The sequence below is a fragment of the Miscanthus floridulus genome, chromosome 7 (assembly GCF_019320115.1).
Source record: "Miscanthus floridulus cultivar M001 chromosome 7, ASM1932011v1, whole genome shotgun sequence".
Taxonomy (NCBI): Eukaryota; Viridiplantae; Streptophyta; class Magnoliopsida; order Poales; family Poaceae; genus Miscanthus; species Miscanthus floridulus.
This window is the reverse complement of record NC_089586.1, coordinates 91,812,833-91,884,555: the sequence shown is the minus strand read 5'-3', so window position 1 is coordinate 91,884,555 and position 71,723 is coordinate 91,812,833. Positions and strand designations below refer to the sequence as shown.

At 49.1% G+C, this 71,723-nt stretch overlaps 4 protein-coding genes and 3 pseudogenes across 4 annotated transcripts; 2 read left to right on the top strand and 5 right to left on the bottom strand.

Moving 5' to 3' along the window:
* Positions 1-29,039: 29,039 nt before the first annotated feature.
* LOC136467312 (putative protein phosphatase 2C 24) lies at positions 29,040-30,041 on the bottom strand. The gene has a single exon (XM_066465961.1). It carries the CDS (start codon positions 30,039-30,041, stop codon positions 29,040-29,042), a length of 1,002 nt encoding a protein of 333 aa, XP_066322058.1.
* Positions 30,042-37,254: 7,213 nt separating this feature from the next.
* Positions 37,255-38,243, top strand: LOC136465855 (arginine decarboxylase 2-like; annotated as a pseudogene).
* A 3,233-nt stretch (positions 38,244-41,476) lies between these two features.
* On the bottom strand, positions 41,477-42,454 carry LOC136465854 (putative protein phosphatase 2C 24). Its single transcript, XM_066464428.1, has one exon. The coding sequence runs from the start codon at positions 42,452-42,454 to the stop codon at positions 41,477-41,479; it is 978 nt and encodes a 325-aa protein (XP_066320525.1).
* Positions 42,455-50,429: 7,975 nt separating this feature from the next.
* LOC136465853 (putative protein phosphatase 2C 24) lies at positions 50,430-52,016 on the top strand. Its single transcript, XM_066464427.1, has 2 exons — positions 50,430-51,407; positions 51,735-52,016. The coding sequence occupies exons 1-2, from the start codon at positions 50,430-50,432 to the stop codon at positions 52,014-52,016; spliced, it is 1,260 nt and encodes a 419-aa protein (XP_066320524.1).
* A 6,743-nt stretch (positions 52,017-58,759) lies between these two features.
* LOC136465852 (UDP-glycosyltransferase 82A1-like) lies at positions 58,760-60,446 on the bottom strand (annotated as a pseudogene).
* Positions 60,447-60,987: 541 nt separating this feature from the next.
* On the bottom strand, positions 60,988-61,455 carry LOC136465850 (serpin-Z2A-like). The gene has a single exon (XM_066464426.1). The coding sequence runs from the start codon at positions 61,453-61,455 to the stop codon at positions 60,988-60,990; it is 468 nt and encodes a 155-aa protein (XP_066320523.1).
* Positions 61,456-67,858: 6,403 nt separating this feature from the next.
* LOC136465849 (UDP-glycosyltransferase 82A1-like) lies at positions 67,859-69,719 on the bottom strand (annotated as a pseudogene).
* Between the last annotated feature and the right edge of the window lie 2,004 nt (positions 69,720-71,723).

The following is a 71,723-nucleotide window of genomic DNA, read 5'->3' as shown; positions in this document are numbered from 1 at the left end:
AACCGCCATGACGATTATGGGGTCCCACCGAGCGTGCCAGAACGTGTGTCAGCATGAAATTTTGTCTCGTGGCGAGGGCACATGACCATAGCCGGAAGGGTCCACTCGATGGAGCTAGAGATCCACCTAGCCTCAACGCAAGGGTAGTCAATCCTGCGTACTCCGCCCGAGACATGCCAGTCAATTTGACCCTGTAATTGACAAGGAGAGAAAGCTAATCAGTAATTTAAGGTGAAACATGCCGGTGTTGCTAGACAGTCCCGAATGTGTGGCTCTGAGAGCCAATATGGAAGGAGATCGACTAAATAGCTGATTCTAGCATATTTATAAGAATAAATCAGTTAAAACTCATAGAATTATGGAAGGAAAATTGGTTATAATGCAGGATGAATATCGTTAAAACAAATACTTGTCAATGGCAATAGGATGTCAACAATAATCTATTTATGCTAAGCCAATGACTGCAAGTAACCGAATCCCTTTTTATATAAAAGAAATAGCTCATCGTCATTTAACCATTTAATAAAGATAAATCTAATGAACATATTAGATCTCATATATCGCTATGACCAGTGGGATATGAGGCAGAATCATGCAGACCGTAGAAACAACAATAGATTTGATGATCCTAACTTATTACTAATATCAGTGGGGCATTAGGCAGAATCATGCAGATCATAATACAATAATAAGATCATGGGGCTAACACATCTTTCAACCTATCTTTACTTCAATGGTCTCATGACATGAACTGCATATGTAAAAGCACTCGATATCGGCTAAAATAGTCGATTTAGGCATAACGCACAGTTAAGGTCGTGCCCTATCAAGAACAGATCTACCAAATAACAATCCCCACTCCACGGTGCTAATAGTGGGGTGTGAGGCAGAATCACATAGGCCGTGATAACGGGCCATGGAATGGTTTTTGTTACCCAATAGATCTATTCAAGACCAGACACACCTTAACCACACACTATGCACGATCAAGATTGATATAAAATATAACTCGCCGTTTAAAGTGCAGATTAGATCAGTTTTAGATTAATAAACGATGGATTAAACAAGATATAAGGCTGGTCTAGATCAATCCCAATCGGGCAAAGTGATATCGTTGTAATTAAATAAACAATAAAAACAATAAGCAATATCGGTAATGTCGGGGACCTAATACCAGGGTACCCCAGAAGGTGGAACCGATAACCATCGAACATGAAAAACTTCTGGACGCATAAGGGCTCCATGTCATCCCTTGTTCGAGTGACAGGAGTTCGGTTCCGCCTCGCCCGACACCTTTGGGACGGGCTCGGTCTCGCCCGAGGGCCGAGGGATAAACTCCGTCTCGCCCGACGCCTTGAGGGCGGGCTCGGTCTCGCCCGAGGGCTGAGGGATGAATTCCGTCTCACCCGATCCCAGAGGGGTGGGGTCAGCCTCACCCGACGCCTTTGTGGGATAACCCTGCCTCACCCCAAAAGCTCAAGGCTAATCTCCGTCTCGCCCGACGCCTTGAGGGCGGGCTCGGTCTCGCCCAAAGGCAAAGGGATGGATTCCGCCTCGCTCGATCCCGGAGCGATAGGGTTAGTCTCGCCCAAGAGATAGGGATTGGTCTCCGCCTCACCCGACGGCCCAGAACGAGCCTCGCCCTGATCGATATCTATCCCTCATAATGATGGGTACAGGACGAGATAAGACGTTCGGGTCAACCATGGCTCCAACGACCATACCCTGCGCCCTGGCAGGAAAAGGACTGCCAGGGAACGACAGGACTAATGCTTTAGACCCTTCTGGGCACCGCAGAGCCCAAAAGGTGTTACAGGTGCGTGCATCTCACCCTGTAGAGTTGTAGGCGCCGTCTTCAGCTCTGGGACATGGAACCCAACGAAGATATACGACAACCGCTACGCTCCAAGAACGGATTTGCTATCTCCACGAACGACGGATATTCCGTCACCATGTTGTGGACCCGAGGGAGTGGCGCCCTATTCCTGATCCCTCAGGTCCTCCCAGTCAGAAGGCCTTGGCCATGGCGCTACACCGGACCCTGACCCCGAATTCTCCCAACAAGGAATCATGGGAACCAGAAGGCGTGCGGAGCAAGGCTGGAGGGAGGCTCATAAGTCAAAACCACTGTACTACAGCCCATACCCTGCGGGCAGCATTCTGTGATTAATCTGACATCCTACAGAGACATCGACAACATGGTAAGCACTTATCTTCCTTCACACTCATCAGAATGGAGGACCTGACCAGATAAACGTGAGCCACATGACTAAGTAGAGTACACATCCTGGAGCCCTCACCCTTGTAAAGCCAGCCCCTTCATCTATAAAAGGGGATGCGCTTCCTCCATCAGGGGGACGGAAAAATAGGACCGAACAACAGAACGCACTCATACACACATTCAAGCGGCTACGAAGCTCTTGACGACCTTTCAATCCCTCCATCAGAGACTTGGGACCAGTCCCTCTCTCGACAGTTTGTACCCCTTACTTCAGACCGTTCACGGTGCTAATAACACAAGCAGCAGCAAACTGGACATAGGGACGTTCCGCCCGAACCAGTATAAATCTTGTGTCCTTTAGCGCACCATCCGAGCCTAACGCGCATTACTATAAATTTACTTGCCGGTGCTTGTACGAAACACCGATAGTTGGCGCGCCAGGTAGGGGCTTTGCGCGTTCCAAATCAGGTCTCGGATGGCCACCCACGCAATCACCTAGGCCCCAGGCGCACACATGCATTTTGGCGACCTGGATTTCATCATCACATTAAGAGGAGAGCTGGCGCTGACTCGCTCAGCCACCCCATCTCCCCCTTCCATCAACCTCAGCCGTCTCAGCCTTGAGGGCCCACCGGGCAACTCCTGGGGAGTTCCGTCACCCAAGGAGACCTCTCACAACGCCACCATGGGTCTGGAAAGGTCCGTATGGAGCGCCCCGACAGCATTTCCATTCGGTCTCCGCAACATTGCGGCAACCGCTGGCCGCCTTCTGGTGCTACGTGTGGTTCAACCACCCAGGGACATCGAGTTCGTGGGGGCGATTGAGCGGGATATGGAGACCCTCTACGAGCTCCTCAACAAGGAGCCTGTATCGCTCTCTAGCTCAGATTCTAGTAGGGGGCGCCACCACCCTTCCCGGGAATGCTACATGACGCAGACCCCCGAGGGTCACGTCAAAAGCGCCTCCAGGGAAGAAGCCACCCCTACAAACAATCCTGACAGCAGATCCGGGGAAGAGGGGACAGCCCCATCTCACCTGAGGATGGAGCAGCTAAAGGCTCGTCAGTAGGAGATCGATGAGGCCGGGCAAGGGCTCACACGGGAATACGCGGACATCAATCGCGAGAATGAACGCCGCAAAGACGGGGGGCGCGCGCGCGCCACAGCCCGCACCATACATCAAAGGATCCTCACCGACGATGGGGCCTTTCCTCACTTTGCCCGTGCCAGCCAGAACATCGCCGCAGCAACCGCCTTGCTGCATGGCCTTCCGGAGGCCGCGACGTCCGAGGATCGACGCGCTTATCGGGAGATTCGCACGTTGCTCGAGCGTGCAGCAGCGCAGCAGGCGGAAAGTTCGTTGTCTTGACGACGCGAACCCGACACCAGCCAGCGCGCGCCCTCAGTACGCCCCACCAAGGACCGTTCCATACACCAAACACCGCCAGCCGGAGGGCAGCCCTCCGTCGTCCCTGTACATCAACGCCTTGGCCATGGCCGCGACGTACGCAGCATCATCGACGCCCGGAGACGTGCCTACGGTGACGAGGGAGAAGCAACGCATCGTGGCTATCATCCCCGACGTGGCGGGCGCTACGACAGCAACGAGGACCAAAGCCCGAGCCCCGTCCTGCTAGGCCCTCAGGCCTTTGGCTGGCACATCCTCAACGCCACGTTCCCTCTAAGGTATCGACCACCTACGAACATTCCTAAATATTCTGGCGAAACAAATCCTGGGCTTTGGCTCGAAGACTATCGGCTTGCATGTCAGGCCAGTGGTGCGAGTGATGATAACTTCATTATTCGCAATCTCCCGCTGTTCTTGGCCGACTCGGCACGAGCGTGGCTAGAGCACTTACCGTCCAATGCTATTCAGAGTTGGGCGGATCTAACTGAGATCTTCGTGGGAAATTTCCAGGGCACGTACAAACACCCTGGAAACCCATGGGACCTCAAGAACTACTGTCAGAAAGCCGATGAAACCCTCCGCGGGTACATCCGGCGCTTTTCCCGACAGTGCAATGAGCTCCCGAACGTCGCCGATGCCGACGTGATAGGAGCCTTTCTGTCCGGAACGACCTGCGAATCCCTGGTCCACAAGCTAGGACGCAGGGGCCCGCGAACTACCAAGGAACTCCTGGACATCGCCACCAGTCATGCCTCTGGAGAAGAGGCGGTCGGAGCCATCTTTGATCGCTCCGACGGAAAGACAAGGCGGGACGAGGACGCCAGCGAAGGCGCCTCCAACCGTCCCGCCAAAGGGAAAAATAAGAAGCAACGGCGCGACAACTCACTCGTGGCCGCTGCCGACCGCAAGGGTGGCCGAAAGCCCATGGAGGGCACTCCAAACCACTTCGAGAAAATGCTCGAGGGGCCATGCCCAAACCACGCCTTCCTGGCCAAGCACCTATACAAGGAATGCGGCCTTATGCGCAAATACTTGGCCGGGGGCCTGAACAAGGAGGAGCAGGGGAAGGAGCCTGTTCCCACCACTAACGACACGGAGGAGAAGGACGACACCTTTCCAACTCCGACCGGTGCCCTCATGATCTTCGGAGGATCAACGGCCTATGACTCCAGGCGCCGCCAGAAGGTCGCACGTCGAGAAGTCTATACCGCTGGACCAGCCACGCCAGCTTTTCTCCGGTGGTCGGAATCCGCCATAACCTTCGACCGGACCGACCATCCGGATGCCGTCCCACACCCGGGAAGGTATCCGCTTGTCGTCGACCCGATCATCGGTCCAAAGCGGCTCACCAAGGTATTGATGGATGGGGGCAGCGGCCTCAACATCATGTACGCCAAGACGCTCGACGAGATGGGCGTCGACCGAATGCACCTCCATCCTGTCCGAGCACCTTTCCATGGCGTCATGCCTGGAAGGCAAGCCGTGCCACTAGGGTAGATTGACCTGCCCGTCACTTTTGGGGATCGATCCAATTACCGGACCGAGACCCTCACCTTCGATGTAGTGGGGTTCCCGGGGACTTTCCACACCATTCTAGGGCGACCATGTTACGCGAAGTTCATGGCCGTACCCAATTACACATACCTGAAGCTGAAGATGCCGGGCCCCCGTGGGATCATCACCATCGGCACCTCCTTCCAGCGCGCTTACGAGTGCGAGGTCGAATGCTGCGGACACGCATCCGCGGTCATCGCATCCGAAGAGCTCGCCACCCTCAGGGAGGAGGTCATTGAAGGGACACCTGACGCAAAGAAGTCGTCCAGATCGTTCGAATCGGCAGAGGGCTCCAGGGACGTCCTCTTGGATCCTAGTAGCTCCGAGGGCAAAAAAGTCCAAATCGGGACCGCGCTCTCCTCCGCATAGGAAAGCGCGCTCGTCGACTTCCTCCGCACCAACAAGGACATCTTTGCGTGGAAACCCTCGAATATGCCGGGCATCCCGAGGGTGGTCGCCGAGCATACTCTCCAAATCCTCCCGGGCTCCAAGCCGGTGAAACAACACCTGCGCCGCTTCGACGAGGAGAAACGCAGGGCCATCGGCAAGGAGATAGCCAAACTACTGGCCGTAGGATTCATTAAGGAAGTGTACCACCCAGAGTGGTTAGCAAATCCTGTTCTTGTCCGGAAAAACAGCGAGAAATGGAGAATGTGTGTTGATTATACTGGCCTCAACAAAGCGTGTCCAAATGATCCATTTCCTTTGCCACGAATAGACCAAATAGTCGATTCCACCTCGGGGTGCGAAACCCTCTGTTTCCTTGACGCATACTCAGGCTACCATCAAATCGCGATGAAAGAGTCCGACCAGCTCGCGACATCTTTTATCACGCCCTTCGGATCATTTTGCTACATTTCAATGCCGTTTGGTCTGAAGAACGCTGGGGCAACGTACCAGCGCTGTATGCTTAGTTGCTTCGGAGACCTCATCGGGCGAACCGTTGAGGCCTATGTCGACGACATCGTAGTCAAATCCAAGCGGGCTGACCACCTTGTCGCCGACCTTGAACGCACCTTTGCGAAACTCCGTGCGAACGGCATCAAGCTCAATCCCGAAAAATGTGTTTTCGGGGTCCCGAGGGGCATTCTGCTCGGCTTCATCGTCTCCGAGCATGGCATCGAAGCCAACCCAGAGAAGATATCAGCCATCACGAGGATGGGCCCGATCCAAAACATAAAGGGGGTTCAACGGATCACCGGGTGCCTTGCCGCCCTCAGCCGATTCATTTCACGCCTCGGCAAACGAGGACTCCCCCTTTATCGACTCCTGAAGAAAACTGATCGCTTCGAGTGGACGGCCGAAGCTCAGGAGGCACTTGACATGGTTAAACGATTTTTAACTAAGCCACCGGTCCTAGTTCCTCCATGCGATGGAGAATCTCTCCTACTATATATATCGGCCACCACCCAAGTGGTTAGCTCTGCCTTAATAGTAGAGCGAGAGGAAGAGGGGCACGCCTTCAAGGTGCAGCGCCCTGTATATTTCATCAGCGAGGTGTTATCCAACTCCAAAACCCGCTACTCCCAGATCTAGAAACTCCTCTACACCGTCCTCATCACCAAAAGGAAGCTACGCCACTACTTCGAGTCACACCCCGTGACAGTAGTGACGTCGTTCCCCCTCGCCAAGGTCGTTCGTAGCCATGACGCTACGGGAAGAACCGCAAAGTGGGCACTCGAGCTGATGGATCAGGGCATTTCTTATGTCCCCCGAACGGCGATCAAATCTCAGGCACTAGCTGACTTCATCGCGGAATGGACCGAGGTCCAGATGCCACCAGCAGCCGTCGACCGAGAGTACTGGATAATGTACTTTGACGGATCGCTGATGAAGAAGGGCGCCGGAGCAGGACTAGTCTTTGTATCCCCCCTCGGGGTGCACATGAGATACATGGTTCGGCTTCATTTTCCCTCATCAAACAATACTGCAGAATACGAAGCGCTCATCAATGGCCTACGAATCGCCATCGAACTGGGCATCCGACGCCTCGACGTCAGGGGCGACTCTCAGCTGGTTGTCAACTAGGTCATGAAAGAGTCAGGCTGCCACGATATCAAGATGGAGGCATACTGTCAAGAGGTCCGACATCTGGAGGACAAATTCGACGGCCTCGAACTCAATCATATCCCTAGACGCCTCAACGAAGCGGCCGACACACTCACAAAAGCAGCATCCAACCGAGAGCCAGTTCCAACAGGCGTCTTTGCTAGTGATCAACACAAACCCTCGGTACGCTATGCGGGGTCGGAACAAGCCGACGATGGCCCTTCAAGTCCAACCCCCAAGGCCGATCCGCCAACTGCTCCTCCTGACCCCAAGGTCATGGAGCTTGAAGAAGACCTAGCAATGGAGTCCGATCCTCCCAATGACTGGAGAACGCTTTACCTCGACTATCTCCTCCACGACGTACTACCAACCGACAAGATAGAAGCCCGACGGCTCGCGCGACGCGCCAAATCCTTCGTTCTTGTAGAGGGCGAACTCTACAAACGAAGTCACATCGGAATTCTGCAACTTTGTATCCCTGGCGAACAGGGAAAACTCCTACTGAGCGACATCCACGGTGGAGCATGCGGTCACCATGCCGCACCAAGAACCTTGGTTGGGAAGGCATTCCGACAGGGTTTCTATTGGCCCACCGCAGTAGCCGACGCCGAGCAAATTGTACGCACCTACGAAGGGTGCCAATACTACGCTCGGCAAACACACCTCCCGGGCCAGGCTCTCCAGATGATCCCCGTCACATGGGCCTTCGCGGTCTGGGGGCTTGACCTGGTTGGGCCACTTAAAAAGGCGCCCGAGGGCTTTACCCACCTGCTTGTCACCATAGACAAGTTCACAAAATGGATTGAAGCTCGGCCAATATCCACAATCAAATCCGAGCAAGCTGTGCTATTCTTTCTCGACATCATCCATCGCTTTGGAGTACCGAACTCCATCATCATAGACAACGGCACGCAGTTCACTGGTAGGAAATTCGTTCGTTTCTATGATGAACAACACATCCGAATCGATTGGGCAGCCGTCGCGCACCCCCGGACGAAACGGATAGGTCGAGCGCGCAAACGGCATGCTTCTTCAAGGCCTCAAACCCAGAATTTTCAACTGGTTGAACAAGTTTGGCGCGCGTTGGCTCGCTGAGCTCCCGGCTGTGCTCTGGAGCCTAAGGACGACTCCTAGCCGGGCCACCGGCTACACACCCTTCTTCATGATCTACGGATCCGAGGCCGTTCTCCCGACAGACCTCGACTATGGAGCACCAAGAATCAGAGCATATGACGAACAGGGAGCCGAGGCATCTCACCAAGACGCCATGGACCAACTGGATGAGGCCCGCGACATTGCCCTCCTCCGTTCAGCTAAGTACTAGCAAGCATTACGGCGGTACCACAGCCGACGGGTGCGGGGTCGAGCCTTCAACGTCGGAGACCTCGTCCTCCGTCTTGTGCAGAGCAACAAGGATCACCACAAACTCTCCCCGCCCTGGGAAGGGCCCTACATCGTCGTGGAAATACTTCGCCCAGGCGCCTACCGGTTGAAAACCATCAAAGGCGAGGTCTTCACCAACGCCTGGAACATTGAACAGCTACGTCGTTTCTATCCTTAAAATAAGCTTACACTTTTCCTTATCAGTTTTTGTCTTAACAGAACCCCGATCCTTAGTAACTTCCGACCCCTGCAAATCGCGAGGGGTCAGACCTCACTCGGGGGCTGGCATGTGATCGTAACATATGTCATGTGTAATACAAGTCTCGAGGGCTAAGATCTTGGGAACCAATTCTGAATACAACTGGTAGGACTGCGAGACACCCACGCCCCAGCGGCTGCAACCTCTTTGCTCACCAGTTCAATCAGAATTAGTTCGCCCACGTTCCTAGCTTCCTATGACTTGGACCATGAGAAGAGTTGGAAAAACGCTAAAATGATTTGCCATAGGCAAAGGATGTAATTTTGTTCATTTTTTGCACAAATTCACCACTTACAAAGCGATGTCATTACAAAAAAGCGAACAATATACTCAGATGACTGTTTACTCGGGGGCTTCCCCACAATGTTATTTCATTACAGTCTCGGCTCAGCTCTACCACAAGTGCTACTACGGTCGCCGCGCCACGCTCTCCATCGGTGACGTCCGGGGCGTGTACACGGGCCAGCTCGTCTACTGCGGTCGCTGTGCCACGCTCTCCATCGGTGACGTCCGGGGCATGTACACGGGCCAGCTCGTCTACTACGGTCATCGTGCCACGCTCTCCATCGGCGACATCTTCGCTGGATCCTCGAAGGTGCCACCATCTGCGACGCCTCCGCCAGAGCGTCCGGGGACTACGCCATCGTCGTCAGCCGCAACCCCGGTAGCAACGCCACCGCCATGGCATCTAGGGACTACGCCATCATCCCCAGCCATAACCCTGACAACGGCGTATGGGCAGGAAACGCCTCCCGCCAAGGGAGGAGCGCAGCGAACGACGGCGCAGTCAACGACGTACGACGCCCACCGACGCCTTTTTTCCTTCAGCAGCAGCGACTCCTCAGCAAGGGCCACGTGCACCATCTCATCTACGTTGGATAACCTCCGGCTCGACATCACGCACCAGACTCATGAGCAAGTTTGTAAGTTCTCTATCTCTCTCTGGCATTACTCTTCCTCACTCAGGAACTGCCGCGACGCACGGACGCATTCGGCGGAAAGGAAGAAGGAGAGATAGCGGCTCAGAGGCAGAAGGGGAGGTGGGATGAGAACTCCTCTCCCCCTCCCTATTTAAAGAGGAGGCGCTGTAACTAAGGAAAGGCGAAAGGTCGGACGAAAAACCCTCTCCCTTCCCTTTTTTTTAATATGCAATCAATGCTGATTGATATCTGAGGGGACGCGCCAGAGGTGACGGGACGAACCCCGGTCTACAAGGCGTCTCTCTTTGGTCAAACTAAACACTGCCTGGGTATGGCCCGCCACTGACCCGCTCCGGACGCGGCGATTAAGGCACCCACATAGGCAGACAACTTTTTCGCCTCCCCATGCAGGACCATGGACGACCCGGCGATGGGACCTTTCGGATCTCTTGGGTCGGCCGTTCAGCCCAGAAGACACGATGAACGAACGACCAAAGAAAGATAAGCCTCTCAGCTTTCTCACTTTATGCGTTACAATTTGTTCGCAAGGTTCCGACCCCGTCAAATAGCAGGGACGCGAACATCACTCGAGGGCTGTCGAGGATGACTACCAATCTAGACATCCTCTTCACCCGACCCCTCCGTACGCTTGAAACTAAGGGCGCGACATACAGGCACAAAGCTTTGAGTAAAACTAGATGAACTAGCAAACCCGACGCCCCGATAGCTATGGTGTTTCTGTTCACCAGAAAAATCATACTCAACGCCCCTCGCGTCTCTAGTTTCGACGTCTGCCTTCTCAAGGAAGGATCGGAGGGGTCCACCTACAGAGTCTCCCCCAAAGGAAGAGCTGTCAGGATGCCCAAGTTAATCGAACAGCTCGGATTGTCACCGAGACACGAAAACAAAGAATAGCAATTCTTACGCAGGTTTTTCCAACCTCGTCACAAACGTCAGGGCCCGAACCCATCTGGTAGGAGCTTTTCCGCCACTCATACCACCAAGGTAACGTCACCGCCTTTACTTTCAATTAAATCTTGCATTCAAAACATTTCATATGCAAAAAATTGCATCCCAACGATTCGTGTCGCACCACGAAACGGCTGTCGCCTCATTTCGATATAGGCAACCACAGGCTGAGGTTCGAAGGTCGGCCCGCAAAGGGCTCGAGGCCGCCTCACGCCGAACAGAGCCAGGGAGAGATAACCGAGACGAGCCCCAGCGACCCTGCCCGACCCCGCTCAGAAGCGAACCGGGACGTCTCGACCTTCTCTCGTTCAATTCTAACCTCGAGCCAAACCCACAGAATCTCCATCGAGGAGAGGCCATCGAGCCCCCTGAGCTTATCGAACGACTCAGGCATCTGCCGGGAGGCGGGTTAAGAAGTTGTGGAGTGCCACCAGAGGGCTCTACCGACCCCATCAGCAAATGATGGACCCGGATTCCGCATGAACGTACCCGTTAGCGAGCTCGTTGAGCGCGGTACTCAAGCCGTCGAGGCAAGTGTCGTTCACTCAGCCCCTCCGATTGTGAAAACCGAGGACAGGGTAACACGCAAATAACGGCCGACCCCTATCAGACCCTAACAAGGCTCGAGGGCTCGGGCCAAACAATGCAGGGACAAAGGCCCCACCTTGCCGAGCCCATAGAGTCCCCAGTTGGGATTTCTATTGGAAGACAGAGCGGGGATTATTGCAATGACATCCATTGTCACCAAAACCACGATTCCGGTCTCCAGTAACACCCGACCCCAGCAGGTGTGGGGGTCGGACCTTACTCGGGGGCTGTTAAGGTACGGCTACCTCCTCAATCTCCTCGCATTATAATCAGCGGCATAATTTAGGGGAACATATTGGTAAGACCGTAAAAAATCAAATCGCAAAAAATCAAACAAAACAAAATTAAGACGCAAAAGCACAAAAGGCGTCCAGACTCGAAAAGTACCAACACTTGTCCACATATTACATATAAGCTGTTCTCAAAATTATTCGATTAATTACTCCCACGGAGGGAGAACCATTTCTTTCAGACTGTCTGCCAGGTTCTTCGCAAGGGGAGCGACCATCTTCTCCATTTCCTCCAGCTCTTCATCCTCGTAGGTGGACGGAAAGCCTTCGCTCATCACCTTCAGGTTTATTTCCTTCTCATAATGGGCGTGGGCGATGGTGAAGGCCTAGGTAATCCCGGCGTGAAAGGCACTCTCCTCAAGTTGGCCCACCCGAGCCATGATACCTCCGACACAGGCCGTGAGCGGGCTGGTCTCCACCGGCTCCGTCACATTCAGGGCGTTAAGGACCACCCCGACCGCAGCTTGTAGAAGATCGTGCTCATCGCTCTCAACCTGAAGGGCCCTTCGCGTATAGGCAGCCTCTTTCTCCAGCTTGGTGGCGATGTTCTCAGCACTCAACTTTCCTTTCACCGCGTCATCAAGCTCCGCCCGGAGAGAGCGGACCACCTCGACGTCCTCGTCCACCTTCTGCTGGAGGGCTATGGCCCTACTCTCGGCCTTCCGCCAGAGGTCTCGCTCCATCTCCAGCTCCTTCAGGACTTCGCTGGCCTTCTCATTGGCCGCGGTATTCCTCTGCAGCAGCTCGTCTCGCTCTTTTTTGAGTCTGGCAATCTCCTCTCCATCCAGCTTAGACCTCGCCGACAGGTCCTCGAACATCCCGTGCGCCTCCTCCGCATCCTGACGTGCCTAGGCCTCCCGCTCCTGGACAGTAGCAAGCTGGGCGGCCATGTCTGCTCGTAGCCGGGCCTCCTCGGAAAGGCGATCCCTCTCCGCCTTCTGTTCGCGGAGGAATTGGGATTTATTCCGGCTACGAGCAACAAGAATCTGAGGAGGAAGAAGACTGATATCAGGAATGCGAGAACACAAAAACACATGAAGAAAGAAGAAAGTCCAGAAAATACCTGAGTGGTAGGGATAACGATCTCATGGAGGGCTCCTCTGGCCTGGTCCAGGGCGTTCAGCATGGTCGAGATCCCGATGTCAAGACCCTCCCGCTCCATGCTCTCGGAATGATCATCGAGCGAGAAAAGAGCCGACATCGGGTCCTGAGCAGCCATCCACTGGAGCGGCGGCTCCCCCCGCGTAGGGGAGCGGCTTCCTCCCGACAAAGGGGCCGGTGGCGGCTCCCTCCTGACCCTATGCGGCACCACCGCCGCACTCGAGGACCCTCCGGCTGGACCCTCCTCCGTCTGGACCGCTTCGGGCGCCACGGGCAGATCCACAGGGGCGCCTGGCGGCGCGGATTGCACCACGCCCTCGGGTGCCACCACGACCGCGCCCGACTGATCCTGGCTTGGCGCAGTCACGATCACCTTCACCGGCGGTATGCGGTCCTCGGCCGGCTATTCCACGCCCGCCATGGAAGAGACCGCTCGCTCAGTAACCTCCGCGGGTGTGGGAGCCACCATGGACGCCGTCGTTTCGGCCAACGCGGCCCCGACATCGACACCACTCCTGCCTGAAACAAGGGTGGCTCTAGGCGACGCTGTCTGTCCCACTTGAAGGGCGAGACTCTTCTTGGGCGCCAACCCTAGGGGGTGACCCATCCGCAAGAACCTACACAAAGGTAATAATCGTTAAGTCAAAATAAAAATGGAAAAAAGATGAAAACAGAGGAGTCAAGAGCTTACATTGACGTCCTCGGCCGGCGGAAGCGTTTTGGGGACGGATCCCCAGATCCCTGCCTTGACTCATCCGGATGGGACCGTTTCATGCCTGCCCCCTGCTCCGGGGCAGGGGGTTCATCTCATCAGGCGCAGCGCCGGAGTCGCTCCCTTCCATCGTCTCGTCGGGCGCGGCACCGGAGCCGTCCCCCTCCATCGTCTCATGGGGCGCAGCACCGGAGCTGCTCCCCTCCATTACCTCACAAGGCGCGGCACCAAAGCCAAGCGCGGCTCCGGTGCCACCCCCCTCCACGATCGCCTCAGGGTCGGCGGCAGCAAGCCCGGTGTCCCCCATCCACCGATCCTCGGCCGGCACACCGTGCGAAGCGGTGGACTCGCCGGCCTCCACCGACCTCATTGATTCACTTCCCTCTGCGTGGAAAGCGAAGGGCCCCTGCACGGGTGGGTGGCCACTTGTCAGCGTTTCCTCATCCTCCAGGACGCCCCAATCCATGTCGACGGCTACCTCGTCATCGTCAGCGTCATCATCATCATCGTCGTCATCCTCACTACTCACGTCCTCTCCCCGATCCCGTGCCTCCTGCTTCAGTCGTTTCGCCTTCTTCATCTCCTCCTTTGCTTTCTTGTCCTGCTCGGCCACGAGTCGATTCGCCGCCGCCACAACCTTGTCCTTCGGCAGTGGGGCCGGACTATCCTTGAAGACTAGCCCCCTCGGCTAGCCCCAACATTACAAAAGCAAGTATTAAAAAAGGGAGATTCAGGAGAAAGAAAAGAGTGTGGGAGAAGAGGGCTTACGAATTCGAAGAACCCAGGCTCCGTCCGCATTGGAGGATGCCCGGGCACCGGATACACGATGTCGATGACCCTGCCGGCGGAATCCTTCGTTGGCTCCGTCGCCTCCTTGATACGCTGCGCCACTTCCGAATAAGGGAGCGCCTCGTCAACGAGCACCGTCCCCTCGAACGATATCCCGGGCATCATCCGATGCAGGGGAAGCACACGCGCCATCAGTGGTGCCACCCTCCTCGTGTGGTAGGCGCCGATAATCCCCGACCCCTTTACACCCCGACCCTTCAGGGCATGGAGGGCAGAGAGAAGGTCGGAGATATGTTTCTTGTCTTTAGTCTAGACACCCCAGCCCCACGACTCCAGAGCATCCACAATAAGATGTCCGGTGTACTTCGGTAGGGTGACACTCACATCATCCCTAACATAAAACCACTGCGAATGCCATCCCTTGTTGGATGTAGCCGACGCATGTACGGGTAACCCTTCGACCGGGTATGGCGCAGATGAATGCTGGCACACCCCATCGGCGCGTTCACTTCTTTCCCCCCAATCTTCCTCTTTGACAGACTAATGCTAAAGAAATACCGCCACAAATCAAAATGGGGATCGATCCCCAGGAAACCCTCGCATAGGGCAACGAACGCCGCCATATGCTGAATCCCATTGGGAGTAAGATGCTGCAGCTCTACCTCATAGTAATCTAATAGCCCCCGAAGGAATCTATGCGCGGGTACCCTGAATCCCCGCTCATGGAAGATGGCAAAGGAGACGACATACCCTTCAGGCGGCACCGGCTCACCCTCATCACCGGGGAGTAACCACTCCTGGATGGCGGATAGTGGGCGGAGAAGGCCACGACGGACGAGGCCCTCCAGACGCCGGGAAGTGATGCTTGATCTGCCCCACAACTCCATTAAAGCAGTAGGGGGGAAGGGCAGGCGCGAGCTTAACGGCGGCTGGAACATGAACATGGGCCGGTCGACGGTGGCGATGCGGGCGCAAGAGGCTGGGAAGATTGGCAGCGGATGTTTCAGAATGCAAAGGAAGGGGAGCGAAATACGGGACCTTGGGGGCGAACCCCGCGGTTTTATAGGGGGCGACGGATGCGAGAAGGGCAACCGTCCACCTCGATCTCCGGGCCTGCCACGCGCGCCACCGCGTCACGTCGCGGGACACGCGCCCGCAGTCCCTATCCTCTCATCCCAAAAATCTCGGCGGACGGTTCGCCTTCCCCAAGCGAATCCGGACTCTCTACCCACCGGGGAAGCGCAAGCCACAAAGGCCTGTTCTTTTCTCTTTGGCCCACCTAGGGCCTAGCAACTCGCCGGCCGGCCCAACTAAGAAGGAATCCATGAACAATCCACCACCAAGGGCAGAAGCACCAGTTAGGACGGCCCCGAATCAGTCCCCAGCGAACGGGACGCCACGACCCACTCGGAAAAACACCCAATTGATGAAAAACTAAGTCCTTCAGCCTTACCCGCGAAGGGGCCGATACAACCCCCCGGGCGACTCTACTCGAGTCACCCGGGGGCTCGAGGGCTACACCCATCGGGTGCGCTCACGCGCACCCTCGGGCAAATTAGCTTCGACGAAATCAAAAACACCCTCCAGGCGGTTCTACCCGAATCACCTAGAGTCTCGGGGGCTACTGTCGGGGACCTAATACCAGGGTACCTCAGAAGGTGGAACCGATAACCACCGAACGTGAAAAACTTCTAGACGCATAAGGGCTCCATGTCATCCCTTGTTCGAGTGACAGGAGTTCGGTTCCGCCTCGCCCGACACCTTTGGGACGGGCTCAGTCTCACCCGAGGGCCGAGGGATAAACTCTGTCTCGCCCGACGCCTTGAGGGCGGGCTCGGTCTCGCCCGAGGGCTGAGGAATGAATTCCGTCTCGCCCGATCCCGGAGGGGCGGGGTCAGCCTCACCCGACGCCTTTGTGGGATAACCCTACCTCGCCCCAAAAGCTCAAGGCTAATCTCCGTCTCGCCCGACGCCTTGAGGGCGGGCTCGGTCTCGCCCGAAGGCAAAGGGATGGATTCCGCCTCGCCCGATCCCGGAGCGATAGGGTTAGTCTCGCCCAAGAGATAGGGATTGGTCTCCGCCTCACCCGACGGCCCAGAACGAGCCTCGCCCTGATCGATATCTATCCCTCATAATGATGGGTACAGGACGAGACAAGACGTTCGGGTCAACCATGGCTCCAACGACCATACCCTGCGCCCTGGTAGGAAAAGGACTGCCAGGGAACGACAGGACTGATGCTTTAGACCCTTCCGGGCGCCGCAGAGCCCAAAAGGTGTTACAGGTGCGTGCATCTCACCCTATAGAGTTGTAGGTGCCGTCTTCAGCTTTGGGACACGGAACCCAACAAAGATATACGACAACCGCTACGCTCCAAGAATGGATTTGCTATCTCCACGAATGACGAATATTCCGTCACCACGCTGTGGACCCGAGTGAGCGGCGCCCTATTCCTGATCCCTCAGGTCCTCCCAGTCAGAAGGCCTTGGCCATGGCGCTACACCGGACCCTGACCCCGAATTCTCCCAACAAGGAATCATGGAAACCAGAAGGCGTGCGGAGCAAGGCTAGAGGGAGGCTCATAAGTCAAAACCACTGTACTACAGCCCATACCCTGCGGGCAGCATTCTGTGATTAATCTGACATCCTACAGAGACATCGACAACATGGTAAGCACTTATCTTCCTTCGCACTCATCAGAATGGAGGACCTGACCAGATAAACATGAGCCACATGACTAAGTAGAGTACACATCCTGGAGCCCTCACCCTTGTAAAGCCAGCCCCTTCATCTATAAAAGGGGATGCGCTTCCTCCATCAGGGGGGACGGAAAAATAGGACCGAACAACAGAACGCACTCATACACACATTCAAGCGGCTACGAAGCTCTTGATGACCTTTCAATCCCTCCATCAGAGACTTGGGACCAGTCCCTCTCTCGATAGTTTGTACCCCTTACTTCAGACCGTTCACGGTGCTAATAACACAAGCAGCAGCAAACTGGACGTAGGGACGTTCCGCCCGAACCAGTATAAATCTTGTGTCCTTTAGCGCACCATCCGAGCCTAACGCGCATTACTATAAATTTACTTGCCGGTGCTTGTACGAAACACCGACAGGTAACTTAATGAATCTATCTAAAGGACGCCACCCTTAGATAGAGCCGATAACTTGACCTTAATCTAGTTCGAGCAGTGGAGGTCGGTCGGATCGATGCAACCTTACTTGAACTATACAAGAGTCGATAACTAGCTTATACCAGAGCCACAGTGGAGGTTGACCGGATCGATGTAGCCATACAAATAGAAGTATAAGCCATGGCGGTACTTACAAACAAACCGGAGGTCGGCTGGACTGATGCAGCCCTGCTTGCTGAAGAACTCGCCGAGATCTACTCTACTCCTACTCCTAAGGGGTGTTCAGAGAAAAAAAAGTAAGTAACTTGTATTTGATTGATTGTGTCCTTTACAATAGCCGGGGTCCAATATTTATACCCAGAACCTATGCATGAATCCTACTTAAGCATGACTCATCACAAAATTGGCCTAAGAGAAAACATTCCTAACTTAAGATAACTTGGACCCTAATCTTTCTCTTTTTGTAGAGTCCAACATGATTTTCACGGCGCCGATCGTAGCTTTTACCATTATCTGCTAGCACTATCTGAAGAAAGCTGATCCCAGTGATGCATTCGAATCAGCTGATACCGACCTACATGCAATCGATTCCTTGATGACATGATCTTGGGAGCTTTTGAGTCCCTGCAATTATTCTTCCAAATTTTGGTGTAAACTCGGGATTTTTATCCAAAGTATAGAAAAGTAAAGCAAGCGTAAGTACATATCATACTCTGTAACATAACATGGGGTTCATAAGGCTCAAAAGGTTGACACTGATTTACTGCGATTAGCTTTTAACAGGTCATCTTTTTTTAAGCAATTGTGTGGCAACAAATTTATCATAAGCCCATAAACACATGATCAGGTAAACATGAATAATGAATAGCATAAATAGTTAACCATTAGTGATCATTTCTATTCCATAAGGGTTCCAAGGCCGCTCATGTCCGTGAGCACGGCTATTATAACAGTTTTACACTCTGCAGAGGTTGTACACTTTCACTGTGAGTTGTGATTTACCCTTTTTCCTGAGGTGATCAACCTCTTGACCCACTACCAAGGAAGGTCAGTAGGGTTCACTATGAAGCCTTTCAAAGGTTCATCTAACAAGTTAGGGCCGCTAAGGTTTCAGCCGTCTAGTCGTATGTGGCCCCCCTCTAGGAGTGGCACACGTGGGCACGCGGCACGATACACACCCTAGCAGGTAAGGAAACATACCAACTAGTGCTCCCCTCTTGCGCCATAAAGGTAACCACTAACAAGCTAGAAAAGGTCCTCATACTAAGCTAAAGCCAGAGCCATATAGCTCTCAGAGTTGTACTATAAGTCCCGGATGATCACTTACAGATAAGTCCTTAGGGAGAGGAATCTAAAGCATTTAGAAAATAGCTAAACACTCCAGCCCCCAGTTTCCATGTTGCTAAAAAGTCATGTTTTAATGTTTGTTGCATATACCATTAGTCAAGTTACAAGATCATGGTTTTGGTTAAGCACTAGTAAAAACCACCCAATGCAAAATCCCAAAGGTATCAAGGTACAAGATATTAAATATCTAGGATATCCTTATTGGAAACAAGGTAGACACATGCAATATGAATTAAGTGATTAAAGGTGAATAGGTAACGAGGATGGTCCCATGCTATACTTGCCTTAAACACCGATCCTTCGGTAAGCTTTAATCTTCAACGTCCTTCTTCTTCTTCTGGATCACCACGTATATATCACTGACTGAACGTAATCGTAGAACACCACACAAACATCCATACATATACATGCATAGCATATAATTGCATCTATATCAGAACAGTACACCAATCATAGAAAATAAGTAAAAGAGTTTGAAATACGATTCCACGCATCGCTATGAACACACAGTCGCGAGAGGCACACTAATCAGAGCTACGATTGAAAAAGATACAACTACCGAAAGATTTACTTTAAAAACAAAACCACAGACTCCATTTATTTTAATAATTATATAAAACATGTATAAGACATTTCATAAAAAATACTTAAGTTGAATTAAGTCAAACTTATATTTGGTTTTTAAAAATCGAAGTGGAATTTATTACATTTTATTTATAAATTTAGTGACATAATTATTATTTAAGTTGGGATTTAAACCATGAAATTCTAAATATTTTGACATTAATACTAATGCATAGGTCACATCGTTAGGAAACCAACACAACTTGAATGGACTATTTCTGAGTTGAAATAAATAAGTTATGATTTAAACAAGTTTTCCTTTAGTTAAATAATAGATTAAATCTACCCATGAATTTTAAGTGTTGAAAACATGCCTAACAGTTGTATAAACATGTAGAAAACATAAATATGATCCTAACGCAATTCGAACAGGTCAAATCGGACTTAAAATGCAAAAGTTACACATGAAATAAGGTGCAATAGCATTTCTGTAAATAACTCAAACTCATTTTCGAATTTAAACTAATTAAAATCTAAATTTACATGGATTTTGGACTGCGCGCACTATTTCTAGAAACTACAGGGTCCTAAACAAATAAAAATAGGACTAAATTGTATTTATTTTGAATTGATCTGGACTGCGGGTTAATTTACTAGAAACCGAGGGGCTATTCTGCAAAATGCATACGACTTGACTATGGTTGACCCCGGCTGCTAACTAGGTCGACACGTGGTGGCATATGACTGGCGCGGTGCACCACGCGTGCGTGGGCGCGCTGACATGGCACCGTGGGCCGGGTCCATGGGTCCACGGTAGACCGATCATGTACCGAAGCGGTACGGGCTAATCATGGCCATCCACGTGAATCCAACGATGCAACATGATCGGGAGATCCTTCAGCGGTAGCATGGCACTTCCAGCGAGCCCGCCATGGCCGGTGACGAGGTAGCACAGTGGCGGACGTCGGGAGAGCGATTCCAGCCATCCTAAACCAATTCAACTACACGTACGTGGACTATAGGCTCTCGCAAACACACTGGGACGCAAATCGTGGGCGAGGAACACGCCGAAGTGTGGATCCTGTGGTGGTGCCATTGCCGACGGCATCCGGTGCTTGCGGATACAGCGTTCTAGAGCACTAACCGAGACAAGAAGGGGACGAGGAGGTTCGAGAGCTCACCACGAGTCGGATCGAGGTGGTTGCGGCGTCCGAGAAGGCTCCCACGGCTTGGGTCAACGGCGGCGGCGGCTGGAGAGAGAAACACGGCACGAGTGAGGATGAATCCGAGTGTTGGGTCACCAAATTGACAAGATGGAGGTACCTATGGCTACGTCGGGTCATGGCGAAGCTTTGGGTAGTGCTAGCGTCGAGGCTTGGGGTGCTGGTACGGCGAATTGCGGCGGCGGTGGCGACTGGAGCGGCGAACAGAGAAAAGGAGAGAAGGGAGGCGCTCAGTTTGGGTTTTGTAGGCAGCATGCGCTACGTAGATGGAAGGGAAGCGGGGCGCTCAGTGATTTCGTATGCTTCCCAAGTGACCGCTGAGGACCGGCGGCTTGCCGTAGGTGGTGCGCCATCGGCGGGAGCGAGAAAGGAAAGGTGAGCGCGCGGGGAACGAAAGGAAGGGGACGTGCCAGCTGATGGATGGGACCCAGTTGTAGTGAGGGAGAAGGGGAGAGTGAGGCGCGTGCGGCTGCAGGCGTTGCGGTGAAGGGCCAAAGCGGCCACGGTAGTGGGCTGCTGAGCGGGCCGGGGCGCTGAGCAGGGCCACGTGGTGTGCTATCGTGCGATGGAAGGCGTGGAGCGGGAAAAATCGAGCAGGCTGAATGTGGGCCGCGGCCGGGAAGGAGAGAAGGAAAGGAGGAAGGGACTGGGCCGCCAGCGGCCAGGCCGGGAAGAAGAAAGGAGCGGGCCAGTTCTAGGGCTGGGCTGAAAAGGAAGAAAAGCATTTTTTTTCAAAATCAAATCCTTTCTGTTTCTAGTTTTCAATTCTAAGCCAAATTCAAATCAAATTCAAGTATAGTTTCTAATATACTTCCCTATTCAAATAAAAATGGACAATTTTGTTAGGCTTTCCAAGATAAACTTTACAACTTAAAAAAATACTTTTATTTTCTAATTTTATTTTCTTTCTTTTCTTTTATTTCAAAGCTATTTTCAAACCCTTTTCAATAACATTCCAAATTACTTTGGAGTTTTGGATCAACACCACTCATCACGATAAACTTTATGCACCAACATGTATGCACAACCAGTTGCTAAACCTTATGATGAATTTTAAATTAATGAAAATTTTTATTTTCCTATATTTCATGTGCACAAAAATTCATAAATAAATTATTTTAGCTCTATTTCAAAAGAGGCAAATTTTAGGGAGTTACATGACATCGTGAGGAAGATCATCTCCATGCTACCACAAAACAAATATGCAAGCATCATCGCCATCCTTCACAACATGGAAGACTTGAGCACCATGACCCCGGCCATAGTCATTGGCAAGATAGTGGCATTTAAGATGTCATGTAAGATGGGTCACGAAGAAGCCTCTTCATCAAGAAAAGGCAAAGCTCTCGCTTGTAGTGAGCACAAGAAGATGAAGGGCAAGCAAGTTGAGACAAGCTCAAGCTCAAGCTCCTCAAGTGAAGAAGAAGAAGAAGATGATGATGATGATGATGAAGAATCAAGTGATGACGATTAATCTTCCTCCTCCACCTTTGACCCCGATGAAGAATCAATCAAACTTATCAACAAGGTGGAGAAGATGATCCAAAGGCTCAATGTCAAGGGTGTGCCCATCCACATTCAAGATTTCATTTTCACCAATCAAAGAAATGAGCAAAGAAAGAAAGGATGCTATGGATGTGGCGAGTTGGAGCACTTTGTGGAAGTTTGTCTAAACATGCCCACACCTAAGACAAAAAAAGAAGGCATGCAAAGACAAAGCTCTCACATCAATAAGGTCATAGGATGACTCTTCAAGTGAAGAAGAAGACCACCACAAGAGGCGTGGGCACAAGCACTCATCATCAAGCACTTCACATGTGTGCCTTATGGCATGAGGTAACAAAAAGTCTATCCCTAGTGATAGTGACAATGATAGTGATAGTGATGATGAGCTACCTTCTATGATGAAATTGCGCAAGAAAATCTCAACTTTGCTAAGGTTTGCACTAGTCAACAAAAGAAACTTGAAAAAATAAAAGAAAAACTAGATAGCTCACAACAAGCTTATGCTACTTTGTTTAAACAATATAAAACTTTTGCCAATCTTAATATGGAGCTATCAACTAAAATTGAGCAACTTGAGGCTAGTGCAAACACAAATAATTACACAATCAATGATGAGTAACTTGTAAAGAAAAATGAAAAGTTAAAAGTAAAGTTAGCTTCCTCACAAGATGCTCATAAAAATTTGCTTGCTAAAATGGATACCATGTGCAAACATTGTGATGAGCTAACTAATAAAGTTATAAATCTTGAAGTCATCGGTACAACCCCCACCGAGACACCTAAAAAGAAAAATTCAATTTTTAACATGCCTAAAAAGGATGCCTCTACTTCTTGCAATGATCTATGTTTAGACTCACCCTTGTGCAACCAAGCTTGTGTTGAGGTTGTTGTAGAAACAAGTCCACAAGAGGTCACATTGGAGATTGAGCAACTCAAGCAAGAAGTGGCTCGGCTCACCAAGGACTTGACTCAAGTGCAAGGCAAGACGGAGTAAGCCCAACTTCATCAAGATAACACCGTCAAGAGAGTGAAGAAGCTTGATGAAGGACAAATCGTGGTTTGCTGCGTATGCCACAAGGAAGGCCACAAGTCCTATGAGTGCAAGGTGAAGAATGGGGGAGGAGCTAAGAAGAAAGAGAAAAACAAAAAGCAAACAAGCAAGCTCTCCAACACCTACACCAACAAGGTGGACAAGAAGGCCTCCACACCTTATCTCTTGAAGAAGAAAAAGAATGACAAGGTGGTGGCTATCAAGGTGAACAAGAAAGCCAACTATGGGACCAAATGCATTTGGGTACCAAAGGAAATTATTCCAAACATGAAGAGTACCAAGAAGATTTGGATCCCGAAGGGGAAGTGAGAAGTCCAATGGACTTCAAGGAATTTGGAGACTTGGCAAAGTATGGGTGCATTTCATGGGGTGTATCATTATGGACAAGGTAATTGCCAAGTGGGTTAGTAAATATTTTGGACCCAAATTCCCTTTCACATGTTAGGTAACTAGATTTAATTTCTTGCAATTTCAATTAGCATCTAGTTCCTTTTCATGCCTAGGTTTGCATTTGCATGTTTAATCTTTTGTCTTGCATATACTAGGTATATCTTATGGTAGGCTTGCTCGGTTTAACTCTTAACCCTTGGAGCAAACCTATATGGTTTAAATTGTTTAGGAGCACGACACATAGCTTATTTTATAATTGTTTACCTAATATGTGCCAAAGTCCAAATTATAGATAATTTCCCCCAAATATAACTTTAAAAATGATTCTCACATTCATGTGATGTCATCTTTCAAGTGGTATATTTGATTCTAAAATCAATGTGCATGTCTCCTATAAGTATTCCATGTTTGTATGCATAAATTTAGGGGAGGTTACCCTACAAGTTGGATGCGTTGAGACTAACACTATTTCAAGCTTATCATATGTGTAGTAGTCTCATTGCAAGGAAAATGGAGTCCCCGGAGTTAAGCATCATGCTTCAAAAATCCACCACCTATTGCAAGTGGTGTCAATCCAATTGATTTTTACATGTGGTATTTCTAAACTGATATCGTCATGTTGATTTCAATTTGGTATTTATATGCTTTCTCCATGCATTATTTCGATTAAACTCCCTTGAGCAATAATTTGCCAATTATGCATATGCTTTGCCTTCCACCATATGTATGTATATTTTTAGGGAAAGCTTAGTCTAGGTAATGTGAGAGTCAAGATTTATGATCTATTCCACTCCACATTCAAAGGATCACAAAATTTGACCCTCCCTTGTGCTACTAATGTCTTCCTTTTCAGTGTTTGATTCCAAAGGGGGAGAAATTGTAGGACCAAAAGCAAGCTCAACCATATTAAATTACAAGTAGCAAGGTCCGAGAAAGGGAGAAAACTGGATTATGGAGTTAGGGTGAGGCTTAAGTCCATAATACCATTTGGAGACATTTGCAAGTACAAGATAAGTTTCCAAAAGTTCATACAAGTGATATCTTTAGCATCATATAAACTTGCCCCTTACTTTGCATCCTAGCAAGTAGATAGTTTTTTAAATTTCAAAATTTCTATTATTTGCTTGCTTTGGACATATTGTCATCAATCACAAAAAAGGGAGAGATTGTAAGGAAAATGGACCATTGGCCCATTTACTTTGGATTTTGGTGTTTGATGATCAACAAGACCAAATTGTACGAATATGTTTGCGAGTGTTAGTTTTGTAGTGCACTAGGTTGCAAACATCACTTGGACGAATGCGATGTGATGATCTGATGCTCAACACCTCAAGCAAGACCCTAGAAGCACAATAGAAGACCCAAGAAACCAAGCAAAGTCCAAGCATAAAGATAGGAATCAAGCCGGACGCAAGATCGCAAAGCAACGAGCTCGGCAGAGGTGACCAGACATGGCCCTTATGAGGACCGAACACGGCCGATCAGTTGCTTGGCAACAACAAGCGTCAGCAGCAACGACCGGACACTGGCACAAGGCCGAGACCGGATGCGCAGGTGCTAGGATCTATAGCAGTGGGATTTTGCTGCTGGCTATTGACCGGACGTAGGGACATCGAGGGACTGGACGCACAGGTGCCCATGCAGGCGCTCTTGGCTCCGTGGTCACAGAAGACCGGACGTATGAAGGGTCGAGATGGCGGACTAGAGGGGGGTGAATAGTCTTTTCTAAAATTAATCGCGTCGGCTAACCGAAACAAGTGCAGAATTATAACTATCGGTCTAGCCAAGACTACACCCCTCTATCTATGTTCTCTAGCACCTTCCAAAGATACTAATCAAGCAACAAAGGTGCTGGGCTAGCTAGAGCTCACCTAACCAATTCTAGGAGCAAGGTTACACAAATCTATGCCACTAGTACTTTAAGCAACAAGGGAGCTCCTACACATGCTAGTAAGCAAAAGCACAAAGCTAGCAAAGCTCACTAGCAATGCTCAATAATAAGGCAACCAATGCCTAATTAGAGAGCACAAATACTTAGCTACACAAACTAAGCAATATGACTAACAAGGTTACTAAAACCAAATTAGCCACGTAAGGGAGCTACTTCTATGCTACACAAGCAAAAGGTAATTAGCAAGCTACACAAGCTATCTAATTACAAGAGCAACTACACAAGCTTAATATGTATAGAAGTAATTGCAAGCTTGTGTAATGGGGATGCAAACCAATGGGAAGAACAAGGTTGACACGATGATTTTTCTCCTGAGGTTCACGTGTTTGCCAACACGCTAGTCCCCATTGTGTCGACCGCTCACTTGGTGGTTCGGCGGCTAATTAGCATCACCCGCTAAGCCCGCACGTCGGGCGCCGCAAGAACCTACCCCTTGAGTGAGGGTAGCTCAATGACATGCTTTACTAGAGTTGCTCTTCGCGGCTCCCGCAGGGCGAGCACAATGCCCCTCACAAGCACTTCTCCGGATCGCCGCACAAGCTTCTTGCGCGCTTCGACGGAGACCACCACCAAGCTGTCTAGGAGGTGGCAACCTCCAAGAGTAACAAGCACCACCGGCTTGCAACTCGATCACCTAGTGCCACTCGATGCAACCTCACGATGCAATCGCACTAGAATCGCTCACTCACACAATCGAATGATCACTATCAAGTATGTGTGAGATGGAGGGCTCCCAAGCACTCTCAAGCATGGACACTAAGTCCCCTTAGGTGCTCTACGCCAGCAATGGCCGAAGGCCACTTCTATTTATAGCCCCAAGGGCTAAACTAGCCGTTACCCCTTCACTGGGCAAAAATCGGGCCGACCGGACGCTCCGGTCGTGTTGACCGGACGCTGGACCTCAGCGTCCAGTCGCCCGCAGACGACCACGTGTCCCGATTCCAACGGTCACTTGACCTGACCGAACGCAGCAGCTTCAACTGACCGGACGCTGAACCTCCAGCGTCCGGTCGTTTCCAGTAAGGTACCGACCTCGACCGGACGCGTCCGGTCACACTTGATCGGACGCAACCCAGCGTCCGGTCACACTCCAGCTTCTGTGTCACAGTACGTCAGCCTAACCAGACGCACCCTGCCAGCGTCCGGTGCTTTCAGACCCAGCGTCCGATCAGTTGACCGACGCCAGCGTCTTCGCGACCAACTCGTTTTCACTTCTAACTTCTTCACCCTTGCTCCAATGAGCCAACCACAAGAATTTGCATCCGGCGCAATAGAAAATAGGCATTCCATTTTCCCAAAAGCGCCGAATCCCGCCGAGCTTGCGACACCACCAAGTGTATGTGTGTTAGCTTTTCACAATCATTTCCCAAAGGATGTTAGCCATTCAACTTGCCACGCCACTCGATCCTAGCGACGATGCAAAGTTAGATCACTCGAGTGTCACTAGATGACCAAATGCAAACAAGTTTGCCCCTCTTGATAGTACGGCCATCTATCCTAAACCCGGTCATAAACTTCTCTATACACCTATGACCGGTGAAATGAAATACCCTAGGTTATACCTTTGCCTTGCGCATTTCATTCCATCTCCTCTAATGTCGATGCAACACATGCACCAACACGATCAACAATGATATGATCCACTTCATATCATGACGTGATCATATTGGTTCATCGATCTTGACTTTACTTGCTCTTCACCGTTGCCATCGTCCATCGGCGCCAAGTCTTGCTCAAGCTTCACCGCCACGCGGTCCATCACTCCAAATCCTTTGACTTGCCCTTCACGCTTGCAACCAGTCCATCAAGCCAAGTCTTGTCTTGATCTTCTTCACCTTGATCACATGACTCAATGTCATGTCTCATGTGCAATAAGCTCCTTCATCATCACATGTGTGAGCTTTGCAACATCTCTAAGCCATTTTCACCTCCATGGCATATGTTGCTCACACATATGTACCTGTGGACTAATCACCTGTGTATCTCACATAAACACAATTAGTCCACCTAAGTTGTCACTCAATTACCAAAACCAAACAAGGACCTTTCAACGTAGCGGCATAGTGTGACCTGACTCGCTCGTGGCTGAGTCCGATCAACTCCAGAGGGGTTCTAGAGCGACGAAACGTCAACCGGACGCTTCAGATGGTAAGCGACCGGACTCACCGGAGAGTCCGATCAATAGTGAGTGCCAACGGTTGGCTTCAATGGTTGGGACGACCGGACGTGTCCGATCAGGACGACCTGCGTGTGCAGTCAATAGTAGAAAGCTAGGTTTCGTCCCCAATGGCTACTTTCTCCATGGGACTTATAAATAGACCCCCAACCGGCCATTTTAGATGAGAAGAGCTAAGAAAACATATCAAGGGTGTTGATATACCATTTTAGTGATCTTCAATTATATAGTGCTTAGTGATTCATTAGGTGATTAGCGTAGGTGCTTTGTGAAGTGCTTAGGTTGATTAGACCATAACTTATACGCTTGATCTAGGTTTAGGCCTAGTGTTTAGTGAGGTTTGCACACCTCTTATCACTCGGTGCTTGCGCGCACCATTATTGTACATCGGAGAGGCTTGTAGTCTTACGAGATCACACCAACCGCATTTATGATGTGACCGCCACCGTGTACCAAAGGGAACAAGGCCCGCTGCGGTTCGGCCGGAAGCTTGATAGTGACAACAGCGGGGAGCAGTCCGGGAGAGGCTTATCGGAAGACACACCGGAGACCCTACTTACGCGTGGAGAAGGCCCAGGGCTATCTACGGAGTTACCCAACCGGGAGATTGGCCCTTGCGAGGGATTCCTTGCGAGGGGCTCCAACGAGGACTAGGGAAAAGCTTGAGCGCTTCTCGATACCTCGGTAAAAATACCAGAGTCATCGACGGAAGTTTGCATCTCTACCTCATCTTTACCTTCCGCATTTACTTTGCTACCTTGGTTGTGTGCTTTACTTCCCTAGCTTAGTTGATAGGCTAGTTGATAGGATTAGAACCTAGGTTGCATAACTCTTTTGCTGTAGAGATAGCAACACACCTAGCAAAACCGTAGTTACACATTTAGATAGATTACTCTCTTGTATAGGTTTTGACTAGATGGAAATAGAGGCCATAGTTTAGAGTAGATTTTTAGGTTGTCTAATTCATCCCTCCTCTTAGGCGTCACGGTCCCCTTACACACTTGTTGCGTTGACGTCGGTGGGTGGCGGACAATGGCCTGTCGCAGAGCTTCGATTCCTACCTCGCGCGACGGGCCTCGCCCTCTCCTCTCCTCTCCTCTCTCTCCCCTCCCTTCCCTCCATCTCGTTGCGATAGTTCGAGCTCGGTGACAAGGCACAGCAGGAAAGGGACGTGGCTGGGCGCGGGCGCAGTCGGGCCCGGGATGTCGTAGGTGACACGGGGGCGTGGTGAATGCTCTCCTTTACACGGGGATGGGACGGGGCGTGGTGGTTCGCTTGAACGGGAGCAGCGTCCGAACGCGTCCTGATGTCAGACGTTCGGGCGCTACCTGCCCCGTCTTCTGTTACACCGCAGGACAGTTCTGCTACTAATCATATATAAGGCTAGAACAAACTAACATTTTGCTAGCGTCCAATGGTTCCTAAAAAAATCAATCGCAGCCTAAAAAAAATCACGAATCCTTGGAGACAATATACGCGACGATGACCGTAATGTCGTCCTCCTTTCCACCATGCCATTCCTTCTTGTATTTCTTGAAGTATCCGATACCGAACGGCGAGCATCCCCAACTTTCCTTCGATATCTCGTAAGCGATGCCCGCGACAATGTCCGCCATGTTCTTGGGCGGGAAGCCCAGGTCGGTGCCCATCCGCACGGCGCGCTCGAGCTGCCAGTCGTGCATGTTGTCAAACAGCCCGTCCGTCGCCATCACTACGACGTCGCCGTCCTTCACCGTCGACATGCCGCCCACCTCCGCCTCGCTGAGGCTGCCTCCACGCCCCCTGGTGCTCAGCTGGTACGGCTCGTTGAAGCGGCGCTGCTGCTGCACCGAACGGTAGATGATCTTGCCGCCTCGGAACACGGCGAAGGCGCTGTCGCCGATGTACGCCCAGCTGAGCTCCGTGCCGTAGAGCGACAGGATGACGGCCGTGGACCCCCCTGGTGTTTTGTTCATGGCAGCTTTCTTGTACGCCCGCTCCAGCACCTTCATCGGGAAGAGGCGGATGAGGAGCCTGCGGGCCTTGGCCACCCGCTCCGCCGTCGCCAGAGCGTTCGCCATGAGAGCTCGTGCGAACGCGCCGGCGTCCACACCTCGGTCCCGGTACCCGCCGACACCGTCCGCGACACCGACGATGCCGGCTTCGGCGTGTCCGAAGTGCGCGTCCTCACCGTGCAGAGGGAGGACGCATGCCTCCCAGTCCATCTTCAGAGTGGGAACGCATGGCCGCCTGTCGTCAGACCGTTCCTCCGCGCGGCGTCCATGACCGGCGTCACCGCTCTTCCACTCCGACGGCGCGTATTCGGTCCCCAGCGAATCATCCAAAACGGAGTCGACGAACCTGGAGATGCTCACGTCGGGGGTTCGTCCCTTGATCTCGGCTATCGTTTCCTGGATCTGCTCTAACGTCTCCAGTGCGCTCCTCATCTTGGTTGGTCGCCATGGTGCATGCATATACAGATAATAATATACTGCCCCTAATCTAGCCCAAATGTCCTCGAGAACCAATACCAAACGGGCAGCAAGGACCATGTTAGCAAAAATGCAAATACAGATCAAACACACATGGAAAATCAGTTCAAGAAACAAGATGTAATACGACTGCATGCAGTCCATACGCCGCTAAACACATGACTCGAACCGTGGACTCTCTAGACGTACACGTATTTCAACAAGACTTGTATTAGAGATTCGGATCAAATTCTAACTCATATTAGAATTCAGATCAAATTCTAACAGACACGGATGATGCGTGCACTCGTGTAGCGTCTGTAGACTTTCTGTGGATCGACTAGAGTAGATCTAGGCGGATGAACTCATAGATCCATAAAACACATGCGCATTTAGACCTATAACACTACACCGAGAGGGAGATAGGAGAGAGAGGGCTGGTGATGAACCTGAGCCTCCAGATGATGTCGCGGTTGTGCTAGCCATCGCGGGTTCGGTGATGAAGGCAGCACACGGGCAGCGACGGGTGGAGTAGAGGTTGCACGAACGTCGATGCAGTGAGGTCGGGCGTAGCAGTGGCGACGGCGAGGATCAGCGGAGCTTCCCGTCGCTGGCTGCGCGCCCTCTCGAGATCGGTCTAGGGTTTGTCGGTGGGGTTTGCGGCTCACGGCGAACCTCGTACCTTGAGCCGCCGGCCCCCACCTCTCTATATAGCGCAGTGCGACGGGGGCCCACCAACCATGTAGGGTTGGGCGCCCCCGATCAGGGCGCGAGACCAAGGCCCAATAGGCCGTTGGGCCTACTGGTCAGGAGATCAATCTAACATTCTCCCCCTTGATCTCACTATTACTTTTATCTTTAAACTTTAAACTTCAATCCTTTAAACCTTACTCATTTCTTCACAGATGATGCATAGAGCATGTTTCATCGTCTCGGTCAATCGCCGATAGATTTGACAGCTACAATGCACGTCTCTGATCTGAAATAGTTACTTTAACTTTTGGGCCCTTTATAGTCCAGGAATCATAGGCTTTCCCTTAAACCCATGCCGGCTACATGTTCTCTGAACACGTTAGGTGGTAAGCCTTTTGTAAGCGGATCCGCGAGCATCTTTTCGGTACTTATATGCTCAAGACTTATCATTTGATCCCAGACTTTATCCTTCACAACATAATACTTTATGTCAATGTGTTTGGCAGCACCACTTGACCTATTGTTGTGAGCATACTGTACTGCTGGATTATTATCGCAGTATAACTTCAGTGGTCTATTGATGTCGTTAACCACCTTCAAACCGGGTATGAACTTCTTTAGCCAGTTCACCTGCCCCGTTGCCTCATAACACGCTACAAACTCGGCATACATTGTGGACGATGTAGTGACGGTTTGTTTTGAGCTTTTCCATGAAATAGCTCCCCCTGCGAGAGTAAACACATATCCAGACGTGGATTTTCTATTATCTCCCGCATAATCAGAATCTGAATATCCCACTATATTGAGTGAATCAGATCTTCTATACGTCATCATAAGGCCTTTCGTTCCTTGCAAATAACGCAAGACTTTCTTTACCAATTTCCAGTGTTCTATTCCAGGATTGCTCTGGAATCTGCCAAGTAACCCGGTAACAAATGCCAAGTCAGGGCGCGTACACACTTGAGCATATTGCAAGCTTCCGACAGCTGAAGCATATGGAACCACTTTCATTTGATCGATCTCATATTGGTTCCTGGGGCATTGAAAATCCCCATATCTGTCGCCCTTGACTATAGGAGCAGGTGAGGGACTACATTTGTGCATACTAAATTTCTTTAAGACTTTTTCTATGTATGCCTTTTGTGACAGTCCTAATACCCCTTTATTTCTATCTCGGTGAATCTCGATCCCTAGAACGAACGAAGCTTCACCAAGATCTTTCATATCAAACTTTGAGGACAAAAACTTCTTTGTTTTCAGTAGTAGACTGACATCACTACTAGCAAGTAAGATATCATCCACATACAGGACAAGGAAGATAAACTTCCCATTCTTAAACTTTGCGTAGACACAATTGTCCTCAACATTATCTTTAAACCCAAAATTCTTTATTGTCTGATCAAACTTCAAGTACCACTGTCTTGAAGCTTGTTTTAATCCATAAATGGATTTCTTTAGGCGGCATCCCAAACGTTCTTTTCCTTCCATGACAAAACCTTTCGGTTGTGCCATGTAAACATTTTCCTCTAAGTCTCCGTTGAGAAATGCCGTCTTTACATCCATCTGATGTAATTCCAAATCGTAATGTGCCACCAATGCCATTATGATTCTGAAGGAATCCTTACATGAGATTGGAGAAAATGTCTCATTGTAATCAATCCCTTCTCTTTGTGTAAAGCTTTTTGCCACAAGTCGGGCTTTATATCTCTCTATATTCCCTTGAGAGTCAAGTTTTGTTTTGTAGACCCATTTACAGCCTACTGTTTTGGCTCCTTTAGAAATTATCTCCAAATCCTAAACTTTATTTGCATTCATTGATCTCATCTCATCTTCCATGGCCTCAAGCCACTTTGATGAATGGTCATTTTTTATGGCTTCTTCAAATGAGGTGGGATCATCCTCCATTTGAAATTCTTCAGTGTTGTACACTTCATAATCAGCAGGAATAGCTGATTTTCTAACTCTTTGAGACCTTCTAGGGGCCTCCTCAATTGGCACATTTTCTGTTTGAGGCTGTTGTTGCTCCCCCTCATGTGTGGCAATAGGTTCTATAGGATCCTGAGCCACAGGTTTCTCATCATCATTCATTGTTGCCACAGGCGGGATAACAACAGGTGCTGGCACCACAGTGTCTTGTACTGTTGGTGCAGCAACAGCAGGTAGTGAGAAAAATGGCTCATGAATGATCGGAGTGGGTGCATACACCCGCTTCTCTTCAAGATCAATTTCTCGAGCTACCATGCTCCCCCTAATCATTTCATCCTCTAGGAAGACAGCGTGTCTCGTTTCCACAAACTTTGTATGTCTGTTAGGACAGTAGAAACGAAAATCTTTTGACTTTTCTGGGTAGCCAATGAAATGGCAACTCACTGTTTTGGGATCTAGCTTCCCAATGTTTGGGTTAAAAACTTTAGCCTCAGCAGGGCTCCCCCACACACGCAAGTGGTTAAGTGAGGGTACTCTTCCTGTCCACAACTCATACGGTGTTTTGGGCACCGACTTACTTGGTACTCTATTGAGAATATGAATGGCGGTTTTTAACGCCTCCATCCACAGACTCGTGGGTAAAGTGGAGTAACTTATCATACTACGCACCATATCCATCAAGGTACGGTTACGCCTTTCAGCTACTCCATTCTGCTGAGGTTCGCCCGGTGTTGAATACTGGGCGACTATACCATTCTCCTGTAAGAACCTTGCAAAAGGTCCAGGAACTTGTCCATATGGGGTATGCCGACCGTAGTACTCTCCTCCACGGTCAGACCTGACTATCTTAATCTTTAAATCATGCTGATTTTCAACTTCTGCTTTAAATATTTTAAATTTATCCAACGCTTCTGTTCTTTCTTTAATTGGATAAATGTAGCCAAACCGAGAGTAATCGTCAGTGAATGTTATGAATGAATCATAACCATCCACACTTTTCACAGGAAAAGGACCACATATGTCTGTGTGAATAATCTGTAGAATTTCTGTGCTTCGTTTGGCATCTTTCTTAATTTTCTTTATATACTTTCCTTTTATGCAATCTCTACATTGTTCTAACTCCGAGAGCTCTAATGGAGGAAGAATATCATTCTTAACTAGTCTTTCTATTCTCCCCCTCGAAATATGGCCTAAACGACAGTGCCATAATTTCGACAACGCATCTTGAGCTCTCTTTCGTTTTCTGTTTCCATTGTTCGATGAGGATACATTTTCATTCACATCACATACGGAATTAACATTTTCACGAAGTGATAACAAATAAAGCTCGTCTTGTCGGAAGGCAAGACCAATACATTTATTATTAAACAATATCTGACATTTGCCATTTCCAAAATGGCAATCATAACCATCATGGTCCAACTTTGAAACACTAATCAAATTTCTTTGCAAAGAAGGTACATAAAGAACATCTCTAAGAATAATTATGAAGCCATCAGTAAGCTCTAACGGAAGATCACCAACGGCCTCAACATCTGCTTGTTCTCCATTTGCGACTTTAATGAAACTTTCGCTTCTTTGCAAAGTTCTCATCGAACGGAATCCCTGTAATGAATTAGCAACATGAATAGTTGCACCTGAATCAATCCACCAAGTAGATTTTGAAAACTTTACATACAAGGATTCATTTACGAACGTAATAATGTTCTCACCTTTATTCTTCATAATCATCTTTAAGAAATCAGGACAATTATTTTTATAATGTCCTGTCTTCTTGCAGTGGAGACACTGGTCTTTAGCCACTGGGAATTGCTGGTTCTGAGACTGTTGCATGGGACCTTTTCCAGATGATTTGGAGGAAGAACTGTTATTATAGTTCTTTTTCTTATCTTTTAGGTAGTTGACAGAACCACCTTGTGAAACTTTTATTCTTTCCTCCTCCTGCACACACATGGCTATGAGCTTTTCCAAATCCCATTTTTCAGGCTGTATGTTGTAATTAACAACAAATGTGTCAAATTCTTTGGGCAAAGAAGCAAAAATCAAATGAATAAGAAACTCATCCTTGAGTGCCAAATCCATTGGTTTAAGCTTAGATGCCAGATTGCTCATTCTCAGTATGTGCTCTCTAATGCCACTGCCGCCACCAGAGTACCTTTCTGTGACCAGCTGCTTGATCAGCTGGGTTGCATATGTCTTTGAAGAGCCAGTGAACTGACTCTTTATTCTGTCTAGGTACTCTGTGACCGTGTCATAGTCTGAAATTGAGCCCACAATAGCAGGCTCAATCGTGTTCTTTATCACTGCCAAACACTTCTTGTTGGCAGTGACCCATTTCCTATGCTCAAGGTCATAGGACATCTTTACGGGAGCAAAATCCCGCTCTCTGTTCTGCCATGCAGTATCAGTCTCGTCTGTTTCCCTCACCGGTGCCTCAGGTTCTTTAGGGCACGGTGTGGTGACAACCCAGTCAACCTCAGCGAGGATAAAGGCCAGGTCTACCTTTTTCTTCCACTCAATATAGTTATCACCTTTTAGAGTGGGGATTTCTTTGATACAACTCATCAAGTTGTATCCTCCTGAAAACATAATTCAAACAGGGTGAGAACAGAAATAACAACAATAATTGCATGCCTTAGTTTAACGTTGGTCAAAATTAAAACATACAATTATTTTCTACACTAATTCTACATCACCGTTGGGCAGAAATAGAATTAATGTATAACAAAAACATTATAATATTGCCATTAATCAACGTTGGTCAGAATAACAACAATATTATAATCTATTTAAAACATATCCATTTTCAAAATTAAATTTTCCCGTTGGTTCGAATTTAATAACGAAAATTACAACTTTAAATACGCAGCGGAAACTTTAACATTTAATAATCTTTTCCTATTTTCCAGAAGCAAATTTACCATTTACTGAACAAAAAAATATCGTTGGATAAATTTTGTACAGATATTATCATAAAAAATCAATTCAAATTGATCAAACTGTCTTCTGGAAAATAAGAAAAACAAAAACTGTGACTTTTCTATTCATTTTACCATTTCAGCCCAGCCAGCACACGCGCGGCCCACGGCCTGCCCACGCGCGCGCGCGCGCCAGCGAAATCGGCCCAGCCAGCCGCGGCCCATCCGCGCGCTCAGCGCATCCCCGCGCCCAGCCGTGCGCGCTCTCCCCCGCGCCCAGGCCGCAACCTGGGCCTGGGCCGGGATTTCGGCCTTGGTGCCTATCCCGCCTGGGCTGCGGCGCTGGCCCAGTCGCCCGTGGCCGTCCATCTCCATCCGACGGCTGCCCGCGCGTTTCGCCCGAACAAAACCGCCCGGCCAGCCCCTCTCCCTGAACCCTAGGTTCATTTCCTCTTTCTCCTCTCCTCTCCCACGGCGACGGTAGCGAAAAAACGAAGGGAGTGCGCGGCCACCTCGTCACCGGAGAAGAAGGAAGGACGACACCGGTGCCAAGCCCCTCGCCAGTGCGCGCGCTCGCCCATGGCAGAGCGCGCCGCCGTCGAGCGGCTTTGGACCGCTGTCCTGAGCCACGGCCAAGCCGGGCCTCTGTCCGCTCGCCAACCATGGCGGCGGTGATCACCGCCCGCACGGTGGTGACTTTCCGCGCGACGGCGGTGTCAGGAAGACCGGGTAGGTTCCCCTCTCCATCTTATTCCTTCCCCAAAACCCGATCTAGGGTTAGGGTTTCATTTCTAGGGTTAGGGTTCTTTCTTATCCGATCCGAGATCGGGATCCTTTTCATTCCTTTTCTGTTTCTTTTATCCCGATTTTACATGATTTCCCGATTAGGGTTGGGGAACGAAATTGTTTTCTTTTCCCCGAATCACCTTCGGGTTTTTCTTTAACCTCATTAGGTTTAGGGTTCATCCGAATCAAAACTTTTCTCAGATCCGACGGATCGAGTTTGGGGTTCAACCGAACGTCGGCCGACCCTTTTCTGCTTAGATCCGCACTGGATCTCTTCGTCTTTTTCTTTTCTAATCGGTACCCGTTCTAGATCTACGTGCTAGTAGGCTCTGATACCATTGTAGACTTTCTGTGGATCGACTAGAGTAGATCTAGGCGGATGAACTCATAGATCCATAAAACACATGCACATTTAGACCTATAACACTACACCGAGAGGGAGATAGGAGAGAGAGGGCTGGTGATGAACCTGAGCCTCCAGATGATGTCGCGGTTGTGCTAGCCATCGCGGGTTCGGTGATGGAGGCAGCACACGGGCAGCGACGGGTGGAGTAGAGGTTGCACGAACGTCGATGCAGTGAGGTCGGGCGTAGCAGTGGCGACGACGAGGATCAGCGGAGCTTCCCGTCGCTGGCTGCGCGCCCTCTCGAGATCGGTCTAGGGTTTGTCGGTGGGGTTTGCGGCTCACGGCGAACCTCGTACCTTGAGCCGCCGGCCCCCACCTCTCTATATAGCGCAGTGCGACGGGGGCCCACCAACCATGTAGGGTTGGGCGCCCCCGATCAGGGCGCGAGACCAAGGCCCAATAGGCCGTTGGGCCTACTGGTCAGGAGATCAATCTAACAGCGTCGTGTTTCTGATGTGCCTCTCGCCGTGCCGTTGGGCTCGCGTTTTATGGCCTGGATGGAAAGTATGGAACCGGGCTGGACTGCGGCGGCAGGCTCGGGGTCGACTACGACGGGACCCGTTCAGGGGACTCCGACATGTCGGTGGCGTACGGGATACAGGAGTACGCCTCCGCCGTCGTGCAGGCGGCGCGGCTCAAGTGCGAGTACAACGGCGTCGAGCACCCAGTCGTGTGCACCGAGAGCGGGCGTGCCATGGCGTCGCACCACTCCATGATCATCCTCGAGGTTCTCTCGGCGGTCCCCAAGCCGCAGGACGAGGACACCTCTGAGCAGTTGCTGAACAGGATCCAGGACCTCTCTTACAAGCAGCCGAGAGCTCCAGTTGGCGGCGGCGCCACGGCGGGCTTACTCGCACGCCGCAGACTTCCAGAAGCACGGCATCGAGATGTACAAGCTTGCCAAGAAGCTCTGCAAGAGGGTCGTCGCCGATGCCATCTACAGCTACCGCATGAACCTGTCCGTCTTCTCGCTGGTGCCCGACTTCTGGGGCATCGGGCAGCTCTTCCCGATGATGCCGGTGAGCCGGCTCAACGAGAAGCCGACGCTCAAGGGCACGCTGGTGGACATCACCTGCGACAGCGACGGGAAGATCGAGAAGTTCATCAGCGGCGACGAGACATTGCCGCTGCACCCGCCCGACCCGAGCCTCGGTGGCTACTACGTGGCCGTACTCTTCTCTGGAGCGTACCAGAGGCCATTGCCGGCAAGCACAACCTGTTCAGTGGCCCGACCCTCGTCCGTGTCAATAGTAGCACTACAAAAGATGGCGGCTTCGAGATTGAACGCGTTGACCTTGGCCCAGCTGCGGAAGAGATCATCGGCACGTCGAGGAAGACATTGTCACCGTCATCGAGAAGAAAACCAAGGAGAAGACAGGTGTGTGGGCGTGGGCGATGGTGCAGCCACTCATGACCAAGGGGCTCACCACCATGCCCTGCCTCAACAAATACAAGGCCGCCAAAACCATCACTTGAGCTTCTGAAGAGTCTCTCGATCAGGTCCGGATTGGCTGCGACTGCGATCATATATACAATAAGAACTGCCTGGTTCATGATGAATAAGGAGATGAAGCAGCCTATGTATGCATGTTTCCCTTATTTGAGCTTACCCTGCTCGCTTGAATCTTGTTGAGTTGTTGTGTATTATCCAATAAATAAAACCAGTTCACTAGTGTGGTTGATTGCTAGGTAGCCTATTTCTACCCTTTTCCAACAATCCCGATTTTACATATTTCGAGAAATACTATTCAACACTCGAGCGTTGAACACTCGATTCTTCTTCTTCTCCGTCTCCGCCTCCTCTCCCACTCTTCTCCATCTTCGGTGGACGTAGAAAAGATTTTTGGGGAGGCAGGCAGGCCAAGCGGTGGGGCGGAAGAGACGACAGCAAGGTGGAGGCGGCCGAACCAGGTTAGGGCGGGGGCGGCCATGGCCATGACGGCTGCAGGGGAGGGAAAGGAGGAGGTCGCCGTGGTTACGGTAGGGACAGGGTCTCGTCTACCGCGCCGCAGCGGGGCGGCGGACGAAAGATACGAAGAAAAAATTAGCTATCGAGAGAGCGTAAAACCACCGAGCTGTTTCCGACCAATAAGTCAGCTGATGTTGTTTTGTTGTGAGAGAAAAACACTGTACCATAGCTAATAAGACAGACTGATAAGTTCAAGCGAACAGTTGATGTGTCGGATGCAGGACTATCATCAGATAGAAAAAAACTCAACATGACATCTTTTTAGCTTTTCCAGTTGCCGATCAGTTGTAATAAGGCGTGCAGGCACCGCTAATCTGACAAGACGTTTTTCATTGACTCATTCTCATTCTCTCCTCAATAAGGCGTGCAGGCACCGTTCAGTTTAAAGAGTGAACTTATGAGCACAGAGCAGCTGCCCACAATATGACATGGCTCACTGTCAGATACGCACCTAACGGCTCGGCCGGTCGGCCCGATCAGTGGCCTATGCCTATCTGACAAGTAAGGTCTTACTTGGATCCATTAGTTAGTATTAAAAATTACTCCGTTCCAAAAAAAAAAACTTAATGCTTCAGTTCAATTCTAAGTCAAGCTATTTTAATTTGATTGAGTTTTCTGAAACTATTTTACGGACGAGGAGCGGCTGCTTCGTCCAATGCACGGCGCGGTGAGGAAAATGGGATGAGTTGCTCTCCCTTCTCTTTGAGGGATGATTTTTCTTATCTTAATTGAGACAAAAATTAGGTAAAGAGATTTGGAAAGGATCCATTAAAACTTGTTTTTTGGTTTTCAATCCCCTCACTGGTTACAGGGGAAGGCGATCATATTTTCTCAGTTTGGTGGAGATGCTCTAACCATGTATGGCAAAAAAAAAAAAAATAGTCATATTCATTGAAGGTGATAAGCCAAATGTTATGTGAACAATCCTCCAAACAAAACATGCTATATGACACTCAAAAAAATAAATGTTGGATGGTTTCATTGTCGTTAAAAAACAACATTTCTCGTCACCCCTCTAATTTCGCTTTAAGAAATTGTCTTTTGTTAGAACCAAACAAATATCTTACGCGACTCCTCGTAGGAGACAAGGCGGTGCAGATGGAGCAGGGCATGCACACGATGTACCTCCACAATCGCGACAGCCGACAAGCCCTTCGACACCATCACGCCCGCCCTTAAGCCGGTGGAGAAGCACCTACAGATGTTCCACAAGCTGTCGTTGTTCCTCGACTAGTTCAGCGCGGGCAGTGTCAAACAAGGTCTCCAAAGGTACCCTCTCCCTCTCTTCCATCCGTTGCAGATTCCCTTCATGCTCTGTTCTTGTGTGTGTCTTCCATTTTATTTTTTGATGAATTGTCGGTTTCAATGTTCATAGTAGAGTAATCCTCCTCTAAACTTAAAGCCTATCGATGGGTGGCCTGACGCCACGGCTCATCATCATCGACTATGGCTGACAGCAGATCGCCTCCATGAACTGGGACTGAAGAGCTGTAAAAGATCGTGCACAAAACCACAATAAGGGATGATACTTGGGCCCGGAAGCTGGAGAGACATGGACTCCACTCGGTCCGGTCGGCGTACAGGCTCCTGTATGATGATCAATATACTGGGATGGTGGAAAACCAAGCTTCATCTTCAGGTGATCCATCCTGGGCGAGATGCTGGAAGATGTGTGTGCCACCTAAGGTCCAGGTGTTCTCGTGGAGGGTGCTGATTGGCTTCCTACCGACTAGGGGGGTCTTGCACGTACCGACGACATGTTGAACCAACAGCACACTGTGAAGTGTGTGGCGCGGATGTGGAGTCAATCAAGCACGCCTTGCTGGACTGCACGGTGGCTAAATATTTTTGGGAAGAAGTGAGGCTGCTGACCGGTGTGACCTGATTAACCCAGATGTTATATCGCCGAAGAATGCAGCTGTGATTTTGTGCGGTTCGTGGTCGCTGTGGATGACAAGAAATAAGAGACGCCATTGGTGAAGGAGTGGTGCCGATGAAGATAGCAGCTCAATGGGCAATTGACACCGCCTTTGATCTTTGGCAGGAAATGCACCCGACCAAACCATCTGCAAGTTTAGTGAGCAACCGTCAGACTTGGCAAAGGCCGGAGCCGGGATGGGTTAAAGGCAATGTTGACGCCTCATTCCATGCTGAGACCTGAGCTGCTGCGTCAGGTCTGGTTCTCCATGATTAGGAAGGCAGAGCTTGTGGACGGAAGGCCATCTAGTATGACTGCTGCCTGAACCCCTTAGCTGCAGAAGCCATAGCCTGCCGTGATGGCGGCATGGTGTTTGCACAGAACCGGGGCGTGCGGAAGCTGCATTTGGAGACTGACTGACAGGTCTTAGTAAGTCTGTGGATGAACCGCACAAGCCAAAATTCAGAGATTGCCCCGCTTCTACAACAGTTGGAGGCTCTGAGCCGGTGCTTTGAAGATTTTCATTTGAGTTTCATTAGTCGCAATTGTAATAAAATAGCTCATGAGTGTGCTCGTATGGTGTCCCAACATAACCGGGTGGTGGAGTATCTTATAACCCCACCAGGACTGAGGGACATCGTATCCGCTGATTGTAATTTGATCATAATTAATGGCCCTGTTCGTTTCGTTGAAATTTTGGTTTATGTTGACGCTTATGCTGAAATGTGTGAGAGGAAAACATCGTTCGTTGCTAAAGTAGTGTTGCATAACAGGGCGAATATATGAAGCTCCGATTTCCCCTAAAAAAATCACAATAATGGACTATATTTGAGATCGGACAGGGCATGATACAATGTAGACGACGACTACAGTGATGTCATCCGGCTTTCCGCCCGTGAAGTAAGCATTCCCTGGCTGTGTCCGGCAGGCCAAGGAGCTGTACGGCGTGTCTCTGTCGTCGCAGCTCGCAGCCTCGCAAGCGAAGCCCGCCATGACCTCCGCCATGTTCTCGGGCGCGAACCCCAACGCCGTGCCCATCCGCACCATGCGCTCGATCTCGTCGTCAAACACGTTGTCAAACAGCCCGTCCGTACCCAGAATCACAATGTCGCCTTCCTTCGCCGCCACCTCGCCGACCACCGCTTCGGCGAGCCTGCTGCTGTCTTCCTTTGAGCTGAGCTGGTAGGGGCAGTTGAAGTAGTGCTGCTGCGGCCGCGACCGAAGCAGGATCCTGCCGTCGCGGATCACCACGAACCCGCTGTCGCCGACGTACGCCCACTTGAGGGTCCGGCCGGCGAGGGAGACGATGGCCGCCGTGGACGCGGCGGGCGTGTGCGCCGCGGCCGTCATCTGGTGCGCTCGCTCCAGCAGCGCGCGGGGGCAGATGCGCGTGCCGGGCACGGCGGTCGCCACCTCCGCGTAGGCGTTGTGCATGATTGCGCGGGAGAACGCCGACGCGTCGACGCCCTTCTTGCGGTACCCGCCAACGCCGTCGGCCACGCCAACGACGCCGGCCTCGGCGTGCCCGAAGTGAGCGTCCTCGTCGTGATCCTTTATGTAGGACGACGCGAACATCATCCCCAGGTCTCCCTCCGGCTCCGCCTCGTCGCAGTCCATGGGGTCGCTGGCGCCGCCGTCGTCGCGCGGCGCGAGCAGGACGGCGGCGAAGTTGGCTGCCTCGTCCTGTTGGCCGCGCAAAATCGCCGGACACGAGGGGCGGCATATGCCGAAGGCGACGCGGAGGGCGTCAGGGATCCGGCTGTCGATCTCGATCAGAGTTTGCGCCATGTGCTTCTCCATTGGACTTTCTCTGCTCTCTAAAACCTAGAGTTCTTGGAGAGCAGGGGCCTCGGCGCATGCGTCTCGAATCAAAGACGGGGCTCATCGTGCGGTGGGCAAACGTGTAGTTATATGGGCACCCTACAAATATTCCGACTCGTGCTCCTATAGTTAGTCCGCTTCTTTTTCCCGTTTTTTCGATTCCGATTCAGAATTTGTAGGAGGAACATATTTTTTTTGTTTTGATTCTCCATTGTGGTTTTAAAACGCAAACGAAGTTTATAGAAAAAACATAATAACTTGGCTTTTATATTAACGATTACTCCCTCAGTTTTTTAGGTGTCGCATTTGGTTCTGGGAAATCGTCGGTATTTTCGAAGGCATTCACCGAGCTTTATATAAAGCTTAACGAAAGGTCAAGATCCGAGGCTGGTGATACCAACTTACAATTTGAGCACAGAGTTTAACTCGACTCCCAACATGACTTAACCGAACTCTAAAGCTTCAACATCACCAAAAGCAGTAGCTCAGAAAAGCTCTACGATTACCTCTAACTTTCTAACACCTCGCTAAGCGAAGGCAAAGACAGAGTTACAAAAGCAAGAACACAAAGGGCGCCTCCAGCTCAAAACAAAAGAGACAAAGTCTAATATGCATTTGTCGAAAGGAGGGAAATCATTTCGTTGGCCACCGGCTTTAATTTCGGCTTCACCAACAGGCTCCATGACTTGATCAGCATCAATGTCTTGAAGACTATGGTTTACGGTGAGGATAAGAGCTTCTTGTTAAACACCACATCATTTCGGGTTTTCCAGATCGTCCACATGGCACCTGCACAAATGAACAAAGTTACTTTTTGTTTTTTTTTCCTCTAACAGCTTCTAACACCTCCGAGAAGAACTCTACACAGCTGGTAGGTGATTTCAACCATCCAAATGAATCTCTGAGAAAGGACCATAGATAAACAGCAATGGGGCATTGGAAGAGAATGTGATATGTGGTTTCCAATTGGTCACACACAGCACATTTCTTCTTTAATTGAACACTTGATTGGATTCTGTCCTGAGCTGCCATCCAGAGAAAATTTTTCACTTTTAGAGGAATGTTGCAATTCCATATCCTCATCATGTGAACATCTCTAACACCTCCAAAGGTCATCAGTTTGTACAGAGATTTCGTTGAATATTTTTCAGATTTTTCCAAGGCTCAGACGACCCCATCTCTTCCTTCTGTCAAATTGATCTCACTCATCATATTCTGAAGCTGGAAATCGTCGGTATTAGATGTGGTATTCGATTTAATCGCTTCTTTCGAAGAGTCGCGCAGAGTCTTGCAGTTAAAAGCCGCCTCGATTCTTCCACGCACATTAAATCTGCATGCAGCCATGCAGAGTGCAGTTAAAAAAGTTTAAAAAAAATTCAACGATGTATATATATCTGATGATACTAATTATATATTATAAATATTAATATTTTTTATATATAAATGATTAAAGTTAAAAAAAAGTTAATTTTTCGGGAAACGAGAATAGCTTCTATTTTATGAGAGAGAGAGTAATGATTATAATAGGTGCGTCGGTCCGTCTGGACGCACCCGTTGAACCACTCATGTTCGCTCGTGAGAATGCCTTATCCACAGTGTTATCTGACCTCTTCGTCCGACTCCACCGTGCCGCCCTCCTCCTGCCCACCTTCTCCAGCGCAGGGTCCTTCGCCGCCAGGCAGCGCATGCGCTCACCGCCTCCACCGTAGGGCCGCCTCGTCACAGGGGACCGCACCCGCCCACCCTATCACAGGAGCCGCATAGCCACTCGCTAGGGCTGCGCAGCTGCCTGCCCGTTGGCATCTCTCCCTCACCACTCCGCGTCGATGAGCCTCCATTTTATCTAAGCAGCAAGTAGATGTTGCGCTTGAAGGCACATGTTGCAAAGCGTCTGTTTCAAGTGTTTCAGTTATTTCAGAGGTATGTTACAAGTGTTTTACATAGATGTTGCATATGTTGAAATGTATGTACACGTATGTTGTAAGCTTCTCTTCCCATTGTGTTCATTTATTTTTTTAGACGTATGTTGTAAGTGTTTTAATCTTGATGTTGTATATGCTTCACACGTATGTTGCAAGTGTTTTATCCAGATGTTGCGTATGGTTTGCAATAGATTTCAAGTGGTTTCGTAAGTGTTTTAGATGTATGTATCAATTATTTCATCTGTCTTCAGACGTATGTTGCAAGTGTTGCATCTGAATGTTTCAAAAATAGATCGGGTGTTGCACATGTTGCAATGTGATCCAACTGCCGCAGCCATCTGCTGCTGCTGTTAGGGCACCACCGTAGGTTGCCGTGCGGGTGCCTGAGGCCAGCAGATGCCTCCGATCCACGGCACACATCCGCAGGCGGGGTGAGGCAGGCGCGGCAGGCACGCTCCTATTTTGTTACGGCGCTACGTGGTTACAGGCACGCTTTTGTTACAGGGACAGGGGCCCACCTCTATTATGTGGGGATGGGACGGGGCACGGTCGATGCGCTCGAACGGAAGCATCATCCGGACGCCTCCTGCGGCCAGATGTCCGAGGCTAGCCCTTCCGAAACCAAATACGACACTAAAAAAACGGAGGGAGTAGCAATGGGACGATGAAGGGTGAGTTCTTGTGGAAGTTTGAGTTTTTCTAGTTTGTTGTATAAGAATTGAAGGAAAGTTGTACATTAGAGTCCATTTTTTATATATTTTCAAGCGAAAAGACGGTTGGATCCTCATCGTACGGCAATAGAGTCATCTTCAACCTTCGTCTTTTTCTTACACTTGCCCCGATCTTCCGGCGACCTGCCCCATCCTCGGCGACCTCTCAGATGCCGCATTTGATCTTCGTCCACTCCCCTAAAGTCATCCCTTCCATCCCTGGTCCAACCACCATCCACCCCCGCTCGCAGCATACGATGGCTCCATTCCCGTGCCCACCTGCTCTGCCTAGCCAGTTGGTCTCCTCCAAGCCCTTTTTTCTAAAACTGCAAGAGTTTTCAATCTCGGACCGATGCCCCTGCCGAAGAAGAGCTCCAATTTCAAGCACTTGTAGAATAGAAAATGTGAAGAATTTATGCTCTTCTCATTGTAAATTTTGAGTTTATATTGTGCAAAAAATGATCCACTAGACATCAGTCTTATCTTGGGTTTTCGGAACATGTGGAACTATATATAGAGAGAATGTAGGTGAGGATGTTTTGATGGGTTAAGTTTGTGGTTTGACTTTCGGCTAGTTCAACAATGTATGAGTTATGTATTGCTACTTTTCATAAGGTTAGTATTTAACACATTTCTAATTATTACAGGCTTATTATTGCCATTAAAGAACTTATATATTGATGATTAAAGTTAAATTTTGGACAGTAAAAAAAACTCCTATAAAATACTAACTTTTCAATAATAGTTAAAATAACTTTTCAACATCGCTAAAATAAAGGCGAATATCCATTGACTGTTCTACTTATGTCCTAGTAGTACTGTGCTTCATCGCTGATGGTATTAAGGTCCCCTTTGGCATGGCTCATCCAAAACGGCTTCACCGGTGAAGCTAGAAAAATTGGCTTTTTCCGGCTTCTAGTTCATTTTAACCCCGGCTTATAAAACGGCTTCACACTACAGTGCCTCGATTTGCGCAAAATAGATGAAGCCGAAGCCGGCATAAGCCATGCCAAAGAGGCCCTAAATGTCTCCCATACTGTCCTGTGTCCCCTACCAAATACTCTGTTATTCCTCTCCCTCCAAATCTTCCAGACGATCAAGAGCACAATCGAGTTTGCTCCTAGTCTTGCAGATGTAGGCTCAGGCAGAGTTGGCAAAAGTAGTTGTTCGTCCACCCTCTGACCTGCAGACGCGCATCAGTCCAAATTCTATCTTGGGTCATCATCCAGGCGAAAAATTTACATTTAGGTGGGGCTTTTGTATTCCAAATCCTTGTAGCTACCACACTAGTTGTTGTTCCTTCAAATTGTAATTTGTAGGCCGATCTTGCTGTGTACTGCTGCCCGCTTGCAGTGTATATCCAGGTCTCCTTGTCCACTGCCAACTCAGATTGATTTAACTCAACCTCCGGTAGCTGCTCCCATAACACCCAGAGATGAGTTCTTGGGCCATGTTGTTGTACTCAATGTCTGTGATAGTGTGATCCATCTCTCATTTTGCAAGGCCTCGACCACTGTCCTAGTTTTTCTCTTGCTATGTCTGTAAAGAGAAACATGGTTGCCGATGCCTCCCCTTGTGACCAACGTGAGGACTAGAACGAAGCATTCCTCCATTGCCCAACTGGACATTTGTTGCCGCGTTGTAAAGAGCTTTGTCGCAATCATCAACTGGTAGCTGCATTCCCTTCCATGGTTTGTCCTCATCAGACCAACTGAACAAGATCCATCTTATTATTAGTGCCCTTGGAAAAAAATCCAAATTAACAACTCCCAAGCCTCCCAAAGGCATTGGCATGCAAACTTTGGGCCATGCTACCATGCATTTCCCTCTAGAAAGTTCATTGTCCCCTGCCCATAAGAATCTTTTATTTTTGTCTCATCTTGTCTATCAGGAATTTCTTTGGAAGCTTAATCGCAGTTAACAAGTAACGGCTAGGCATTAAGGACAGTGCGTACTAGCTCCTGCCTTCCTGCGCTGCCGCGCTGGACAACAGTCTGCCCTGCCAACATTCTAGTTTGCTCTTTGCTCTATCCTGAATATATTGTAAATACACAAGTCGTAACCTCCCTAGTGTTAGCGGTAGGCCCAGCCGCCCAGGTATTGCACTGCGAAGGCAACTCTGTGCCCTGGGAAATCATGAAGAACCTCCTCCATATCAATTCCAGCACAACGAATCGGCACTACCATTCATGTTAATTTTCAAGCCTGTTGCGTGTCCAAAGGCCTTCATAATGTCCAGGATGGCTGTGATGTCAGTTCTGTTCGGGTTGCAAAAATTTACTGCATCGTCAACATAAAGTGAAAGTTGAGTTTGGCATGCCTTCTCTTTAAAGGGCCCAGAGTTCCATCTTCATTTTCCATGTCAAAATAGGCAGTTTAGCGGGTCGATTGCCAAGATGAAGAGGTATGGTGAGAGCCGGTCCCCCTCTCGCAGCCAAAGTTTTAAATAGCACGCTATAGCGGACGCTATAGCGCTATTTAGCGGATCTGGAAGACCAACGCTAAGCTACCAGGATTTTAACGCTAAACTATTTTTCCCGCTATTAACTGCTAATAGCGTGCTAATTCCGCTAAATTGTGGTTCATTTAGCGCCGCTATTTGGCCTGGGCTTTCATTTCCATCGGCCCAATTAACGTGCAGGCCCAAAGCTGTCCCAGGCATAACCCTAGCCATTCGACACAATTTCCTCCCGAGCTCGAGTGAGTGCTGGCGGCGGCGCCGCCGGATGCTGCTGCTGCTGTGACCGGCGAGGGTGCAAGCTGTAAGACCGGCGAGGGAAGTCGGAACTCGGAAGTTGGCGACGGCAACCGGCGAGGGGAGTATGAACTTTGAACTCACATATGTCCCTATGTGATGTATGATGTTCATTTATGAACTACGAACTTTGATATAATGTGTTAGTAAGACTTTGAACTATCTATCCCTATTGGTATTTGTAATGTTTTCATCTTCTATATCTTTATTATGTGTAAAATTACATAATGTTTGACATATTTTTTTGCTCAGACGCTAAATGGCTTAGCCCGCTATTTAGCTCGCTATAGCCTTTCTTAGCCTTTTGGAGAGGCTGCCGCTAAGAGGCTTAGCCCGCTATTTAAAACATTGCTCGCAGCCCACGTTGATGTTTAATTCTTGGTCCAGGGCATCCATTGCGGAGAACCGAAGAGGAAGAGGTTCTCAGTAACACTGCTAGCCAGTCAATCCACTTAGTAGGGAAACCCCGTTGTTGTTAATTTGGATTTTTTTGCACTCTACCTGTGTGACATCCAATCTCAAAATTACTTCCTGGGAAATATGCACCTGAATCCTGGTGTTGATGAAGAGAGGCTTGCTTAGGCTCTCAGCTCTTTAGCCGTTTCCAGGAGTTTTTTTTTGCGTAGGATAGTGTGCACTGAGCCAACCTGCGGCTTTTCCCAAGATCGTTGGACTACTTCACTGAAACCATTGATTTTGGTCCATAAGTTCTCAAATCTGAAAGCAGCCCCCTTTAAAGTGCTTTCTGGTGGTGCAGGAGGATTGAGCAGTGGTCTGAACCACCTGTTGATAGCGCGTTCAAAGCAAAATTTGGGAAGAGGACATCTCATTGGGCGTTGCAAAAGACCATGTCCAATTTCACTAGGGTCGGACATTCTCGTTTGCTCGACCAGGTGAACTTTATATTTTGTAAAGGGATCTCCAAGAGTTCACATTCATCCAATGCAGCTCTGAATTTTCTCATCAACCTTCTATTGAGGTTAAGGTTATTTTTATCGTTGGCCTTGTATATGAGGTTGAAATCACCAGCGATAAGCCAAAGGGGTGGCAGTTGTTGGCTTGATCATCAACATCTCAGCCAAGAAATCCTCCTTTCTTGCGTCATCTGTTGGGCCATAAACGGTTGTAACTCTCAATTTTAATTGAGATGCTTTAACAAGAACCGAAGCCGAGATTGTGAAGCTATGGCTGACGACATCGGTTGTATCATCATCTCGATGATGTGGAAACGTAGGAATGCTTGTGTGTTTTGAGGGTGTTTCTCCTTTAACTCAATCTTGAGTTTGCTTAAGGATGAACATGGTCTCTAGTGTTTAGCAGGCGCTAAGAAACTACAAGGTCTGGGCCTTGAAAGGCGCCTAACTCCTTAGGTGTGGTCAAGTTTTGGTGTTTTTTTTTTTGTATAATTCTTTAAGGCTTAATTTTTTTAGATTGGATCCTTGACTCTCATATCCGTCCCCATATGAGAGGAAGGAGCTGTATGGGGTTCTTTTTCTTCTCTACATATAGGGCTGGACGAAAAACTCGTAACTTGCTAGCTCGCTCGACTCGCTCGTTGGTGGCTCAGCTCGTTTGAATTTTAAATTAACGAACCAGCTCGATTCAACTCGGTTAATTAACGAGCTAGCTCGAGCCAGCTCGCGAGCCGTTTACGAGCCAAGGTAATTCACATGACAGCAACTACAATCGGCCCATATATCCCTCGGCCTAGCCCAATACGTTAAAACTCTAACCATTACAATTTTAATCAGTCCACATATTCCTCTGTCTATGGCCTAACATGATTAAACGCTAAAATCCTAGACTAATAGACCCCACGGCCATGGCCCAACATACGGTTCATTCTTAAATACCGTATGGTTGAATGACATCGATCAATGGATGATGATGGATCATCGATGATAGCATACTTTCCATCGTAAAATTCATATATATTTTGTTTATTTTATTTTAAATATGCATGTGATGTGTTTTTTTTTTCTTTGGCTCGCGAGCCAAACGAGCTAGCTCAAGCTTGCTAACGAACCGAGCCGAGCCGAGCTAGTCTTCTGGCTCCTTTGTATAATGAGCCATAACGAGCTGAACTATAACGAGCCGAGCCAAAACGAGCCGAGTTGGCTCGATATCCAGCCCTATCGTCTATATAACACAGTAAAACGCAGCTCTCCTGCATTAAAAAAATCTCATTGTCCCATGCCAACAAAATGCCGCCTCTTGTGCCTTCGGCAGGTATGGTGCCAAAGCTACACAGGTTCTGCCCTAAGAACTCAAGGGTTGTTCTTCTGTCCACCGAAAAAAAAACCAAAAAAATTTGTTCTAATCTGAAAAGGCTCGCTGTGCTCAACGAAACATAATCAGAATCGAAAAAAAAAGGAAAAAACAGAAGCGGACCAACTAAAACCGCGTATACGGGCACGAGTCGGATTATTTGTACGGTGCCTATATAACACGTTTGCTCGCCGCACGATGAGCCCCCCGCCTTTGATTCGTACGCGTGCAACCGCATGCGCCGAGATCCCAGCACCTGCACTTTCCAAGAACCCTAGCTTCAGAACGGAAGAAGAAAGATGGGGAACCGCATGGGCAGAGGAGAGATGGAGAAGCACATGGCGCAAACCATGATCCAAATCGACAGGCGGATCCCCGACGGCCTCCGCGCCGCCTTCGGCATATCCCGCACCAAGCTGCCGCTTTTGTGGTTGCCCAGCCAACAGGACGAGGCAGCAAACTTCGCCGCGGTGCTGCTCGCGCCGCGCGACGACGACGGCGCCAGCGACCCCATGGACTGCGAAGAGGAGGAGCCGGAGGGAGACCTGCGGATGGCGTTCGCGTCCTGCTACATAAAGGATCACGACGAGGACGCTCACTTCGGGCACGCCGAGGCCGGCGTCATTGGCGTGGCGGACGGCGTCGGCGGGTACCGCAGAAAGGGCATCGACGCGTCGGCGTTCTCCCGCGCGCTCATGCACAACGCCTTCGCGGAGGTGGCGATGACCGCCGTCCCCGGCACGCGCATCTGCCCCCGCGCGCTGCTGGAGCGAGCGCACCAGATGACGGCAGCGGCGCACACGCCCGCCGCGTCCACGGCGGCCATCGTCTCCCTCGCCGGCCGGACCCTCAAGTGGGCGTACGTCGGCGACAGCGGGTTCGTGGTGATCCGCGACGGCAGGATCCTGCTTCGGTCGCAGCCGCAGCAGCACTACTTCAACTGCCCATACCAGCTCAGCTCAAAGCAAGACAGCAGCAGGCTCGCCGACGCGGTGGTCGGCGAGGTGGCGGCGAAGGAAGGCGACATTGTAATTCTGGGTACGGACGGGCTGTTTGACAACGTGTTTGACGACGAGATCGAGCGCATGGTGCGAATGGGAACGGCGTTGGGGTTCGCGCCCGAGAACATGGCGGAGGTCATGGCGGGCTTCGCTTGCGAGGCTGCGAGCTGCGCCGACAGAGACACGCCGTACAGCTCCTTGGGCCGGACACAGCCAGGTAACGCTTTCTTCACGGGCGGCAAACCGGATGACATCACTGTAACCGTCGCCTACATTGTATCATGCCCTATCTGATCTCGAAGATAGTCCATTGTGATTTTGTGCACGATCTTTACAACTCTTCAATCCCATGTATATGTACAAAATTAGCTGTAAAAAGGTACAGCCTACACTACGGGATACAGGAGCTTTGCCGAGTGCCAGGGGCACTCGACGAAGCCCCAAAAACACTCGGCAAAGGGTTTGCCGAGTGCTACACTCGGCAAACCCTTTAACTGCAAACGCTAGTTTGCCGAGCGTTTTTTATCGTGCACTCGGCAAAGATGTTGCCGAGTGCCCAAAAACCACTTAGCAAACTTTTTTTTCAAAATAAAAATAAAAAAGGCACGCCGACACCACGCCCGCACCACCAGCACCGTCGCCGCCACCACCATCCACGCCGCCGCCACCATCCACGCCTGCCTCCGCCGCCCACACCACGCCGCATCCGCCTCCACCTCCGCCACCACGCCCCCCGCAACCGCGCCGCCGCTCTCGACCAAGGGGCTGCAGCTTGCCCCTGGCCCGCGCCGCCGTCCCCTCCGCCGCCTGGGGTGCGCCGCCGCCGGGTCCCCTCCCTGGATCTCGCCGTTGGGGGAGGGAGGGAGGGAGGGAGGGGGTGGCTGAAAGCTCTAGTTTGGTTTTGGTTAATTGATGAAACCCTAAGTGCTAACCTAGTTTATCAAAGTGATTATGAGATAGGTAGCACTACTCCAAGTGATGAAGCAATGGCGAAGATCATGACGATGGTGATGGCATAGTGATGGTCAAATGCTTAAACTTGGAAAAGAAGAAAGAGAAAAACAAAAGGCTCAAGACAAAGGTATAAAATGTAGGAGCCATTTTGCAAGACACTTAGCAAGTATGATCACATTTAGGATAGATAGCCGTACTATTAAGAGGAGTGAAACTCGTATCGGAATGTGGTTATCAAAGTGCCACTAGATGCTCTAACTCATTGCATATGCATTTAGGATCTAGTGGAGTGCTAACACCCTTGAAAATGTTTGTGAAAATATGCTAACACTTGTGCACAAGGTGATACACTTGATTTGGCGCTTTCGGGAAAATGGAATACCTATTTTCTATTGCGTCGGATGCAAAATTCTTGTGGTTGGCACATTGGAGCAAGGGTGAAGAAGTTAGAAGTGAAAACGAGTTGATCGTGAAGACGCTGGCGTCGGTCAACTGACCGGACGCTGGGTCTGAAAGCACCGGACGCTGGCAGCATGCGTCCGATCGAGCTGGTCGGTCGGCACAGTACCCAGGGTATTGCACCGGACGCTGGTCAGGGTCCGGTCAACGTGGACCGGACGCGTCCGGTCGAAGAAATACGTCTCGAGGAGCTTACTGGAAACGACCGGACGCTGATGATTCTGCGTCCGGTCAGTTTTGCCGGAGCGTCCGGTCAGTTATTAGCCGTTGTGATCTGGCGGCTCAAGTTTAACTCAGAATGACACGTGGCTTACATCTGTGGACCGGACGCTGGGTCTAGAGTCCGGTCAGTATGACCGGAGCGTCCGGTCAGAGCGCGATTTGCTCAGTGAAGGGGTATAACGGCTCTATTTGATGGGGGCTCTATTTATAGCCCCATGGCCGGCTCAAGGGGGCACTCTTGCACATTTTCATTGACATAGCAACCTTGTGAGCTTAGCCAAAGCCCTCCCACTCATCTCCATCATTGATCCATCATCATTGTGAGATTGGGAGAGAATCCAAGTGCATTGCTTGAGTGATTGCATCTAGAGGCACTTGGTATTCGTGTTGTGCTGCGGATTTCGCTTGTTTCTCTTGGTGGTTGCCACCACCTAGACGGTTGGAGCAGCGGTGAAGGATCGGCACGAGTTGGTGATTGTTCGTGGCCGCCTTCGGTGATTGTAAGGGGAGTTGTACCTTCCCCGGCGGAGTGCCAAAAGGTAACTTTAGTAAATTGCTCGTGTCATTGAGTTACCTCACTTGTGGGTCGGTTCTTGCGGTGTCCTATCGTGTGGACGAGGTTTGTGAAACACCTCTTAGCCGCCGAACCACCAAGTGTTGGTCGATACAACGGGGACTAGCGTGTTGGCAAGCACGTGAACCTCGGGAGAAAAATCAATTGTCTCTTGTCATTTGTATTCTCCCGGTGATTGGCTTAATCTTTATCTTGTGATTGGTTCATCCCCTACACGGCGGTATAATCACCCTACTTACTTAATTACATTCTTGCAAACTAGTTGATACAAGCTCTTTAGAGTAATTAGAATTGAGAGCTTGCTTTGTTGTTTACATTCATCTAGTTGAGCTCTTGAGAATAGCAAGTTTGTATGCCTAAGTAATCATTGCAACTAGAATTGTTGGATAGGTGGCTTGCAACCCTTGTAGAGCTAGAGCAAGTTTGCATTACGCTATTTGTCATACTAATCAAATTGCTCTAGTTGATTTATAGATTTTTTAAATAGGCTATTCACCCCCCCTCTAGCCATACTAGAACCTTTCAGTGGCACCGGCGGCCGGATCTCGCCGGTGGGGAGGCGGCACCGAGAAGCGGGAGGGGAGGGGCCGCGCCGGGGAAGAAGGTAGGGGAGGGGGGAGCCGGGGAAGAAGGGAGGGGCGGGATCCGGCGGGGAAGAAGGGAGGGGCCGGATCCGGCGGGGAAGAAGGGAGGAGGCGAGGGGAGGGGCGGGATCCGGCGGGGAAAAAGGGAGGGGCCGGATCTGGCGAGGAAGAAGGGAGGAGGGGAGGGGAGGGCCGGATCCGGCGGGGAAGAAGAAGCGGAGGGAGGGGAGGGGCCGGATCCTGCGGGGAAGAAGAAGGGGAGGGAGGGGAGGGGCCGGCCGCCGGCGGGAGGAGGGGAGGGAGGGAGGGGGCAGCGGTGGAGGAGGGGATCTCGCCGTGCGGCGGAGGGAGAGGGCGGGTGCGGGAGGAGGGGAGGGGAGGGTACAGGAGGAGGGGTGGGTGCGGGGGGCTGGGGAGGGGAGGGGCGGGTGCGGGAGGAGGGGGTGTGTGCGTGAGGGAGGGGAGGGGCGGGTGGGGGTTTTTTTCTACATTTTTTTGCTTTGCTGAGTGTTATTTTTGGACACTCGGCAAACCTCCTTTTTGCCGAGTGTTTTTTGTGACACTCGGTAAACCCCCTATTTGCCGAGTATTTTTTGTTTGACACTCGGCAAACCCCCATCTTTGTCGAGTGTTTTTAGAATAGCATTCGGCAAAGAATTTGTTTGCCGAGTGCCCGAGAAAATACACTCGGCAAATATAAAAACACTCAGCAAATTTGAGGTTTCCGGTAGTGCTAGAGTCGGCTCCCACGGCGCAACTTGAATCGGCAGGCAGGAAGACGGCAAGGGTGGCAGCAAAAGCCTCCGGCGAACCATTCACAGACTCTAGAGTCTTGACGAAATCTCCTCCGGACTAGGCACCCACGGCTACAAGGAATTGAATGGAGACAGTTTGTGTGCTGTGAATTTTGGACGTGGGCAGCAAGGGACCGGCAATGGCGGACGTCACAGGCTTTTGTAGCCGTTCCGGCGAGTGTGAGGCGAGGGCTGTGGCTTCGGTCGGCATCGAGGTGAAGGCAGCGAGGCTGGCCTGTTTGGTTCTGACTTGTGACCCTGGCGAAGGTGCCTGGGCCAGGCAGCTCCCCAGGCCGTTGATTTCGAGAGCCTGGCGGCCGGATCGATGTGCCTGGGCAAACAACGATGCGAGGCAGCAGCAGCGGCCAGCGCGAACGGCGGAATTTCTCTAACCTTCGCAGTTGTTTGAAACTTGAAAGATGGAAAATAGTATAGTTAAATTAAGTTTCCTCATGTAACGTGAAAATAACTATGCATTAAATTATAGTTTTTATGAGTATACGGTGTGCACGCATATAAGGCCATAGTGAAGAGTTTCATGGCATTGTTTTCAAAACTACCATGTCATATGTAACGAAATGAAAGATTGATAAAACACTCACTCTCAAATGGAGAGTTTCATTCTTTTGTTTCATAAATATTTAATTTCATGACTTATAGAGAGTTGGTAATCGTGCCACGAGAGTTTTATCTTCGTGAAATTCACTTCTTCTCTCTTTTTAAAATATTGCCACATCATTAAAATGGCTTATGTGACAGTTTATTAAATGCAAATGAAACTCTGATTAAACTATCACTAGCCTAAAAAATAATACTCCATATGCAATTTTCAACTAGGGAACCAGGGTTGGTGGGTTCTCTGGATGGTAGTCCGTGAACCCACAAAAAATGTTGTGCGCTACCTGTGCATGGCCTTTGTAAATGTTTTCCTCTATACATATCAATCAAAGCCGAGCAATCCGGATCTTTCAATTTTCTGGGGTTTTCATTCTCCAGTTGTGTTTTTTTAGCGCAAACAAAGTTTATGCTCCCTCAATTCTAAATTATAAGACGTTTTGGCCTTTTCAGATACATATTATCTTTGCTATGTATCTAGACATAGTTTATACCTAAATGCATAGCAAAAGTAATATATCTTAAAAAGCCAAAATATCTTACAATTTAGGACGGATGGAGTAGTTTTTTTGGAAAACATAATCTCTTACTTTATATTAAAGGATAGCAGTTGAAGACTGAATTGGTGGAAGGATAAATGCAAGCATGTGCTAGGGATGATAAATGCATGGGCACTGTTAATGCATGGACAGGTTATTTTAGTTTTGTTCCAAGTCAAACTTCTATAGTTTTTACTAGATTGATAGAAAATACACCAATACTGACAACAACAAACTAGTTTTTTTTTATTAAATCCACCATAAAAATTGTCTTGATAGTATATTTATTTGGTATTATAGATACTCAAATATTGTTCTTATAATTTTAGTTAACGCTAGAAAAATTTCATTTACAAGACTAAAAACAACATGCATGTTGTGCCGGAGGAGTGGATAATTTTGGCTATTTCCCTCAAATTCAATTAGTTTAATAAGACATGCCATAGATCAGGTCTCAATCCCCCATACTTAGGATCTGTTCGCTTGAGCTTCTAAGCCAAAATCAACCATACTTTTTCAGTCACGGAACAATATTTTTTCTCTCATAACAAATCAACCCTACAAATCAGCCGCAACAGCAATAAGTACTGCCGAACAGAGCCTTAGAGCATGTTTAGATCACGACCTAGATAACTCTCCCACGCGCACAACTAAACACCCGTTAGTAGTTTCTTATTCTCGTTACAAGATGAAAGGTCACTTGCAAGCACACAAGCAAAATATTGATATTTGGACTACTACTGGTCCTCCAGCGACGTGATGTCACTACGGGACTCAGTGAATTTGCCGAGTGCCAGGGGCACTCGGCAAAGCCCAATTTGCACTCGGCAAAGGCTTTGCCGAGTGCTGCACTCGGCAAAGAGCACTCGGCAAAAAAACACTCGGCAAAGACGTCTTTGCCGAGTGTCTTTTATCGGGCACTCGGCAAAGCCTTTGCCGAGTGCCGACACTCGGCAAAGTTGGAACCGAAAAAAAACCCGAAAAAAAACCCGAAAAAAATGGGAATTTTTACCCAAAAAAAATGGAAATTTTTTTTAATTGGTGGAGGCCCCCACCGGTCAGCGCCCATCCATCTCCGGCTTTTTTCGCGTAAATTTCACGGCTACGCGGCCGACGGGATTCGAACCCAAGACCTCTCGCTGCGCACAAACCTCCTCTACCACTACACCACACTGTCACTTGTGTCTAAATTCCATTTTAGTTCCCAATATATTATACTAAACCGAGTGTAAATTGCTTATTTGAGGCCCTAAATGAATTCAAATCAAAAAGTGGTCAACTACAAAGTTTCATAACTTTTTGAGATCTACAATTTTCATTTAGTAAGTTTTTCCATCCGAGGTCGTTTGAAAAATTTGAATTTTAAATTTGAGAGATTCAAACGTAGTTTTGCATGATAAGATGATTTCAAATCAAAAAGTTGTCAACTACATAGTTTCATAACTTTTGGAGATCTACAATTTTCATTTAGGAAGTTTTTTCATCCGAGGTCGTTTGAAAAATTCAAATTTTAAAATTTTCAAATTCAAACGTCGTTTTTGCATGAAAAATGATTTCAAATCAAAATGTTGCCAACTACAAAATTTCATAACTTCTCAAGATCTACAAAGTTTATTTTGGTCATTTGTTCATCCGACATAGTGGTAGTAACATTGTTCACAAATCATATATATCTCTTCTATTTTCATGAAATTAATATGAGAGATGTATATTTTATGAACAACGTTATTGTCGCTTTGTCAAATAAATAAATGACCAAAATAAACTTTGTAGATCTTGAGAAGTTATACAACTTTGTAGTTGAAAAGTTTTTCATTTGAATTCATTTAGGGCCTCAAAAATTGATTTGAAAAACTGATTTGCCGAGGGCCAAAAAAATACACACGGCAAAATACCTCTTTGCCGAGTGCCAAAACATAGGCACTCGGCAAAATACGGCTTTGCCGAGTGCTAGAAAAAAAGCACTCGGCAAACTGAGAGTAAATTGCTTGTTTGAGGCCCTAAATGAATTCAAATAAAAAAGTGGTCAACTACAAAGTTTCATAACTTTTTGAGATCTACAATTTTCATTTAGTAAGTTTTTCCATCCGAGGTCGTTTGAAAATTTTGAATTTTAAATTTGAGAGATTCAAACATAGTTTTGCATGATAAGATGATTTCAAATCAAAAAGTTGTCAACTACATAGTTTCATAACTTTTGGAGATCTACAATTTTCATTTAGGAAGTTTTTTCATCCGAGGTCGTTTGAAAAATTCAAATTTTAAAATTTTCAAATTCAAACGTCGTTTTTGCATGACAAGATGATTTCAAATCAAAATGTTGCCAACTACAAAATTTCATAACTTATCAAGATCTACAAAGTTTATTTTGGTCATTTGTTCATCCGACATAGTGGTAGTAACATTGTTCACAAATCTTATATATGTATCTTCTACTTTCATGAAACTAATATGCGAGATGTAGATTTTATGAACAACGTTATTGTCGCTTTGTCAAATGAAGAAATGACCAAAATAAACTTTGTAGATCTTGAGAAGTTATACAACTTTGTAGTTGAAAAGTTTTTCATTTGAATTCATTTAGGGCCTCAAAAATTGCTTCGAAAAAATGATTTGCCGAGGGCAAAAAAAATGCACACGGCAAAAAGCTTCTTTGCCGAGTGCCAAAACAAAGGCACTCGGCAAAATACATCTTTGCCGAGTGCCAGGAAAAAACACTCGGCAAAGACGTATTTTGCCGTGTGTTTTTGTTTGCCGAGTGTATTTTATTTGGCACTCGGCAAACACGGTCTTTGCCGAGTGCCCGATAAAATACACTCGGCAAAGCCTCGGCACTCGGCAAATCGCCAGTTTCCGGTAGTGTGTACAAGGCTTTATAGTTTTTTTTTTATCCAGTGTCACCGCCCTCGATTCCATCGATGAATAGGTCGAGGTTGCTCTTGGCGATACTCCGCGCCGCACCTGCCATGACTATCTCCTTCATCATTCACTTTCTCTTGCAAACGCCTACCCTCCTCGCCCTCCATGACCCTCTCAACACAGTCCTTCACAGCATTCCGGTCGGTGCTGGCCATCGCGATCCCAGCCTCCCATATCTTGACGATGTAGGCACAGTTGATGAACTGGTCGCCGGAGGTAGCAAATCATGCGGACTCGGTGCCTCACGGCTTCCAGCGTCGAGTTCCAGCCGCAGTGCGTGATGTAGCACCCCAGAGCGTGGTGACTGAGAACCTCCTCCTGCGGCGCCCACGGGACTATCTTGCCGGTGCCGCGGCCGGCGACGACGGTCTCCACGAACCCGTCGGGGAGGCCGGCTCGCCACGACGTGTGGTTCTTCAGAACCCAGAGGAACGGCCGGCCGGCGGCCTGCAAACTGAGCGCGAACTCGGCTATCTTTTCCGGGCCGATCGGCGCGACCCAGCTCCCGAACGAAACGTAGACCACCGACCCGGGACTCTGCCGGTCCAACCAATCCATGCAGGTGGAGTCCGCCTGCCACATGGTGCAGGCCGCTGCTGCCGTGCTCTTCGAATTCTCGTACGGGAAGCCGCATGACGAGCCGGCGTTCTCGGCACGAGCCTCCAGCATGTTGCTGTCGTTGCTGTTGCTGTTGAAGAGTGGCCCGACGTGGAGGATGCGCTGCCCCGGCGGCAGGTCGTACCGGTCGGAGTCGCTGCTGCTGGCGCCTTCGCCGGGGAAGGAGTTGACGAGGATGGTGGGGAGGCGCTTCGCGCGGTCCACGGTTCGCTTCCAGAATGCGAACCTGGATTGCTGGTCTGCCGCGCCACCGACGAGCCATGGCAGATCTTTGGTACTCAGTTGTAACCTCGAGGGTAGTATCGGGTCTCCAATCTTTTGATGTTTGTTAACTTGATCTTCGTCGTCTCCGTTCGTCGATGATGGTGGCAGTGGCTCACCTTCATGTCAGTGATTGTAAATCTTTCAGCACGCACGCTTTTCATACAAATATCTATATATAGGCATATCTTTGCCGTAAATCAGTAGAGATGGACGCAACGAAATGCTTGGGAAATTGGAACTTGCAGTACATAGCTAGGCAGGCATGGTGGCTGGCATACCGGATCCGGAGATGAAGCCCTTGCTGGTGAGCTCCGGAATGGCCGCCACGATGCGGTAGCTCGCGAACATCACCGGCCAGAACCCCACGGCGGGCACGCCGCACCGCGGGGCCACGGGGACGGCCCACGACGCCAGGACGTCCACGACGAGGCAGGAGCAGGACACGCCTGCTTTCATGAGCATTCGCTCCAGGTGGGCCGGCATGTGGTGCTCCATGGCGTGCACGATGGTGGCGAAGCCCGGGGGTTCGTCGTCTCCGCCGTCGTCCGGGACGCCGCTCGGGATGGGCACGAGGGCCAACTCGGCGCTGCGGGCATCGCCGGTCTCGGTCTGTCCCATGCGGCGGTGGACGAAGTCAGGCACCGCTACAGTGCCGCGACGACGCCGCGGTCCGCGAGGGCGCGCGCCAGGTGGAGCATCGGTGTGATGTGGCCCTGCGCCGGGAATGGCACAAACACGATGGCCCGCTGCGCCTGCGTGGATTCGGCGCCCATGCCGGCGTTTACTGGCCTGAACTATGGGATGCGTGTTCGTGGATCGGTTATTTGGTTTCCCAACGCTGTGTGGGCTACAGGATTTATAGGCTAGCAGACATGGTGCACTGTCCTGTTTTTTAGATTCGACAGTCACAGGAGTTAGAGCATCTCCAAGAGTTTCCTAAATATTCCTTCTAAAAAGTCTATGTTTACCAACTCTTAAAAAGGTTTTAGGAGAAAAAAAGAAGTTCATCTCCAATAGTTCCTAATATTGGACTTCTAAAAAATCAAATGCCGGTCCCATTTGACCTTTTTTTTTCTGCAATCTTCTTTTTTCTCCACGCGAACCTCTTCGTCGCCGCGCGTATCCACGCCGCCGCCGCCTGCATCCATCGTGTTGCCCTAGCCCAGCAGTCGACAACCAGACAAGCAGGCAACAGCGGCCGGCCACCACGCAAGCAAACAGAGCATGCATTCTTCGTGAAGTAACTCCTCCACATCGAGCGGCTTCAACCGTTCTACGGTACGGTTCTACTTGTACCACAAAACTTCACTACGTTTACTCTGATTTCGTTGGGTCGAGAACGTGTCCCATGAAGACGACGACACCAGACACCTCCTCCACCACAAAGAACGCAAACGGATGGTCGGCGACAAAATTGACAGGGCGCCTATAACTATAACAGAGCAATCTCATCATGCAAGCAGAAGAGGCCGCTGCTTCTGTGCCTTCCTCGTTCACCTCGATGACCGCCTTGTGGAAAACATGCTCCAACACCAGGTCAGTCCTGCCCTCCAGCATGTCTGAGAGGTCGGCAGTGCCTGGCTTAAAGGCGGCCTTGATCCCCATCGCCTTGAGAACGCCATTGATTCTGCTGGAGAAGGAGAGCTTGAACTTTGGCAGCCGCAACTCGCGAACCTCGACGCGTTCAGTCGGCATGTGGTCCCACAGGAAGCTGGGGCAGGAGGCCATCTTCTCCACGAGGCTCGGCAGGCCGTCGTGGGCGTCCGGGAGGAAGACGCACATCGAGAACGGCGTGATCCTGACGGCCGCGCATGAACGACGTGCGCACGTGGCTGCCGCCGAGCCGCTGGAACGAGTACTACTTCGGCGGCGGGATCCAGTTGTCGCCAGCGGGGACGACGCCGTACGGACGGCCGCTGCGGACGGTGGAGCTGGGCGTCACGCACATCCCGCGCGAGGTGTTCGTCCGCGTAAAGTTAGGCAGAAGGGGAAGGAATTTGCCAAGTCCTAAAAGATTAGGAGTAAATATTAGGAGTTGTTGGAGAGGAGTTTTTCCTCATCTTTCTAAAAAACAAAGATTAAGAGGATGTTTAGGGAACTCTTGGAAATGCTCTTACTACCTAATTCTCCAACAGTTTTTTAGCTCAATCTATAAATTCTCACTTAAGAGAGTTTTTTTTTTTGAAAAAAAACGCTCTCATACCTCACTGCCCTCCAACAATTTCTCTATTTCTTGCTCGGCCCTGTTCGTTTCTCTTATAATCCGTACTTTTCAACTTATTTTTTCAGCTGAAACAGTGGCCCCGTTCGCTGGTCTGAAACTTGGCTGAAACTGACTGAAAAACACTGTTCTTGCTGAATTATTGTGAGAGAAAAACACTGTTCCAGCTGAAAAAAGAAGCCGAACAAGCCGAATATGGAGTAAGCCGAAGAGGGCCAGTGTTTTTCTCTCACAACAAATCAGCCGGAACAATATTTCGGTTTATTTTTTCAGCGAGAGATACGGGCCCAGTCGTTGCAGAGCTGCTTCCGCTGACAGTGCTGAACTTTGTGGCGAAGCCAAAAACACGTGGTTATTTATTTGTTTCAATTTTAATTTCAAACAAACTTCAGTTTTTTTTTATAACAAAACTTCAGTTGGGAGGACGTTCGTAGCTGAATGAATGCTCGGATGTTCGTGGTGTTCTTCCACATAGTAATCTGTTTCGTCAACACCAAAATCACATCTTTGGATTCCACGCGATTCTTTAATCAGGGTACGGAGTATTCGTTCGGAAATCTAAAATTTAATGAGGGTATTCTTTAATGGTACAGTACTTACCTAGTCATGGTCAAATCAAAATAAGAAGGCAGATTAACATCACAACTTTTCCTCACGTGCACATCTCAAGATTTGGCAAGTTATGATTTTGACTATTATTTAGTTGGCTATTAAAATTTATCAACCTTTTACATTTGGCTTGTCAAATCTATGGCAATATTTTTACTTAACTTTGGCTTGCTAAATCTTTGGCATGACAAATTTTGATCGCAAATCAATGAGACCCTAAGGAACGAGTATATGTGTCGGTGGCTCAGCTAGCTTTTTTGAGAGAGAGCTTCATTGACTGTAGATAGGAGGATAATTTCACAGTGGTTCTTAACCATCATGTCCAAGCAGTGCTGGCCCTAAGGAGGGGGAAGGAGGTGCGATGGCCAGGGGCCTAGGCGGAATTAGGGCCCAAGCCCAAGTATATAAAACCTCATATTCTAAGTATATAAGTCCATTACATTTTAGAATTAATGCAGCAGCCAGTAGGCCAGCAGCCCATCAGCGCCGGTGCAGTCTTTCTTTTCAGGAATCAAAGGCCAGGAGCCCGTCAGCCTCTTTTTCAGTGTTTCTTTTCAGGAGAGCCCGTCGGCCTCTTTGTCTTTCTTTTCAGCAATCAGGAGCCAAGCCGCAGCCCCGCACAGCCTGATAGCGAATCAGCGATCGCTACTTCCGCAGCCCCGCACAGACTTCCGCAAACGGCGAGACACAGCGCCGATCGAGCGATCACCACGCGACAAGGCAGCCGAGGGCCCGAGGCAGGGCTCAACGAGGACGACGAGTCGACGACATATGAAGATTTATCTTGGTTATTGCCTTCTGCCCTTTTTGTGATTTGTGAATCTTGGTTCTGAATCAGTTCATGTCTAAATTGTCTAGGCCCTAGGTTTTTTTTCCTTGTTCAAATTTTGTCTAGTACTTTGTACTCATATAGTCATGTTTTTCTTGTAATTTAGATCAGGTGTAAGAATTTTAGAATGTTACCTATGAAACATTTGTCAGGGGCTGTGAAAAGAAAACGGAAAAGACAAGAAGAACAGTTTGTTCAGTAACAACAAGGTGCTTTAGATAAGTTTTTTTTCAGCTTCAAGTAGTGTTGTGCGTGATGACAACCCTATAGATGCACCTGATAATCAAGAAGAAGAGCAACAACAAGTTAATGATAATTTAAGTGAACAAGTTGATGCTACAGAGAATGAAAATTTACAGCCTTCCTATCAACCTGAAAATTCAATTGATGATGTGCAACCTTCTATTCATGATGTGGAACTTGGGAGAATCTTGATAATAAGGGTAGAGATATTTTGATTGAAAAAGGACTAGTGAGAGAATTGAATCTTAAGTTCCCTGTAGATGCTCACAATAGATATTTTTCATATGCTTACTACTCCAGAAAGTTAAGCAATGGTGAGGTGGTCGATAGAAAATGGTTGGTTTACTCTAAACATGTGGACAAAGTTTTTTTTTGCTGCAAATTGTTCAAATCAGATCAGAACAAAAGTTTGGTAGCACACGATGGATTGAGGGACTGAAAACATCTTAGTTTAAGACTCAAGGAACATGAGAATGACAGTTAGTGAATGTCAATCTTTGATGAGTGCACTTGAGAATTTTGAATTTATAGTTGGTTTAGTTATATGGCACGATATTTTATTCTCTATAAATAAGGTGAGCAAGAAGTTGCAATCTAAAATTATGAGTATAGATGCTACTCTCAAACACATTGAAGGTGTCATATCATATTTTAAGAAGTATAGAGATGAAGGTTTCACTTCTAGTATGGATACACCAAAAAACATTGCATCTGAATTGGATATAGAGCCAATATTTCATACAAAACGTCAACAAAAGAGAAAGAAACATTTTGGTGAACAAGATGACCAAGACGAGGAAATACAACAGTCTGCTATGGACTCCTTTAGAAGAGAGTACTTCCTAGTTATGATTGATTCTGCAATTGCTTCATTGACTAGTAGATTTGAGCAGATGACAACATTTGATAATGTTTTTGGGTTCTTGTTCAACTCAGAAAATTTGAAATCCTTGGATGAAGCTGATCTTTGGTTGCGCTGCAAGATTTTTGTGAAAAATTTGTCTCATGATAACTCATTCGATGTTGAGATCAATGATTTTTTTAGAATTAAAGGTGTTGCAAGTGACTTTGCCAGATTCTTTGATGTCGGTGCCAGAGATTCTGAAGTTTGTTATGGATGCAGATTGCTATCCAAATATTTCAGTTGCCTATTGAATTCTTTTAACTGTTCCTGTGACTGTAGCTTCGGTCGAAAGAAGTTTCTCAAAATTGAAGTTGTTGAAGAACTATTTAAGATCAACTATGTCACAAGAAAGGTTAAATGGCTTGGCTATGTGCACCATTGATAAGGATATCTTAGACACTATTGATCTCGATACCGTCCTTAATGATTTTGCATCAAGAAATGCCCGAAGAAGTATCTTTTTATAAGAAGCAGTGGATATGATGGAGTTCTATTCTTCTTTAAGGTAATCGTATTAGTTCTAGAAGTACAAATATATTGCTCTTTTAGTCTACGTTGTTTCTTGCTCTCGATAATTATCAGACATATTAAATTAAAAATATATTATTGGATTTGCTTTCCCTATACAAGTAAAATTAGCCTATATATTCTAGAATTTTATGGTCTAGAGAAGCCGTCGCGACGAGTTCACCAGAGGGCCCTCAAAATCATAGCACCGGCGCCGTGTCCAAGACGCACGCAGCTGACTAGGTGTCAAAATTTTAACAGGACAAAATCCACGAGTGGGACATGAGACTGGATCGAGCCCAACGAAGGTCTTCTAGTAGCGCGCCAGCGCAGCGAGTCAGTGATCCCGACTGCCCGACCTCGTACAAGGGCAAGGAAGCGTGTATAAAGGTAAGGGGTGTTTGGACCACTCCGTTTCATGTTTTTCCCGTTTTCCTCTATATTTTTTAGTAAAACGGTTTTAACTCTACGCACTTTATTCAAGTAAAAATGGTGGAGTTGTGAAAGTACCTAAAGGGGTGCTCCACAAACTCTAGATTTTCGTAGAGCTGCTCCACGGTAAAATTTGTGGAGCAAAGTTCCTAGAGCTGTCCCAAAAATCCCCTAAAGGAGAAACAAATTCTAATACAATTCAGTATAACTAATAATCATAAATAGCACAAGTAAACTTTTTATATTATAATATTTATTAAATTTTCTCACTCGAAATACCTTTCCAAATAGTTTTGTTTCTTTTGTTTGATTGTATTGGTTTTTTTTTTTACCTCTGCCATCATTATATCTATCGGTATCCATATTGTCGATCAATTTCTTGGCTCAAAACTACTATATCCTCTTTTCTTTCTTTCTTTTCCCCACTTCTATGTCGTGGATGATAGGATTTCTCTGCTGATACCAAATCAATGTAGCCTTCAGTTATTTTGGTGAGATCCACTCCTTAACAAAACCGCGGTCCCAATTTCTCACAAATTGTTCAGTTCTTTAGTCGTATTTTAAATTAAATTTTAGGTTATCTTGTACATTCTGTTGTGGATTTGTAGTTGATGTTTGTGCTCTAAAACATGGCTAAGTTCATCACAATACTGCTAATATTGGGTGGAGTAGCTATTGCCTCAAGTAGGTTTTGAAGGCCATGTCATAGCGCCAACATCCATTGAACCATCATTGGTGAGCTGTTGATCTCAAACCATCGCCTAGGCCACGTACTCTACCACGCTCCTGTCTCAAACCATCGCCCATGCCACTCTACCGCACTCCTGTTGACCATGGTATGACCACAATTTTTTATTGATAAGTATGACCGCAATTAGTTTTGCTTATGATTAGCTTCTCGAATAAACAAGATCATTGTGTTGCTCACGACTTCTCACACATACACATCGGGTGTGGCTGGCGCCCGGACGTCTAGACGTTAGTCCCGTCTAGACGCCCGTGCCTGCGTCGCCAGTTGCGCCCATCCCGTATGCCTGATGAGTCTGACAGCATGCTGCACCTGCCACCGCCTGCCTCACTTGTCCCACATGCGGCTGCAACTTTGCGCTTGCCCGCACGCAGCCACATGGTGCTACACGTACGCAGCCTGTGCCCTTGGTTCCGTGTTGCACGCCCATGCATGCAGGTGGAGACCACCCACGCCACATGCAACATTCAGATGAAACATATGAAACATATATCTGAAACGCATGAAACATACTGCGTCTGCTAATGAAAACACTTACAACATGAAGCACTTGCTGCAACATACGTGTGAAATAGGTGAAACATTAAAACATACGGATGCAATATATGTGTATAACTACTGCAACATATGCAACATCTAGATAAGCGCAACATATGCAACATATCCGGTCGGCCAAAGCAGCAACACTGTAGGCAGCATGCCGCAGCCCCGTAGGGGCAGCATGACCTAGGCACAGACAACATAGAAAGAAAAGAGCAGGATGGCAAGCAACAGCAGCAGACCTAGACGCTAGGCAGCAAAGGGTAAGCGCGACAAGGATGCCTGTGGCCCTAGGCGCGTGTGGGTCAGGGTAAGCGCGACAAGGATGCCTGTGGCCCTAGGCGCGTGTGGGCCCGCATGACTGTAACTACACGCCCACTCTTTTTTTCTTGGGTGTCATGCGCGCGGGGTCGGTCCGTCCGTTCGCCTGCATGTCCTGAACCAAGCATTACCAATACACATCAGGGAATTGAGGGGCCACTTACTTGTAAAATGTCAAAAACTTCGAGTGTGGGAGAATTAAGCAGAGTCTTGCCTCGAGGCGTTTTCCCGGGCATCGAGGCCACTTAGGAAGTGAGCCGTCTTAGACCGAATGGGCTATTTTAGATATATTGCTTTTATTATGTATCTAGATATAGTGTATATATGAGTGTATAGTGAAAACTACGTATCTAGAAAGCCAAAACATCGTAAGATATGTACAACATAAAAGGATAAAACTATGATTATGGAGTTTTCCAAACTCTAAAAAAATACAGTTTAAACAATACAACAGTTTTCAAAACTATAATGTTTGTTGCATCTAAACACTTCCTGGCGCTTCGAACCCAAAGTATTTTTTAAAAATATGATACTTTTCTAGAGCTCTAAAAGTACTTTGTATCCAACAGGATCTAGATAAGACACATAGATTTGCAATGTAAAGGGAGAAAACTATAAATATGGATGAAAAATATATAGGGTAACTGACAAATCTATCAAAATCTGATACAGAAGTGTTTATATGAGTATTGTGTTAGAAAAGGAATAGAGAAAGCGCACACAAACATAAACAATTTTGAATAGTTGTTGGTACTAAATCTATCCACGAACTTGTACTATATATACCTATATCTTATATCTTATAACCTCTAGCTCATGCATGAGCACATGTTAATGGACTGTGGGTTGCGCTAATAAATGATGATTTCTCATGATTCCGTCAACAAAAGAGTCGAGGTTTCCGTTCGTTGCACATCTGGCCTCACCCATCATGACTCTTTTCCTCAACCCATCCACCTTCTCCTGCATACGCCTTCCCTCTTCTCCTTCCATGATCCTCTCGACACAGTCCTCCACGACATTCCTCTTGGTGCTACAGAGCCTGATCCCCGTCTCCCACACCTTGACAATGTAAGCACAGTTGATGAACTGGTCACCGGACACCGGGTAACACAGCAGGCGCACCCCATGCTGTATGGCCTCCAGCGTGGAGTTCCACCCGCAGTGCGTGAGGTAGCACCCGACGGCCCTGTGCCGGAGGACGTCTTCCTGCGGTGCCCACGCGACGATCTTGCCACGGCCGGCGACCGCCTCCGCGTACTGGCTGGGGAGGCCTTCTCGCCACGACGGCTCGTCCTTGAGCGCCCACAGGAACGGTCGGGCGATGGCCTCCAGGCCAAGCGCGAGCTCGTTGATGACGCCACCCAGCTTCCGAACGAGACGTAGATCACCGACCCCGCGCGCTGCTCGTCTAGCCACTCCACGCAGGTCTCGTCCGCCTGCCACATGCTTGGGTTCTTGGACCGTCGTCGTCGCGGTGCCGCCGAGTCATGCAGCGGATCGCCTTTGGTAATGCAACCGTCGAAGCCGCTGGGTGACAGTAGTGGCCCGACTTGGAGGACCTGCAGAGCCTGTGACGCAGTGCCGGTGTCGTCGTCGACGTCGCCGGCGGCTTCGACGGGGAAGGTGTTGACAAGGATAGAGCGGAAACTCTTTGCGCGCTCCATGGTCTGAAGCCAGAAGGTGAACCTTGATTTCTGGCACGCCGCGTCGACCACATGCCATGGCAGCTCTGCGGTGCTCAGGCCTAGCTGTGGAGGCAATACGTGGAGGCTGCCGCCAGTCTGGTGGTCTCCGTTTACTTTGTCTTCTTCACCAATGTTTAATCTTTTGGTCGATATGGGAATGCCTACATGCATGTGACAAGAGACAGAACAATGAACAAGAGAAGTTGCAGCTTTGGTATGTATGAACGGTAATTTATATGCAACTTCTGCAAAACATGTATATTATGTCAAGTGGTGGTGTTTTAATGGATAAACCCATCATTTTGCAACGGTGTTTGAAGCCTAACCATAAGAACAACGAACTAAGAATCGTAAAATAATAATGAACACCTGCACCATCGATCGTAAGCGCGTAGTTGCAGGCTCAGATCAACAAGGAAATTACAGAGCCAGAAGAAATGCAATGGAATAATGCGTGGATCATGCAGTAATGGCCCATAGTGCGTACCGTGATCAGAGATCAACCCCTTGTCGATGAGCTCCGGGATGGCCGCCACGACGCGGTAGGTTGCCAGCATCGCCGGCCAGAAGCCCACGGCGGGCACGCCGCACCGGGTGGCGACGGGGACCGCCCACGACGCCAGGACGTCGGCGACGAGGCACGCCACGCCGCAGCCCGCTAAGCCGCGCCGAGTCGTCAGCATCGCCTCCAGACTGGTGGGCATGTGGTGCTCCATGGCGCGCGCGAAGCCGGCGAAGCCCGGGGGCTCGCCCACGCCGTCGTCCGGGACTCCGCTGTCTATGGACGCGAGCTCCACGCCGACGACAACGCCCGCCTGACCGCAGGCGCTGGAGAGTCGGCGGTGGACGAAGTCGGGCACGGCGACGATGGCCGCGACGCCTCGCCCGGCGAGGGCGCGCGCCAGGCGGAGCATCGGGGAGATGTTGCCCTGCGCCGGGAACGGCACGAGGACAACGGTGGACGCCGCGGGGCGGGCGGCCACGTGCTCGGCCTCTGCGCCCATGGTCACGGCCCACGTTTGGGAAGCAGAGTTGCCGATGCAACGGTAGTGTTGGACTTTGGGATTTAAAGAAGGCGCGTGCGTCACGGGCTCGATTTGCTATTTTTCTTAGAGCATCTCCGTAAATTCTATTCTCTAAATCATCATTCAAAGAGTGTCATTTAAGTAAAAATTATTTTATATATCTTTATACTTTTCAACATCTTTTTCTATATCTTGTGCACAATCTAGAGAGTCATCCTCGCTTTCTATCTTTGACTAGCGATAAATCCATAATAGAAAATATCTATATTTGAATATCCAATTAAAAAGCTGCTGAAGAGTATTTTTTTATCAAAATCTCTATTCCTGTAAATTAGGAAAGATACAAAGAGTCTCATGGAAATGCTCTTATAGGTCCAATGTGGGCAATGTCCCTCTGGATCCCTTTGACATTCATTAGTTAACGATTCCGCCACTTGTTAACCGCTATGTAGACGCTTCTGGCTGTTAGTAAGTGTGTTTATCCAGTTGAGCAGATATCACATGCTGCTGGATAATTGGCTGTTGGAATGCTTGCTGTCGTGTTGTTTTGTTAAGAGCTCCTCGTGGTTGGCACACATGGTACTTGTTTGTGGCTTTGTAAATTTTAGAGCAATCTAAATGCTCAAAGCGTATGGCAGTGATTTAACTTTTAGCTAGTGTTAATTGTTATCCAATTGAGCAGATGTCACATGCTGCGGAACGTGGACAATTAGCTGTTGGAAAGCTTGCTCTCATGTTGTTTTGTGTAGGAGTTCCTCGTGGTTAGCACGTATTCCCTCCGTCACTTAATGTGTGTCGTTCTAGGATGGTAATGTTGTCCCTTAATATGTGTCGCTGACCTATTGACGCGGATCCCAAGCATAGGTGCAGGCTCTCCCCATAGAAGCGGTCGGCGCTCGCAGCAGCCTTATCCCTTCGCCGGTTCCCCCTCAAACCACTGCACGGGCCGGCAAATGTTAGTAAAAAAAATTAAAAAAAATGTTTATTGGTGTGGCAGGCCTCCTGCTTTCAATCCAAGATGGAGCAATAAATGACCTGTCCATTGTGCGTAAACTGCATCTGGTGAATACTACTCTGTATGCTTTATAGGGTTGTCTGGGACTTTTGCCAACTTGCTTGATTCCTGGGCCAAAACCTAGAACGACACAAATTAAGGGACGGAGGAAGTATGGTACATAGGAGTACTTGTTCATGTCTTTGCAAATTTTAGAGCAATCTAAATGCTTAAATCATATGATTTTCTTAGAAATAGACGAGATATTTCGCTAACACCTCGTTTGGATGTAGCATCGAGGCCAGAATTAGAAAATGGAAATGAGTTTTTCCATTTTTGTTGTTTGGATGTCTTCGGTATTGACGTATGGTGACATGGAAGCTTGCTTCCACGGTATTCTTCTATAACTGAGTCAACCTTCCTTTAAAACCGAGCTCAACCCCACTGTATTAGACGGAATTCATAGGATGGATCCGCTTGACCGAACCTCGCCAACTGCTCTCGCTCGACTATCACCATTGGAGGCTTCCGCCGCACTGCCGCCGCCTAGAGGATCCCTACTGAGGCTTCTACCCAACAGCCGCTAGAGGTGGAGCTCAACCCACCACACACTTGCAGATCCCCGCTAGACTCGTCCAACCCCGAAGACAGAGCCTAGTGCACCTCACCACACCCCCACCACGAGGTATGTCCTCGCTACACGCCGACACTAGGGGCAAGCGTGGTTAAGTCGAAAGGAAGGGGCACGGAGGGCAGGGGCGAGCACGGGGGAGCGGAGCTACGCAAAGTCAGAGTGAAGTGGCGAGTGTAGGGGAGCCGAGCTGCATGGAAGGCAGCTGCGCAGATAGCAGGGGCAGAACAATCGGAAGAACTCAAAGGAGAAGGGAGCAGAAAAGTTAAGTGCTACAAAACAATGTAGACTGAGCTAAAAAACCACAGCGGCCGCGGCTTTAATCTAAAGCAAACATCGCAAATATATTTGGTATTGA

Coding starts and splice junctions, on each gene's coding strand:
- LOC136467312 (XM_066465961.1), bottom strand. CDS start 30,041: ATGCATGCACCATGGCGACCAACCAAGATGAGGAGCGCACTGGAGACG.
- LOC136465850 (XM_066464426.1), bottom strand. CDS start 61,455: ATGTGCGTCTTCCTCCCGGACGCCCACGACGGCCTGCCGAGCCTCGTG.
- LOC136465853 (XM_066464427.1), top strand. CDS start 50,430: ATGGGGAACCGCATGGGCAGAGGAGAGATGGAGAAGCACATGGCGCAA. Junction 51,408..51,734: donor CTGTAACCGTCGCCTACATT/GTATCATGCCCT, acceptor AAAATAAAAAAG/GCACGCCGACACCACGCCCG.
- LOC136465854 (XM_066464428.1), bottom strand. CDS start 42,454: ATGGAGAAGCACATGGCGCAAACTCTGATCGAGATCGACAGCCGGATC.